The sequence below is a fragment of the Morus notabilis genome, unplaced genomic scaffold (genome assembly GCF_000414095.1).
Source record: "Morus notabilis unplaced genomic scaffold, ASM41409v2 Scaffold205, whole genome shotgun sequence".
Lineage (NCBI taxonomy): Eukaryota > Viridiplantae > Streptophyta > Magnoliopsida > Rosales > Moraceae > Morus > Morus notabilis.
This window is the reverse complement of record NW_010363285.1, coordinates 1-54,445: the sequence shown is the minus strand read 5'-3', so window position 1 is coordinate 54,445 and position 54,445 is coordinate 1. Positions and strand designations below refer to the sequence as shown.

General features: G+C 35.2%; 5 protein-coding genes and 1 pseudogene across 6 annotated transcripts; 4 read left to right on the top strand and 2 right to left on the bottom strand.

Annotated features, from left to right (window-relative positions):
• The first annotated feature begins 1,849 nt into the window (after nt 1–1,849).
• Nucleotides 1,850–13,616, top strand: LOC112092681 (protein PIR). Its single transcript, XM_024169401.1, is given in 32 exon segments — nt 1,850–1,999; nt 2,144–2,225; nt 2,555–2,627; nt 2,884–2,948; nt 3,135–3,212; nt 3,582–3,701; nt 3,793–3,863; nt 4,023–4,115; nt 4,508–4,577; nt 4,747–4,811; nt 5,033–5,228; nt 5,390–5,541; nt 6,060–6,153; nt 6,255–6,470; nt 6,642–6,853; nt 7,125–7,272; nt 7,411–7,579; nt 7,761–7,837; nt 8,284–8,454; nt 8,542–8,618; nt 8,740–8,842; nt 9,699–9,818; nt 9,918–10,061; nt 10,278–10,427; nt 10,568–10,711; nt 10,884–10,971; nt 11,341–11,468; nt 11,719–11,926; nt 12,365–12,537; nt 12,685–12,891; nt 13,117–13,262; nt 13,264–13,616. Coding segments are annotated over 31 exon segments (3,846 nt in total). The 5' UTR covers nt 1,850–1,999; nt 2,144–2,171; the 3' UTR covers nt 13,298–13,616.
• Nucleotides 13,617–21,079: 7,463 nt separating this feature from the next.
• Nucleotides 21,080–25,083, top strand: LOC21407200 (probable leucine-rich repeat receptor-like protein kinase At5g63930). Its single transcript, XM_010103879.2, has 2 exons — nt 21,080–24,178; nt 24,545–25,083. Exons 1-2 carry the CDS (start codon nt 21,223–21,225, stop codon nt 24,913–24,915), a joined length of 3,327 nt encoding a protein of 1,108 aa, XP_010102181.2. The 5' UTR covers nt 21,080–21,222; the 3' UTR covers nt 24,916–25,083.
• Nucleotides 25,084–29,519: 4,436 nt separating this feature from the next.
• LOC21407199 (probable UDP-N-acetylglucosamine--peptide N-acetylglucosaminyltransferase SEC) lies at nt 29,520–38,029 on the top strand. Its single transcript, XM_024169386.1, has 28 exons — nt 29,520–29,904; nt 30,094–30,239; nt 30,403–30,501; nt 30,617–30,667; nt 30,834–30,950; nt 31,108–31,164; nt 32,044–32,163; nt 32,367–32,429; nt 32,525–32,603; nt 32,765–32,874; nt 32,961–33,014; nt 33,121–33,188; nt 33,289–33,391; nt 33,671–33,873; nt 34,315–34,411; nt 34,970–35,041; nt 35,126–35,202; nt 35,368–35,484; nt 35,579–35,663; nt 35,816–35,983; nt 36,211–36,321; nt 36,409–36,495; nt 36,613–36,740; nt 36,825–36,907; nt 37,047–37,152; nt 37,294–37,440; nt 37,527–37,647; nt 37,736–38,029. Exons 1-28 carry the CDS (start codon nt 29,754–29,756, stop codon nt 37,844–37,846), a joined length of 2,931 nt encoding a protein of 976 aa, XP_024025154.1. The 5' UTR covers nt 29,520–29,753; the 3' UTR covers nt 37,847–38,029.
• Nucleotides 38,030–38,116: 87 nt separating this feature from the next.
• LOC21407198 (pentatricopeptide repeat-containing protein At5g18390, mitochondrial) lies at nt 38,117–41,134 on the bottom strand. Of its 2 annotated transcripts, XM_024169387.1 has the most exons (3): nt 40,433–41,134; nt 39,444–40,365; nt 38,117–39,036 (listed from the first exon to the last, which is right to left on the bottom strand). In XM_024169387.1, exons 1-2 carry the CDS (start codon nt 40,941–40,943, stop codon nt 39,464–39,466), a joined length of 1,413 nt encoding a protein of 470 aa, XP_024025155.1. In that variant the 5' UTR covers nt 40,944–41,134; the 3' UTR covers nt 38,117–39,036; nt 39,444–39,463. The 2 variants fall into 2 exon arrangements, with proteins under 2 accessions (XP_024025155.1, XP_010102179.1); XM_010103877.2 differs by having other exon boundaries at nt 38,117–40,365.
• Nucleotides 41,135–45,204: 4,070 nt separating this feature from the next.
• On the bottom strand, nt 45,205–50,562 carry LOC21411317 (annotated as a pseudogene).
• Nucleotides 50,563–53,476: 2,914 nt separating this feature from the next.
• Nucleotides 53,477–54,439, top strand: LOC112092679 (germin-like protein subfamily 1 member 17). Its single transcript, XM_024169385.1, has 2 exons — nt 53,477–53,664; nt 53,800–54,439. Exons 1-2 carry the CDS (start codon nt 53,541–53,543, stop codon nt 54,348–54,350), a joined length of 675 nt encoding a protein of 224 aa, XP_024025153.1. The 5' UTR covers nt 53,477–53,540; the 3' UTR covers nt 54,351–54,439.
• Nucleotides 54,440–54,445: the final 6 nt, after the last annotated feature.

Here is a 54,445-nt window from a genome sequence, read left to right as displayed (position 1 = left end):
CAATATCATATTGTAATTATAATATCATATTATTAAAATAATTATAATATCATATTATATGATAAAATAATAATATTAGAGTTATTAATATAATTATGATATTATTTGTTACGATATTACTATTATATTATATTATATTATAGTATGAGTTTGAATTTCAGATTGAAAAGATTGTAAATTTTAAATTTTATTAGGGGTATTATGGGCATTATTAAAGTTTTATTAATTATACTATACTGATTCCCGCACAATCTAAAAGCTAAAGTTGTTTTTATGCTGCTTCTGATTTTGACTGTAGATTCTTGAAAAATTATTCAAAAATCACTTTTGAGGATATTTACTAAACACTTAAATCAGCTTCTACTACAAGCAGGAACTGATTTTAGAAGGAAAAAATAATACCAAACTAAGCCCTTGATTAATAATATTTTCCAGTCTAGTTTTCAAAAAAAAAAATTATACTGAAAAGGACATGTTCTTTTTTTTTTTTCATGTAAAAGGGACGTGTCGTTCTTCTAAAATCCACTTTGTAGATTATACATAGTATTGGATCAACTGTGCATCATCTTAATCTACAACTTTTGTATATACTAACTAATGAATACGCATTGTATGCATAGTTTAAAAAAACAAAAACAGAAATTCTCAGAAAAAAATAAAAAGGAGGAGATTCTTAAACTGTCAAGCATGCAAATGTATGGATATATTTCCAATCAAAAAAGAAAAAATGTATAGATAAGACTAATGTTTTGTATTGACGTGGGTGTTAGCAACGTCAACCCGTACTTCTAATGTTGCCATGTTCTCCCCTCTCAAGAATCAAGAGTCAAGAGCCAGAGGTGGATATTATGGCATCGTTCATTTCACTAATTCGAGTTTAAAATTTAAATTTTGTTACAGTAAAAAATTTTCATAAATAATTACATTTAACTTTTTTATTACAGTAAAAAACTCTCAAATAAAATCACATTTCAACTCAAATTAAAAATTTAAATCAACGAATTAAACGAACATTTGCCACCAACACGGCTGCGCTCAATACCACATTTTGAGCAAAAAAAAAAACAATGAATGTAGGTGTAGAAAATTGAAAATGAGTAAGCATGAAGATAAAAACAGAGAAACAAATCAGTGACGGGCCATCCCTCAAGTCTCATCAGAAAGAATAATTTGATTTAACGCAGTCATCATTGTTGCACCCAAAACAAGCAACTAAAAAAGCAACTGGGTCTTAACTAATTCTTTTTTCCTTTATTTTTTTTACCCGAGAACTCTTAACTAACTATTTAACTATGAGATTTTTATTTTAACAATTTGAGTTTTTATTATATTTAATTTTTTATCACAGTTAAAATTTTTTAAAAAATATTACATATAAATTTAAATTAAAAATTTAAATATGTAAAACGAATGAGGTTTAATTTACTAGTTGCTACTTATATTTACACAAAAATATCGCAAAGTCTAAAAACAAATGTATTCATTTATTCATTAAACACTGAATTTTGGTGCTCTCTAATATGGAAATTAGAAGAACATGCATTTTTAACAGAAAATAAATAAATAAAAAGGCCAAAAAAAAAAAAGAAATTTGACTTGGAATTTGAGTCTTTTCTTACATTGAGTCTTAACACTTATGTCTCGTTTGTTTCGTAAATTTAAATTTTTAATTTAAATTGAGATATGATATTTTTAGTTTTTAATTATAATAAAAAATATTAAATATGATATTTTTTAAAAAATTTTAAATATAAAAATTTAATATTAAAAATTTAAATTGGTAAAATGAATGAGATATAGTCAAAATATTCGGGATCGAAATGCTAGTTAATGAAATGAAAATGTTTGTAAAAAAAAGAAAAATGTCCGACCCAAATAGTGCGGTGGTCTAACTACTCCCATTAGGACAGCGCTAAACTAAGCAGAGTTCTCAGACTTCAGAGCAACGGCTCCGAATGCGACTCTCTCGCTTGCGATCTCGCCTTTCCCTAGATTTCTGGTAAGACACAAACAAAGCAAAGCAAAAAAAAAAAAAGGTTAAACTTTGTAGTCAGAAAACAGAAAAATGTGCTCACTTCAGACAATTCTGTGTAGGAGCTCTGCTGAAATTTAATCGGAAATTCGGTCATTCGATTTTTCTCAGATCGTACCGGAAGATTCATTGCTCTACCATGGCTGTTCCCGTGGAAGAAGCTATTGCCGCGCTATCTACATTTTCGCTCGAGGTACTTACTTCTCACTTTTTTTTTTGTTCTGTTTAGAAATTTTTCAAAAAGTTTATAATTTGGTAGAGTAAATGCTTCAAAATGTTTAATTTATCTGGTTTATTGCTGTTATGTCTTCTATTTTTTCTGTTAAATTTCGTTAGATGCGAACTCTTACACCAGCAAGCTTTCTGAAATGGTTTAATTTTTGGCCAATTTAAGCAACAATGAACAACTGTTTAATTTCGTGAGAAAAAAGCGAGATTATTGCGATACATTCACGAGGCTTGAAATGCAGCTTTCTTTCTTTGTTTTTGTTTTTTTGTTTTTTTGTTTTTTTGATTTTGTAGGATGAGCAAGCACAAGTGCAAGGACCAGGATTTTGGGTGTTTACCGATAGAGGTTCAACTGAAAGTCCAATTGGTAGGAATTTTTTTTTATTTTTTTTATTTTTTAAATTCTGTATTTCTGGTCGTATTGCGATGCGAATGCATAAAATGCTAATTTTTAAGTCGTGGAACGTAATAACCTTTATGTAAATCCAATTTTTGTTACCATTTCGAAATTTCTATGGAAATTCGTAACGCAAAACATTGTTTCAAAGTATTGAATAACATGTAGTTGTACAAGTTATCTCAATGTCTTATGTTAAACTTAAAGCATTATTTTAATTTTGTAGAGTATAGTGATGTTTCGGCATATCGCCTATCTCTATCAGAAGACACAAAGGCTCTCAATCAGCTGGTATGAAGCTCCCTCTTCTGTTTTTGCTTCATTTATAAAAGCGTAGGACCTAAATACGTGTGTGCGGTACTAAGTTAATGTATAGTTCATATGTTGGTTCCATGTTATAATTAATTTCAGTCCTTTTCTCAACATTGTTACCTATGCGTTAAATTGCCTTGTTCCCTGAACTCTCAACATGTGCAGAATGCCCTTATCCAAGAAGGAAAGGAGATGGCATCAGTGCTTTATACATATCGCAGTTGTGTCAAAGCACTTCCTCAGGTTCATATTTGCTTTTGAATCGGAACAATCTTTCCCTTTTTCTGTCTCGAGGATATTACTCTTCTCGTTGATTAGCATGTTATAGAGATAATATTCTTTCTGAACATTAAAAGTACCTATATGTAAATGTGTGTATGGAGGCGTACATTTGTCTACCTATACATATATAATTAAGTGATGGAAATAGTTTTCTGTGGAGAAATGTTATTTCAATTTTTGTGTCAACTTTAACCTTAGGTAATCGAGTTTTTGTCATAATCCAACATTCTGGTGGCTCAGTTTCTTTCTAGTGTGCAAATTGCTTGGATTCTTGTTTCTCTGGAGTCTTTACTTCTCTGATTGGGTGTGTGGTTGACAATAATGTTGCAGCTTCCTGATTCTATGAAACAAAGTCAAGCTGACTTGTATATGGAAACATATCAAGTTCTGGACTTGGAGATGAGTCGTCTGCGTGAAATACAGCAATGGCAAGCCTCAGCTTCATCTAAAGTACGAGCTCATTTGACCTTCTACTTCAACTCTTCTAGCCTTTATTGGCTAAATAATTACCTTCAAATAATTGTCGCTTTTCTCAATACAGCTAGCTGCAGACATGCAACGGTTTTCTAGGCCTGAGCGACGCATCAATGGCCCTACAGTATCTCATCTGTGGTGTGTAATAAGTCTTTTAGTTTTTGTGTGATTCATCTTTTACTCTTATTGTCCAGTCGGTACATGAAATTTAAGGTTGAGCTCTTGACCCCATGGCAAATCCTAAGTTCTTATGATGATGGCTAATACCTACCTCCTGCTAATTATTCTTTCCTTCAGGTCCATGTTAAAGTTACTTGATGTTTTAGTGCAACTTGATCATCTTAAAAATTCTAAAGCAAGCATACCCAACGATTTTTCTTGGTATAAAAGGTGAGGGTATAATTGATCTCTTAGCTAAATTTAGTTTAAATTTTCTATCAACTAGTTTCGTGTATACAATTATATTTAGTGAAATTTGATCTCCAGATTCTTGAGCATATATTTCCTACTGATTCTTTGTACTATTAATGTTCATACTATCAGACAATTATCAAGAAAGCTGACAAGGAGGGGAGAAAAAATAGTGTCTAATTATTGATTTATAATTAACGTATCAATAATATTTATATATATATATTTTGTTTTTTCCCCTTTATGAATGATAATAACAATGCGTCTCGAAACTGGTGACTATTTCATTTCTTAAATTTTTTATACGCACCCGTAAATTATTTGAATCTAGTTTGACATCGGTGCCTTCTATCCTCTGAATAATTTATCAGGACATTCACACAAGTTAGTGTTCAGTGGCATGACACTGATTCAATGAGAGAGGAGTTAGATGATTTGCAGGTGCAATTACTCTCTTACTTTACTTTATTCGTAGCATACAGGCTTGGAATGGATATATTATATTAACGGTTATCTAGTCTAGGGGTTACCTTTTCTTTTTGTTGTTTATTACCTTTAAACCAACACAATGTCATCATGTAATGACAATCTCCATTCTCAATTGTCACAGATTTTCCTCAGCACAAGGTGGGCTATTTTGCTGAATTTACACGTTGAGATGTTCCGCGTGAACAAGTATCCAAAATAAATAAGTTATATGCGACACATTGGGCATTGCCACTTTTACTGATGTTTCGCGGAGAAAATTCCATAAACTTGTCTTCTTCCTCCCTTTATAAGCATGTATTCCCATTTTTCTTAATGTGGAAGTTGTGAAATAATCTTCTATCATTGTGGCACAGAACTGGGTTCACTATGTTCTGTTATTCTCTTTTGAGTTCCTTAATTTGATATAGTGTAGAAGACATCCTTCAAGTTCTCATAGTCTTTGCCGTTGAGTCATTGGAGTTGGATTTCGCACTTCTGTTTCCAGAGCGACACATTCTTCTGCGTGTTTTGCCTGTTCTTGTTGTCTTAACAACATCGTCAGAGAAGGATAGTGAGTCTCTATACAAGAGGGTGAAAATCAACAGACTAATTAACATATTTAAGGTAACATAGAACAATAAAAAGTGTAATAATACGTGATTCCAAAAAAATGCATTAAAAAATGGGTAAATAATGTCACATGCAGTTAACAGTCTTTTTCCTTTTCCAGTACAAGTTAATGTTTTTGGCTTTGGTAATTTCCTTTGTTCTTTTTTTTTTGGCAGAACGATCCAGTCATTCCTGCATTTCCAGATCTTCATCTTTCTCCTGCTGCAATTATGAAAGAGTTGTCGATGTACTTTCAAAAGTTTTCTGCTCAAACTCGTCTTCTTACTATTCCAGCGCCTCATGAGCTTCCACCCCGCGAAGCACAAGAATATCCTTGAGTTGATATGTAACTTGGTTTGTTGTCTTTTTCTTTCCTTTACATCCTCTTCGAATCACCAGTTGATATACTGTTCTTCCCTTGTCATTTTATTGCAAGATGTCTTACCTGCAAAAGAAATCAACTTGACCTCATGATAATTGTGTTCTTTTTTTTTTTTCTTCAATCAACAAAGCATGTGAAACAAATTGCCTTGTTCTAGTTATTATGTTTGGAAGTTGGTAAAAAAAATGCAAAGTATCTCGATATTGCTTTTAAAATAAAATATTTTTAGCCTTAGAGAAAACGAGATGGGCCAATACAGCAAAGAGTTAACTGTATACTTTGTGACACTCAAAACTATTTTTTACACTTGTAGATTGTTGTTGCCTTATTTGATAGATATGGAACTATCTGGCAACAATATGGGAATAGTATAAGTTTTTTTTTTTTTTTGGTTGTTTTAGGTGTGTATGGTTGAATATTCAAAAGCATTAGCATCTTTCTTGTGAAGCCTTGACATAATTTACTTACCAGAGGCATTATCTGATAATCAATCACATTGGATCTATCCGTGCCGAGCATGATGATTTTACTATTCGTTTTGCCTCTGCCATGAACCAGGTGCCCTCTCCTTACTAATATAAAATCTCACTCTAATTACATCTCATTGTATAAACTAAAAAATCCAGCACTTTGGTGTCTATACATTCCTGTTTGTGCAGCTCTTGTTGTTGAAATCACTAGATAATGTAGATGTTGAGTGGTGTAAAGAAGTCAAGGGAAACATGTACGATATGGTGGTTGAAGGTTTTCAGCTTTTAAGCAGATGGACTGCACGAGTATGGGAACAATGTGCATGGAAGTTTTCTCGGCCCTGCAAGGATCTTGTTCCTGTGGAATTGCAGGAGAGTTCGGCATCATTTTCTGACTATGAAAAGGTAATATAGCAAGTAGATGGAGAATTGAAACTTATTATTTGTGACATGTAGTTTCACTACCTCTAAAGATCATACTTAGCCTAGTAATGCTGGTATGGGCCCACTACATTATATAATACATCTGCAACAAACTTTTTAATTGCTTGGTCTGATATTTTCTTATTTGTATAGGTTGTGCGATATAATTATAGTGCAGAGGAAAGGAAAGCACTGGTCGAGCTTGTTAGCTACATAAAAAGCATTGGGTCAATGATGCAGCAATGTGACACATTGGTTGCTGATGCTTTATGGGAAACTATACATGCAGAGGTCCAAGATTTTGTCCAGAATACATTGGCTACTATGTTGCGAACTACATTCCGGAAGAAGAAGGATATTTCTAGGTTTGAATTCACCTAGTATCTATTACGTGGTTGAGATTTCTATTTATTTTCTACTCCACCTGACTTAATACAACATTTTTATAGTTCTTATCCTGATTTTTATGAGGAAATGAATAAAGTAGTGACTTACTAATACAGTATTTAATGAAAAATATATGTTTTTCTAGATTAGTGGGCTAATTTATGATTTATCTGACATATAATCTTGTAAACTGTTTTCCCTCCACCAGGAAGTTCCAAATTGCTGACATGTTCTCTTGATTCCTTTCAGGATTCTTTCTGATATGCGGACCCTTTCAGCAGATTGGATGGCAAACACAAGCAAGTCTGAAGCTGAGTTACAATCTTCGCAGCATGGAGGTGATGAAAGCAAAGGAAATTTCTTTTTCCCAAGGCCTGTTGCGCCAACGGCTTCTCAGGTTTCTTTCCGCTAACTTTTTATCAATTTCTACTAGTTTATCTCCAAATTGACTTACGGACTTTATCTTCTCATAATTCCTTCGCATTGGATTGAACTAATAGATACTTTTACTTTTCTGCTATATTTCTTTATCTAGGTCCACTGCTTGCAGTTCCTGATATATGAGGTGGTGTCTGGTGGTAATCTGAGGAAGCCTGGAGGGCTCTTTGGTAATAGCGGGTCTGAGATTCCTGTCAACGATATGAAACAGTTGGAAACCTTCTTTTACAAGCTCAGCTTTTTCCTACATATATTGGATTTCTCAGGTACTCTTACTTTGTCTTTAGATCTTTGGCTACGTATTCCTGACAGTGCCAACTTTCAAAAAGAATGTTCATGTTCTAACCGTGTTTTAAAACCAAGAATTGCATTGTTTGTTAATTCCCTTGCCACAGTTATCATGAGCTATGATAAAACTTCACCATACCTTTGTGATTCTATTTGCAGCAACCGTTGCAACATTGACAGATCTTGGTTTCCTATGGTTTAGAGAATTTTATGTGGAGTCATCTCGTGTTATTCAGGTATAAATTTTATCATATGAATATATTTTGTACTTAAACTTCAAGTAGCATATGATACTGAAATATGGGTTGAAAGAAAATCGTCCTGTTCATTTCAAATAATCGTACAATTGAAATTTCTGTAAAATTTCCTGTCTACTAGTATTTCCTGAGAATATAACTCAAGTTATTCTAAACCACCTTTAAAGCTTTATGGATGCAAATAAATAAAAGCCATTTATGACAGAATGTTTCAGGAAAGTTGTTGTCACAAAAGTTTCCATATATTTTGATTTTTCACACGTTATCACTCTATATTTTACTGCTATGATTGCTAAGTTTTAATCATTTTTTGCTTAAAAGGGCTTCACTTTTATTGCTTTTCAAGAAAAAGTTGTGTCCCCTTTCTATGCCATTCAATATATCATTTCTTCATTTAAAGGAAACATATTTCCTCTCTTTTTCAGTTTCCGATTGAATGTTCCCTTCCCTGGATGTTGGTCGATTATGTGCTTGAGTCGCAAAATATGGGTCTTCTTGAGAGTGTTCTGATGCCTTTTGACATCTATAATGACTCGGCTCAGCAAGCATTAACTGTGCTGAAACAACGCTTCCTCTATGATGAAATTGAAGCTGAGGTACACAAATTTCTAGACTAGTTTATATGATGTAGTTTTTTGGTTAACTTCATTGTTTTTATTCATTTATTTATTTTTAAATCATAGGTCGACTACTGCTTTGATATATTTGTTTCAAAACTCTGCGAGACTATCTTTACATATTACAAGAGCTGGGCAGCAAGGTATGTGTTTTTTGACTGGTTAAATTCTCCCATGCCACGGAAATTTAATACATATTTGTCTTACAAAATGTATAACTTAAATTCTTAATTGCTATTTTTTGGTCATATCTTAATCTTACAGTGAACTACTTGATCCATCTTTCCTCTTCGCACTAGATAATGGTGAAAAGTTTTCTATCCAACCTATGAGGTTTACTGCTCTGCTAAAGATGACTAGAGTGAAGGTAAATAGAGCTTTGAATTCATTATCTATTTATTTTATTCTCTATTTTTTTTTTGTTCAATTTACTAGATATATTGATGGCTTAAATGTCGGGGCTAATTATGACTAGCATGCTTTTTGGTTCATTCAACATATTGGCTGGTGATCATAACTTCTAACCTCAGCAGTATGACACCATTTAAAAGGGATATCTGCAAAAATGACACAGTTTGGTATAATTATTGCTTTTGACCATATTCTAACATGAATCTGACTCTTAACTCCATTAATTTAGAATCAAATTTTGACCAGCGGGGTCTTAAATGTCGAAACCAGAGTAATAGCCATTAAGAAAGGGGGATTTGGGTATAAGATAAAGGTGAAAATATTACATTTTCCGCTATCAGAATTTTCATGATAAGAAAAGACTTCTGGGAAGTTAATGCTGGTGTGTGGTAGTTTTTGTGTCTTCTCAGATTGTTAAGAAGCCACCAAAAAAAAAAAAGCCTTACGAGGCCAAACCAATTCTGAACTGGCGAGAATGGGGTTTATGTTCGACAACAGGAAATTGGTGGGTTGGGGAAGTTTGGCTTAACTAACCCTGTTGTCAATGTCTTTTTCATGAGACCTAAAATCGAAAAGATTTTTTGAGATGTACTTGGCAGTGGGAAGCAACATTGTCTACTTCTAATTTTTTCTAATAGATATGTACTTTTACTAAGATTTTCACGCCCGAACAAATATATGCCACTAATAGGATGTGCGTGTATAAATTTCTATTGGTCTCCATATACTTATCTACTGGAGTTTGTGATTAAAAAATGTCACAATCTTCTCCGACTTTGGCTCTTTTCAATTTTTGTACCTTTAATGTGCAGTTACTTGGGAGGACAATTAATTTGAGAAGCTTGATCACTGAAAGGATGAACAAAATTTTGAGAGAGAATCTCGAGTTTCTCTTTGATCGTTTCGAGTCTCAGGACCTATGTGCTATAGTGGTAAGTAGGTTCACTTTTTCTCTTGTTCTTCTTATCAATAAGAAATACTTTCTGTTTTCCTGTTGTTTAACAGAGGAGACATGTGATATATGGCTTCAGGAATTGGAGAAGTTGACGGACGTTTTAAAGCATGCCCATGGTTTGCTGTCAATGGATATTTCAATTGACTCATTCAGTCTTATGTTGAATGAGATGCAAGAGAACATATCTCTCGTGTCATTTTCTAGTCGACTTGCTTCTCAGGTTTAGTATAGTTTTCTTCCTTACTCTAATATGCTAGTCTTGCGTCATTTAGAGACACCTAGTTTTAAATTCTCATTACAAGAACGAAATAGATCATCAATATATGTTATCTCTCGATAGAAAGTTTTTACTGGGTAGGAAACTAGGAAATGGAAAGTTTGGAATTTTGAATCATTTGTTGCCAGTTTTGTTTTAATCAAGCTGCGTGTCTGTCAGATATGGTCAGAGATGCAAAATGACTTTCTGCCGAACTTCATCCTTTGCAACACTACCCAGAGATTTATCCGATCATCAAAGGTTCCACTTGCACCCGTGCAAAAGCCTTCAGTTCCCTATGCAAAGCCTAATTTCTATTGTGGTACTCAAGTAAGAACCTATTCTCTCCCAACTTGCTACTGTCTCTCTCTCTCTCTCTCTCTCTCTCTCTCTTTTTGCAATGATTTAATTTCTAAATGCTTTTACCATGACAATCTTAGTTTGTTCAATGGTTGCTTTTGACGTGACAGGATTTAAATTTGGCTCATCAAAGTTTTGCACGGTTGCATAGTGGATTCTTTGGAATTCTCCACATGTTCTCAATTGTCAGGCTCCTAGGATCTAGATCTCTTCCTTGGCTCATTAGAGCTCTTCTAGATCACGTATCAAATAAGGTATTCTCCACCCATATTTGTGCAATCCATCTTCCAATTCATAACCCTACTTCTATGAGTATCTTTAAAGGGAAATGTAAAAAACCCCGACTACATACATGAAAGTTGGCTTTATCAATTAACAGAAGAAAGTGAAGTTATTAGCCTAACATTTCATGTATGCTTGCTTCAGATAACTACACTTGAACCAATGATTGCGGGATTGCAAGAAGCACTGCCAAAGTCTATTGGATTACTTCCTTTTGATGGAGGCGTGGCAGGTATATGATATATTTTAGTTAACGGTTTCTTTTGTCAAATTAGTTTATAACAGTAAATATCCTTGGTTTTGCTAAAATGTCTCGAGAGTAGTCTTTGAAATTGGACTGGAGATGCTTAAAACCTGTTGCATGTTCCAAAATTAGAACGCTGGTAATAGTCAAGATGGTCATAATGGAAAATATTAATTTTGTGAAACCTACTGTTGGCTTGTGGTGTTTAAATGAAGCGAAAACTATAGCATTTTCTTTGATATCAAACGTGATTCTTATGTGTCCCTCTAACACCCTTCCATTTCCTTTCCCTCCCCTCCTCTCCCCAATCGTGTTGGAGACATCTTTCTTATGGTGTGAAGATTTCTCTATGAACAGGTTGTATGAGACTTGTTAAAGAACATCTCAATTGGAGAACGAAATCAGAGCTAAAGTCGGAGGTTCTTCGAGGGATAAAAGAGATTGGAAGTGTGTTATATTGGATGGGTCTCCTCGATATTGTATTGGTTGGTATCCCACATTCCTCCTGTGTATCATTTTACAAAAGTCTGTTACATATCAGGGATGCTTAAACCAAAACTTTATTGTAAAGTTAATTTTGCCTATCAAGTAAAATGTGCTTCAGTATATGTGGATCAATGGATCCTAACTAACACATTACTTAGGGGTTTTTAATATTTTTATTTTTTATTTTTATTTTTTATAAATCTTTCTGGCTACTTAAATCTTATTGTTGCAATCTCACATGCCGAACAGAGAGAGGTAGATACCTCGCACTTCATGCAAACAGCCCCTTGGTTAGGGTTGCTTCCTGGTCCAGACGGGCAAGTATTGCATTCTCAAGATGGTGGAGACAGTCCTATCGTCAGTCTCTTCAAATCAGTCACTGCTGCAATTGTGTCTAATCCGGGATGTAGAAATCCAATCTCTTTCAACATCCTCTCAAAACAGGCAGAAGCCGCTGGTATGCAATTGAACATTCAGTGTCTGAAAAACTTACTGAATGCAGATATGCATGTATTTGAGTATCCTCCAATTTTGATGCACTACTACTTTGAGCTTTTGGAATGTGACAAATGGTTTCCGAGTTAAGTTCTTGTTAAATTTTGACAAACTAATGTGACTCTTGCCTTATGTACTAAGTTCTCCTATTTATTTATTCCTTTTTGGAAAAAGATAATGCCAACATTCATTACTTTTTTTCCCCCCTTACATAGAGCTCTTCAAATTTTAATCCGAAGTTAGTGTAATCTCCGAGAAAGTGAAATTTTTAATCTAAACATTTTCATCCTTTAATAGCAATAGTTATATGATTCTCTGCTGCCTTAAATCATGTGTGTTCTTGGTTCATTATCTTTATGCTACTTCATTTAAGAGATAAACTGTCTTCCTTCTATTACAGATCTTTTATACAAGGCTAACATGAATACTGGAAGTGTGCTCGAATATGCCCTTGCTTTTACAAGTGCAGCACTGGATAAGTGTTGCAGTAAATGGGGTGCTATTCCCAAAACAGGGTTTGTTGACATTACGACTTCTAAGGATTTCTACCGAATATACAGTGGCCTTCAAATTGTAAGTTATCCTAGATCTTCGTATTGATCAACTTTGTAATTTGTGCATGTTAGTGCATTCTCACTCAATCCCAATAAAAATATACCATAAATTTGAAAACCACATGTACTGTCTTCCTGCTAACTTGTTCTGATTCTTGAACTGCAGGGATATCTGGAAGAGTCTGTTCTAGCATCATCAGGCAACCATGAAGAGCTGGGTGATTCAGTGGCTTGGGGTGGTTGCACCATAATATATTTGCTCGGCCAGCAGCGACATTTTGAGTTGTTTGATTTTTCGTATCAAGTTCTCAATGTTGCAGAAGTGGAGACCGCATCGACCACACAATCACTTAGGAACCCTCATTTTGTCCAGGTACGAGAATTAGACGGAATATTCATTTATCTAATTCGTATTTTTTTAGTCAAGGAATTCTAACTAGCTAGATTAGGTTACAAATTCAGCTCACTATCTCGTTCCGGTCCATAGAAATTAGTCCACAAGTAAACTAGCGGTGTGTTGAAAATAGGTACATTTTGGCCTACAATTCTAGTTTCTGTTCTTACTTCTTTTTCCCCTTTCAATTCTTCTGTGACTAAGGGATGGGAGGTCCTAATAGAATCAATGAAGAAGGCGAGGAGGTTGAACAATCACGTATTCTCCATGTTAAGAGCGCGGTGCCCTCTTGAAGACAAAACAGCTTGTGCCATCAAGCAAAGTGGTGCCCCTATACACCGAATCAAGTTCGGCATTCGAAACACTACCACAGAAAGGGGCGTGAGCTCTGAAGAAGCTCACAATTATGGCGACTTCCATGGCGTTTTCTATGCATTCTTTGTATTTACCTATTTAAAGGTTGTCGAGTTGGGTTTTTTTTTTTTTTTTTTTTTTTTTTTTTTTTTTTTTTTTCTGAGAATGTAATGTTTCAGTTACACACACTAGTATGGAATTCAATGGTGTGTATATGAGAAATTGAGACTTAGGGAAGGTCGAGAGAGATAGAGTGGCATCTAGCTTTTATTTCTGATAATGAGTCGTCGATGAAATGCGCATTCTTCTGGTTGTCAGATGCACCTTTTCTCAATAAGAAATCCACATTGAACACGTGCATCATAGTTAGTCAGATAAGTACGAGATTTAAAACGAGAGAATTTTTGCCACATTCGGATCAAAATCATGCACGCGCGTACACTCTCCTGCCGTGCAAATAATAAATTGACAATAACAGATAAACAGATACTTCTTCCCATCTGCCTCGAAAATGGTACTTTTAATGGTCTCTGTTAGGTATTTTTAGAGAGAAAGAAGGAAATAGGCTAAGACTTAAAATGAATTAAAATTAATAGGTCAATAGTTTACATAAGTTAATAAATAGGTCAAATTAATGTTTTCGTCCATAACTTGTCTGGTTATGAACCATAACTTGACAAGTTATTGTCTATAATTGTCCATAACTTGTCTAGCTATGAACCATAACTTGATAAGTTTGTTCATAACTTATCTGATTATGAACCATAACTTGACAAATTATGATCTATTAATTTCTATAACTAAAAATTAGCCTATATACTTTTTTAAGCTTTTCATATTGGCTTATTTTCTACTATTTTTCGCATTTTTATTAGTTGGCAATGTATTGGCAATCTTGTAAAAATTCAAAAAATAAGTTCAAGAAGTTTTCAGATTGCAGAAGAAGATTTCAAATCAGATTTAAAGTTAAAGTTGCAGATTTTGTTGAGTTGAAATTTGGAGAGATAAGAATAAAACTTTGGTCAAAAGAATATAAGTCATTGGTTATTTGAATTTAAATGAGAGATAAAGGTTGCATGAAGATCAAGTTATTTTTGGATTTGAATTCTTGGCTTCATCCGATTATTGTTAGGAGAGTTGAATGACTTATATATATATATATATATATATATGTATATATTCACGTGAGCTACACAATTAAGCTTGAGCTGCACATGAGAATTGGAACTTGAAATTTGACTTGGTCAAAGAAAAGTCAAAGATAACTTGCTATAATGAAAGATAAGGCATTGACGTGGAGATGGCTAAGAGAATATTAGATGTTGCAGATAAAGCTGAGGAGGATTTTTTGGTAACTGAATATAGGTTCAAAAGTTGAAAAAGGAGATACGTGGAATGGGTTTATATGGGAAGTGGCTCTGCAGGAAAAGGTGAGTTGACTACAGGAAAAAGTCTTGTGATAGAGAATCGGTGCTTAAGGAGAACAATCTGTAGTTTATGTTTTTTCTCATTGAAAGTATGAACAACTAAAGGAAGTTCAGCAGTTAAAGGTGAAGACGTGTGGTACACGCTAAACAGTGTCATTGTGAGAGTTCATCACAGCGGCGTCATAGTCTAGGAGGGAGTCCTTGAGTGAATAAGTCCGTCAAGGTTGTAATTCTTAAATCATAGTGAAACTGTTTACTGTCTGGGCGTGGCCCTACAGAGTAGGTGTGCGCACCGAATTGCGATATCATATTATGTGTTCCTTTACTTTCTACACTTTATTTTACTCGAACAACTGATCAATCATTGAAATTTCTGAATTCTTTTTGTTCCCTTGTGTTAGTTAGAGTGAAGTGAAGCACGCATGTAGGGCAGGAACGAATAAGATAACCTAGCGAGTAAACACCCCACTATTTCAGTAATGAAAAACAGGGGTTCATCACTTATTTATCTTAATCTCTACCTCCACTCAGAATTACCACCTTAAAGATACTTGTTAGCGGGCGGCAGTGGGGTTTATTTGCTGCAGCCTCTCTCTCATCTGGATTTTCTCAGTGAGACCTGAGACGAAGAGAGATGTCTATCTATTTTATTTAGTTATTCAGTTAAACCAATGATTCGTTATTGTAGCAGATAGCAAGAACCATTTCATCCGGGAAAAGCCATCTTTTTCTCAACAATGTCTTTGTCATTTGATCCAATAGCGTTCTACAGTCTCAATCAAGGTTATCACGTTTTCAACAGATAATTATCGTATTTAAGGTCACCTCCTACTTAAAGTTACTGCCGTTTGCAGTACATGCCTTTTTTTAGTCTATTGTGTATCATCAATGTGGTTGTTTATATTACAGGTTTTTCATCTTAGTAAAAGTAATTGCTTTTTTCTAATTGTTATTATTATTATTATTATTATTATTATTTTAAGTCTTTGTCCTTAAGTTTTTTGTCTTTTTCTAAATTTATTGTCGTTTGTCAGACACATAAATGTCATTTTCGTTTGTCAAAAAAAGTTGTCGTTACTAGGTCAATGGTGTTTTTAGTACACTGGTGTTTTGTTAAAGTGTCATAACTAATTGTCAAGTATGTTTGATTTCATTTTACTTGCAAAAATAAATAAATAAATAAAAATAAGTATGTTTTATTTAGTTTAAAATTTAGTCGTTTTGGGGTATTTGTTTTAATAAGTTGTCGTTTTTGATATGTTTGTCTTAGTCAGAGTGTCGACTTCTAGAATATTGTCGTTTGTAAGAGACACGTCCCTCCCATCATAACATTATTGTCGCTTGCAATAGAAGTTACCGCTTTAAATTTTGTTGTCATTTTATGTAGTTATCGTTTATGCCTCTTTTTGTCGTTTCTATTCATTGTTGCTGTACGGGATAGTTTCAAGATGTAGCTCTATTAAGGTCTTTCTTCCATATTTTTTTTTTTTCCTTTTGTTGAGTCGCTCAAAATTGACCATCCCAAAGTTAGTTCTCTAAAGTTTTAGACTTAATAGTTCTTGAAGTGTATGGTTGTTCTTAGAATATATTGTGGTCACTTTCGTTTGCAGGAAATATTGTCGTTTCAATTTTTTTCTGTCGTTGCATGGGATATAAGTTTTCAAGCTGTCGTCGTTCTTCATTTTTTTCCCTTTATATTTTCGTATTGATTGTTTTCCCGGTCTTGGTCTTTCTTCTTTAGCAAATAGTGCTTCAGGTTCAGCATATATATGTTGTTATCGTGTTTTCTTACTCGTCATCAGACAACAGTACTTTTTTTTCGTTTCAATCATATCCCAGAAGTCGCTTTTCTCCTTCAACAAGCCTTAACTATATATATATATATGTATGTATGTATATGTATGTATGTATGTATGTTTCCTCCGTCCTGGGAATAGGAATCTGCAAGGCGCAGTAGAATACTGAAAAAAAAAATGGCAGTTGGAAGCTAGTTTATCATTATATACAGACGAACTTTCAAGCGGAAGATGGATATTCGTTATTCTTAATTGTTTTAAATAACAATTTTTTCCCGAATATATGGCTATTTGGTGTGAACATGGTTACAATTTTGCTCCATTTATTGATCATGATCATTCTAAAATGTCCTCGTTCACTCACCAGTTTAATAAAACATTTTGATCAAAAACGAATATAAAAGCTATAAGCATATTGTACACACATGCAATAATAAACCATGTGGATTGATGCCTTTCCAGCCAGAGGTAGGGTGAGGTGTAAGCGATAATATGATAGGATTGGCTGTACAGAAGTTAGCTTGCCATCGAAAAATAAAAAAATAAAAAAATAAAAAAGGTATTATATAATCCTAAGAACTTCCTCTACATAGACAACATTTAGTAGGAGCTACTGGTATTATTATATCTCTTTATATGCTCTTTTTTATCAACCAGTTAATAGTTATAAATTAGGAAACTTTAGAGTATTCAAAGTATATATACCTGCACTATTACTTTAATTTATACATTGACAACCTTAATATATCAATGGAAGTTGATGATTTAATGGGATATGATTTTTAAGCTTATATTAGGTTCTTTGAAAAGAAAACTATATTCAAAGACTTTCAAACTGTGATAATGTATATTATTAGCAATTACAAACTGATGATAAATCAACAACAACAAATACTATTAGAAATTTTGTTGCAATGATTACACTAGATACGAACAATAAGACTAACAGTTTTCTTGATCGATATTAATGATCAACCTATTGAGCTAGTTAAAGATGATGATATGAGAGGGAACAAAAAATATATACTTTACAATATTATTCTGGAGCTTAATTATTAAAGGTGAAAATACTAGATCATTTATTTATTTATTTATTTTTTTGGCTTTTTCACAAAAATTGTAAGAAAAAATATATATATTGTTCGTTTAAGTCAGCAAGCAAACCAAGTAACACCACTTGGAGTATTAATTAGCATATTATTGGCAAAGTGGATGTCGCTTCCTTGTGCGTTGGCCAGCCAAACCTAATCTCAAACCCCCTGTGATTAGTTTTCTGTTAGCCTATCAACTATTAAGTGCACTTTCAAATCTTAACCAATTATTGACTTCCAACATAAATTCAATGTATATCCTTAATATTTTACACACAAAATGAAAAATACAAAGATATATTGAAAAGTTTAACAACAGGGAAAATATGCATATTAATTCTACATGTGTACCACCAATAAAGTACAAATTAAAAAAAAAATTGATCTTTAAGTTATTGGTTTCATATGTATTACTTAATGGTTAGTGGCAATCATCCAAATCCACTTGAGGACTACTTGAAAAATGCAAAAAGTTTGCACCATAAAATAACAGTATTACCCACCTTTGGAGGACCCTACCAATTATATTTTTGACCCGTTTAGTTCGCTGGTTTAAATTGCGTTGATTTGAACTTTTTTTATTTGAACATAAAAAATTCAAACAGTAGTTTGAATTGACGTTTAGTTGTGTATTTAAAGTTTTAATTCGAATAGTTTGGATGACAATTAAGAACTGTAATTTTAATTGAAAAATATAATGCATAAGAAATAATACAATGCCTACAAATTTATTAAAGAAAAGTTTTCTAAATAATAACATTTTTTAATTGGGTAGCAATTTTTGAAAAAAAAAAAAAAAAGATAATGCACAACAGGAGGCATAATTGGGTAGCTTTTCTTACCCTTTTTTTTAAAGGGTTTTTTTTTTTTTGTCTTTTTTTGAGTAAAATTTATCTATATAGTAATTAAATTTTTTGAATTAGGCTGAGTTAGGCGGAATTGTCCAACCAAACAGGGGCATTGTAAGTGAACAAAACACTTCTCTTTGGATAGGGAAGGGGAAGCAGCCAAGCAACATTATAGGACTCGTGGAGTAAAGCCTAATTAACATTTTCTTATATCAGAGTTAGAAAAAAAAAAAAAAAGGGGGGAAAAAAAGTAGTGGACTATAAAAACGTGTTTGCCAAACTTAGAAAAAAAAAAAAAAAAAACAACGTGTTTGGGAAAGTCGTCAGCAGTGACAACATGTGCAAATTATACAGTAATAAAAATTTTGTGTCAGCATTCATGTTCTTAAGTTGGAATCGCCATACTCAAAGGTATAAAAATGAGAAGATTTTGTAAACTAATGCCTTGAGTCATCGTCAGCCTACAAATGTTACAGGAAGACCCAAAAAAAAAAAAAAAAAAACATTCAGCGTTTCTAATATATTATAGGCTCGTTCATTTTATCGATTCGAGTTTTCAATTTTAAATTTTTACAGTAAAAATTCTTAGAAAATGTCACATCTAATTTTTTCTGCTACAGTGAAAAACTTTAAAAAAATGTCACATCTCAGCTCGAATTGAAAACTCGAATATGTATATCCACTATTCTACACCCACTTGAGCAGCGTACGAGTCAAATCTAAGTTGAAAGAAAATTCTAAAACAATGATATAACATATATTCTATTTTTGTAGTACATAATATATATTCCTACACGTAATATATTGGGTTTTTAGGACAATTTCCCCCGCAATAAGTTTAGCAAATTGTCTCTTAAATTTTTAATTTTAACAATCAACCCCCGAACTTATAAAAATATTGCAATATGTCTCATTTTATTAAATTTACTCTAATTTTTTTATTAGATTTAAAGGATTAAAAGTTGAGAAACTAAAAGATTTATGTCACATTTGAATTGAAATGTTGAAACTTTTTGTCAAATGTGTTTTTTCAACACTAATTTAACCTAATCATTGTCAAAAAAGGTTGAAGGAACAACTTGCCAAAATTAAAAATTTAGGGAGCAAATTGTTAAAACTAAACAAGTTTAGGAAGCAAATGTGCTAAATATCCTAATATATTATACATTAAAATATAGTCATGAATACTTACATCAATTAGTGGCGCACTCATTTTTTTTTTTTTTCCATTTGAGTTACTATGAAAAAAATTAAACAATTTTTTATTAAAATATAATGACGTATTAAATTTTTATGAGCTCACAATAGTTTTCCTAATATAAATTTTAAAGATAAAAACTAGAATTTCAAAATTTAAGTGCGGCATGTACCTTATTCATCTTTATGTGGCTTTGCAACTGATAGTGATTATGCCTAATGTATAACTATTGTTCAAAAACTTAAAGTTGCAATGAGGGCTTAGAACTGTTCAAACGAACAGATATATATTATGTTACGTACAGTCTAATCAAATTATCAAACAAATCAGTTAGCTCTGACAAGTCCATGGAGATCAGATAAAAATTTGACTTGTTACAAAAATGCTACAGTCTCACAAAGTTATAGGGGGATAAAAGGAAAAAAAAAAAAAAACACCCTTTCACTTTGGATTCTTGCAAATAGAAAGGAAAATTTGATACTAGTTTGTAATTTCCATAATGGGACCTTTTTAAATTTTGGGAACTAGAGGGGTTAGAGAAACAGAATTACCTTCCGAACTTATCGTGGTTTAACAAATTGCTGTTCAAATTTTTAATTTTGATAAGTTACTCTCTGAACTTGTAAATTTATTGCAATGTGCCCCATTTAACTAAATTTGTTCACAATTTTTATTAGATTTAAGAGGTTAAAAGTTGAGATATTGAAATATTTGTATTACATTTGAATTGGAATGTTAAAATTTTTGGCTGAATATGCTTTTTTGACACTAATTTAATACAATTCTCGTCGAAATGGGGCATATTGTAACAAATTTATAAGTTAAAGGGGTAACTTATAAAAAGTAAAAGTTTTGAGAGTAATTTACTAAATTACGACAAGTTTAGGAGGAAAATGTGCTAAAAACTCAAAGATAAATATAAAAATTGTAAGAAAAAAAAAACAGTTTCTGTCACCTTGGTGAAGGAAGCACTAAAGTATTATAATATGGAGGAGAAAATAGAGAGAGATTAGAGTGCATGTTCATGCTTTGTCGGCCATGACAACCACGATGTGTCAAAACTCTTTCTCAAAACCTTATGATTCACACAAAGTGGGATTTCCCTAATCATTCCTTAGAGGACAAAATAATCACTTGGCTTTTTATTTTTCTTTATCATCATCATTAGAAGAAAAAGTGGAGAAATATTCATTGCAATTGACTTATATCTGAAGAACAGGACTCGTTGTATTATTCAAAGCACTAGTCTTTTATCTTCAGTCCAAAGCAATGACCAAGTTTCCCCAGTAAACGTATTTCTGGTAAACTAAAAAAAAGTCTTTATAGTTCTTGGTGGTTCAAACTCTTTTGGTGGCTTCTTTCTCTTTTCTGTTATTGGTCATCTTATAATATGAGGTATGCCAAATATATCTCCTCATCCTTGTAAAATTCTCCAAGTTGTGGGATTGTTTCAATTCCTATTTGAATCTTCAGTACACTTCTATTCCTTCATGTATGTATGTATGTGTGTGTGTAAATATTTCTTGAGCTGTATAAAGTTTTGTTTCTGAAGAACTTTGAGAGGTGATAATTGATTATTTTTGTTCAATCAAGTTCATGTTGTGCAAATCCATGATGAGTATGAAGAAAAAACTACATACTTTGTTGACTCTACTTCTTGTACTGGCTTCCCTTCTGGTTTATGAATCCGAGGGGCTTAATACTGAGGGTCAATACCTGTTAGAAATAAAGAGAAGCCTTGTTGATGTATTTAACTACCTGGGAAATTGGAATTCCAGTGATTCCACACCTTGTGGATGGAGAGGAGTGCGTTGCGGCAATGACTATTATTACGATCCAGTCGTAGTATCTCTCGATTTGAGCTTAATGAATCTCACCGGTTCTTTGTCGCCGATGCTCGGTGGATTGGTTCACCTGACTCATCTTAGTGTTTCCAACAATGCATTGTCTGGGAACATACCTAAAGAGATTGGAAGCTGTTCATCTCTAGATGTCCTTCTCCTTAACAACAATAACTTTGAAGGTCAAATCCCACAGGAAATAGGCAAACTTTCTTACTTAACAGTCTTGAATCTGTGCAACAACAAACTATCTGGGCCTTTCCCTGAAGAAGTTGGGAATCTTTCATATCTAACCGAGTTGATTGCCTACACAAATAATCTTAGTGGACCTTTGCCAAGTTCATTTGGGAATCTTAAAAACTTGACAACTTTCAGGGCAGGTCAAAATAAGATAACAGGAAGCTTGCCTTCTGAGATAGGTGGATGTACTAGCTTGCAATTACTTGGTCTTGCTCAAAACCAGTTGAATGGAGAAATACCAAGAGAGATTGGAATGCTCAGGAATTTGACAGATTTGATCCTTTGGGATAATCTGCTTTCTGGGGTCATTCCAAAAGAGCTTGGAAATTGCACAAACTTGGGGACTCTTGCTCTTTACCAGAACAACCTTGTGGGGGAGATTCCCAAGGAAATTGGAAACCTTGTTTTTCTAAAGAAGTTGTACCTTTACAGAAATGGGTTGAATGGGACAGTGCCTAGAGAGATTGGTAATCTTTCATTAGCGAAAGAGATTGACTTTTCGGAGAACTTGTTGACTGGTGAGATATCAATGGAGTTCAGTAAGATTTCAGGATTGAGATTGCTTCATCTTTTTGAGAACCAATTTCAAGGCCCTATTCCGAAAGAGCTCACAAGCTTGGAAAACTTGACACAGCTAGATCTCTCTATCAACTTCCTCACTGGCCCAATTCCCGTTGGCTTCCAATACTTGACCAAATTGACCATGCTGCAAGTGTTTCACAACTCACTCAGCGGCATCATTCCTAAAGCGCTCGGGCTGTATAGCCCGCTTTGGGTGGTTGACTTGTCAGAAAACCAACTAATGAGAAGGATTCCCCGTCATCTTTGCCGATATTCGAACCTGATTTTTCTAAACTTGGGCTCAAACAGGCTCACTGGAAGCATCCCACCTGAGATCACAAGCTGCAAATCCTTGGTGCAGCTTCGTCTAGTCGGAAACAACCTTACAGGGAATTTTCCATCCAATCTGTGCAGATTGGTGAATCTCTCGGCGGTTGAGTTGGATCAGAACAAGTTTAGTGGCTCCATTCCTTCAGAAATAGGCAACTGCAGAACCTTGCAAAGGCTTCAACTTGCAAACAACCGTTTCACTTTTGAGTTGCCAAGGGAAATTGGAAAGCTTTCGCAGTTGGTGATATTTAATGTCTCCTCGAATTCTCTTTCGGGAAGGATACCTCCCGAGATTTTCAATTGCAGCATGCTTCAGCGGCTAGACCTTAGCCACAACAACTTTTCTGGTAGCCTGCCAAGCAATATTGGAACGCTTAAGCATCTGGAGCTTCTCAAGCTTTCCGATAACGACCTTTCTGGGGAAATACCAGTCTCCACAGGAAGTCTCTTGCGTTTGACTGAGCTACAGATGGGCGGCAACTCGTTTTCGGGCGGCATACCAGCTCAGTTGGGCTCCCTTTCGAGCTTGCAGATCGCGCTGAATCTCAGTTACAACAATCTCTCTGGGGAGATTCCTCCAGAGCTTGGAAGGCTAGTTCTTTTGGAATATCTTCTGCTCAACAACAACCATTTGATTGGTCAAATTCCAGGCTCTTTTGAGAATCTGTCAAGTTTACTAGGCTGCAACTTCTCGTACAACGAGTTAACGGGGCCCTTACCGAATCTACCGCTCTTTCAGAATATGGCTATTAGCAGCTATGTTGGGAACCAAGGACTCTGTGGTGGCCCACTCGGTGTCTGCAAAACACCTCCCTCTTCACTCTCTTTTCCTTCAGACGCGACAAAGAAGCATACCCGTATAGGTGAAATTATTGCTATAGTTGCAGCGTCCGTCGGAGGGGTTTCTCTCATTCTAATTGGGATCATCATCTATGCCATGAGCCGTCAGGTCGACATTGTTGCTCCATTGCAAGAAAGTAAGCCATCAAATTCTCCGGTTTCGGATATCTACTTCTCCCCGAAGGAAGGATTCACTTTTCAAGACTTGGTAGAAGCCACTGACAATTTTGATAACAGATTTGTGATTGGAAGAGGAGCTTGGGGAACTGTTTACAAAGCAGTTTTGTTCAATGACCGTACAATTGCTGTCAAGAAGTTGGCATCCAACGGGGAAGGAAACAAAGTGGATAATAGCTTCCATGCTGAAATCCTGACCTTGGGAAAAATTCGGCACAGGAATATTGTGAAGCTATACGGTTTCTGCTATCACCAGGGTTCCAATCTCCTGCTTTATGAGTACATGTCAAGAGGCAGCCTTGGGGAGTTGCTCCATGGAGTTTCCTGCAGTCTTGATTGGCGAACGAGGTTCTTGATCGCCCTCGGAGCGGCTCATGGCCTTGCTTACTTGCACCATGACTGCAAACCTCGGATTTTTCACCGCGATATAAAATCCAACAACATTCTCCTTGATGATAAATTTGAAGCTCATGTTGGGGATTTTGGACTGGCAAAGGTGATTGACATGCCACAGCCTAAGTCCATGTCTGCAGTTGCAGGTTCATATGGTTATATTGCTCCCGGTAAGTTCTCTTTCTGCCCTTCTATGTTTCTTAACGTGTTTACATTGCTAATTATTATTCCAAGTTACATTCTTAGTATTAGGGATAACCGGGACAATGGCCTTTTTTCAAAAGCATCGTTTTAATAAATGTTCAAAGTTTTGCTAATTTAGGAAAATGGTTATTTCTAAAAACATGATTGGTTGATTGACTCATTGATCAATCATTGATTTACCAATATTAGTCAGTGTTTAATTTTTTTGCCAGTCAATCAGTCTGATTGACCAACACATCAACCATTTTAGTAGTCAATGGTCATTTTCCACATGTATGAGTTACTAGTCTACGCTAGTTGTAACTGACTTGTATAAAATCTTCAATTTCCAGAATATGCATACACTATGAAGGTCACAGAAAAGTGCGACACATATAGCTATGGAGTTGTTCTTTTGGAGCTACTAACAGGAAAAACACCAGTACAAGCAGTAGAACAAGGTGGTGATCTTGCGACATGGGTGAGAAACTATGTCCAGAAACACAATTTGTCGCCGGGAATTATCGATTCTCGCGTAAATCTAGAGGAAGAGAATACCGTCTCTCACATGCTCACCGTCCTCAAAATCGCCCTGCTTTGCACAAGCACGTCTCCCTTAGAGCGTCCAACAATGACAGAAGTTGTTCGGATGCTTATAGAGTCCAATGAAAGGGAAGGACATCTTGATTTGTCCTCGGATCATGATACCAGGTTAAATGGATGAACCCCTTTTCATTGCATATATTTCTATTGTTTTTTGTCCACCAGTAATGTATGAGCTTTTAACGGTTCATTCCTCCTTGTACAATATTATAATTTTTTTTTCCCTGTCTTAAGATAAGGTTTAAGGTTTAAAAATCAATGTTTCAGCTCAAACACGACTCAAATAGTATCTCCTCCTTGTATTATATAACCATAAGAAGTGAAAAGTTTCTTAAATAGAAGAAACTTTCTTGTAAATCCTAGCATTATATAGCAATAAAAGCTTTCTTCCATGTTTTACTAGTCTATGTTAGTCTCTTAGTTTTTAAATTCTTTTAGCATTAACAGTCAACAAATTGTTTCATTTTAGCCATTGAAAAGCTTATGTTGTCCTGCTATTTTGATTTATATAGTGATGTTATTTATGTAATACTGCTAATGTGGGCAAAATGTATACGTTCCTGGAGTTTGCTAACTATATCAACGTAACAAGTTTAATTGTTTATAGGCAATTTCTTACTATTTCCTTTCAATTAATCTATAATCATTAAAAAGAAAAAAAATAAATTTTTTTGGTAAAAAGAATCTCGAAATACAAGGATACCAAATTTTAAAATCACAAAATATCATTTTAATAATTTTAAAACAGCAAATTTTCCTAATAAGTTGCATTTATAAACTTCCTAACAATGAAAAAACAGAAAACCCAATTCTCTTGGTAAAAATTGAATTTAAAAAAAAATGAAGAAGAAACATATCAATCATTTTAAAATAATTTATACGTAACAAACTTACATAGTAACTATTTATCTATACTAATTTATCAATATTAATTTTTATCGTTCATAAAAATTTTAAATTTTTATTATATTTCAACATTTGTTTAGTAAAATTTTTACTATGTCTAGAAAATTAGAGAAGCTTTATGGTGGAACACGCTATTTTAGTATACCGGTAGAATAATTATTTTTGACCTTTAGATTAATTTTTTAATGGTGTAGGTCCTATTAAAAATTTTATAGCACACCACACGTAACTGTTCAGACTGTAAATCTGACTGTTAAAAAATTAATCTAATGATAAAAACATAATTCTCACCAGTACAGTAAAATAGTTTTGCTCTACCATAAAAATTCCTCGAAAATTATTAACCCCGTTTGGTTCGTTGGTTTGAATTTTGTTGATTTGAACTTTTTTATTTTAAGAGAAAAATTTAAACTGTATGGTTTAAATTGTAGTTTGAATTGACTTTTGGATGTGAAGTTAAAATTTTAATTTGAATAGGAATAAAAATTTGTGTTCGGTAGGTGTGAAAAGCATAGAGAGTTGGATTTTTTTTTACTGTTTAAAAATGGTGTGAATCGTTGAATTTAAGGGGGAAGCTAAACTCTAAAGTTAGACAATTTAACTCAATTTAAACGGAAAATATAATTCAAACTGAGTGCTTACTAAACACGAGTTTAAACTGTGTTTACTATTCGAATTGAATTGAATTAAACTGAACTAAATCAATAAAACAAATAAGGACAAAATTCTTTGAATGATAATTTTTATAAATACCTCTTAAAATATGTATCATATTTCAAAATACATCATAATATTTTAAAATGATTTAAAATACCCTTAATTTATTAAAAACGGTTCAAAATACCCCTATGTCTAATTCCGTCTACAATGCTAACGAATTTGCTCACGTAGCAAGATGTAAATATTAGTCAAAGCCATTATATTCTAATTAAATATTAAAATGATTAAATGTTAAAAAAAAAACAAAAACAAAAACAATAAACAGTGGTCCCATTATTCTTTTGCGAATTGAAGAAGATTTGCACACTGGATTATTACCATATTTGAACGAAGGCTTTGGAGAAAAAAAAAAAAAAAAAGAAAAAAAGAAAAAACCCCGCCATATCAATACCATTTAAACCAGAAAAATTTTTAATCATTCTTAAAAAGTTCAAGTTCTACAATTACTTCCAATCCATAAATTCATGGAAAATTCAAATTGATCCGAGTATGGTAAGTCGCAAACTTGTAGCCGATCCAAAGACCCATACCCACTAAAATCCGTTCTGGCTATTCATTCTTAACAATTCAAGTTCCATAAATCTCAGTGCTTTCAATCTGGCTGTCTAGCATTTCTCACACTAAAAACTGACCAATTATTTTCTTTTCTTCAACGCAACTGAAACAACCCACCAGACACACTCTCTTTAAGCTTTGAAATTTAAGTTTAAATATGCTCTTTCTGCCATGGGTGGGTCAGCATGTACGGGTCAGTGTTCAATAACATGCTTTCCCCAAATATAGGCAGGGACAAATTACACTTGTCCTTCCTGAGTTATTGGCCCTGTAACAAAATATCTCTTAAATTTTCTTTCTGAATAATTAACCCGTTAGCATGTGTCTTTTTTTTTCACCCACTCGGTTATATTTGAACGTTAAGTGATACGTGAAAGTTGTTGAGGTATTTAATTTTTAATTTATTATGAAATGACGATTTTATCCATCCAAGCCCAGTTTAAGACTACTACGAACATATGATGATTTCCCTCTCCCCCTCTCTCCCTCTCATTCTCACTTCCTCTCTCTCATTCTTCTTTCTTTGCACGTGAAAAACCAAGCCCCACTGCCACTTTGAGCCGCCACTATCTAGTCTCCAACCGTCACCAAACGTCGACCACCCATGAACTCGAATCTCACCGCCATTCACATGCAAGAGTTGGTTAAAGTTTTGGTCCATTTTGTCTTCACACCGAATTCCAACACCATCTGACCTCCGTTTTGCTAGCAAGTTGTGCCATTATATTCCCCTCGTTGAGTGGAGCAACACCCCCATGATTACTTCCCCAATTGGTGTCCAAAGAGCTTCGATGTACCGCCTCCGTCTATTTTGAGTTTTGGACATTTTTCGGTGAACCGGACGTCATTTGGAGAAATTGACCCCGGATAAGTGTTCTTCACTTTGAGATCTTCGATTTGACACACATCCTGCCGACCCTCCATCCCGGTCAATGCCTGTCAACGGCAAATTTGACCGGTCAACGGCTGGGCTTGGATGGACAAAATCGCCATTTCATAATAGAATAAAAATTAAATGCCTTAGCGACTTCTACATGTCACTTAACGTTCAAAATTTAACCGAGATGACAGAAAAGAGGGACGCGTACTAACGGCTAATTGTTTAGGAGAAATTTATTATTTTTAAAATTTAAGAAGTATTTTGTTATAAGACCAATAATTCACAGGGACAAGTGTAATTTGTCCTATAAATTATTGAATAAACGCAAGAAGGTTGGATTAAACAAAAGTTTTTTCATTTAGATCCTTTATGTTGCATGAGCAAAACACTGAGGAAGACACCCGTCTCTTCGCCGATATGGTGATGAAATTGAATCTACAGAAGCTCGCTTCTGTCATCAAAGGGTTTGCATAAGAGTGACTCAGTAACAGGATTGACGAAGAAGTACGGGCCCATTCGGTTCGCTAATTCGAGTTTTTAGTTCGAGTTGAGATGTGATGTTGTGTGAGAGCTTTTTACTATAGCAAAAAAGTTAGATGTGACTGTTTCTGAGAGCTTTTTACTGTAGCAAAACTCGAATTCTAAACTCAAATCAGCGAAAAGAACGGGGCCGTATACTTTTTTTGGGTTTTTTTTGTTATTTTTTAAAATACTTTTTTTCATTGTTTTTATTATATAATCAATTATGTATATTTAATTATAATTTAATGGTTTTAATTGATTTTTATCTGCCACGTCAGTAAATCCGTTGGATGGTAGACAAAATTAAACGAAAGGGGTATTTTGAATCGTTTTGTATAGATCGAAGGGTATTTTACACAATTTAAAAAATTAGGAACACTTTGAAAACGATTAAAACACAGTTTCCACCAGTAGAGTAAAATAACTTTGGTCCACCGTAAAAATTCCTAAAAAATTTCGTTTGGTTCGTTGGTTCAAATTTTATTGATTTGAACTTTTTATTTGAACAAAAAAATTTAAACTGTGTGGTTTAAATTATAATTTGAATTAGCGTTTAGATGTGAAGTTGAAATTTTAATCTTAATAAGAATAAAATTTGAATTTGTGTTTAGTAAGTGTGAAAAATAAGAGAGAGTTGATTTTTTTTGTTGTTTAAAAATAATTTGAACGGTTGAACTTAAAAAAGAAATTAAATTTTAAAATTAAATAATTTAACTTAATTTAAATGAGAAATATAATTCAAACTCTATATTTATTAAACATGAATTTAAATTATGATCTGAATTAAATTAAATTAAACTAAATAGTGAAATAAATAGGGCTAAATTATTTTAACTTGTTTGGAGCGAAATTGGTCCCACTTCCAAATCCCAAGAAGTCCAAACACGGAACAAAAGTATTCAACAGAAGAGAGAAGAAGCGAAGCGGCGAACTTAGACGCAACATTGAACAAGTTGTAAAAAATGTGAATCTCATTAATATCTGCAGAAGATACGTGTCAGTCGTTAACCAAACGAGTTTACAGCCCAGCGGAAACACTTATCTTTTGCTTTTATTCGGCGGCTGATCAACGGTCCAGATCACATCTCACTCCCATCACCGAATCACCCACTTTCCACCTTATATAAACCCCCCCCACCCCCTTCTCTCTCTTCCCTCCACTCCACGCGCATTAAGGGAGAGACAGACAGACAAAGAAAGAAGGGAACTTACCCAAAAACAAAAACAAAACAAAACAAAACAAAACACCCAAGCAATCATTTTTGATTGCTCGGGAACAAAAACCAAAAGAAGAAGAAAAAAAAAAAAAACGAAAGCTAGGGTTTGGTTTTTGGGTGGAGATCGGAGTTTGATGGTTTTGATCGGAATCTGAAGAGATGGCGGTGATCTCTGTGCATGGCGAGGTTCGCCATCAGCAGCCGCAGGCGGCGGTGGCGGGATCTTCTCGGTCACTTTTCGCGGTGGATCGCGGCGATGAGGCGTCTCCGCACAGCCTGGTGACCTTCAAGGGTTCCGATTCCATCGAAGGTTCGTTTTGTGTCTCACATATTAGAATTTCGATTTTTGAAACTTGGTGATTTGTGAAATAGGAGTCGATTGGAGATGGAGGAAGAAGCGTGTTTTTTGTTTTTAGAGGAATTTTGAATTTTTGCTACTGCGTAGGAAAGTTATGGCTCTAATTGCGATTATTGATGTATTTTGTGCCTGATGATGTAGTGGATGAGGACACGCACTTAGCCCTAGCTCATCATATGTATAGGGCTGGAAACTACAAGGAGGCGCTGGAGCATAGCACGACTGTTTATGGGAGGAACCCTAATCGGACTGATAATTTACTTCTTTTAGGTGCTATTTACTATCAGGTTGTTCTCTAGTCCATACCTTTGCGGCGTCGATTTTCTTCGACTGTTTTTGCTTTTTAAGTAATTGCACGTAGTAATGGCTGAAAAGGCATTGCATAGCGGAATTTTAACTGAAAGTGTATTGAAGGTCTGATCATTGGTCATTTTTTGGTGGATTTTTCAGCTGCATGAATTTGACATGTGTATCGCCAAGAATGAAGAAGCCCTTCGAATTGAACCACATTTTGCAGAGTGCTATGGTAACATGGCTAATGCGTGGAAGGTATGTCAAATATTATTACCACGATGCGCCACTGGTATAATTTCTGTTGGTCCTATATTCTGTTATTTGATGAACATTTTCTGTTATTGATCAATTGGGTATTTCCTGAATGTAGGAAAAGGGCAATATTGACCTTGCAATTCGCTACTATTTGGTGGCCATTGAGGTTTGTGTATTCTTATAAATCCATGTTCTTGATTTTATTGGTTTCTTTATTAAGGTTAATGCATTCTATTTTTTATGTTCTTTTCCTGTCTTATTCTAAAAATTGTGTGTCGTGGCGCCGATTAACTCTGAGTTGTTGAACGATCTCTGATTTCATATGATTGCAGCTTCGACCCAATTTCTCTGACGCGTGGGCCAACCTAGGTAGTGCATACATGCGAAAAGGAAGACTTAACGAAGCAGCACAGTGTTGTCGTCAGGCGCTTGCACTCAATCCTGCTCTGGTAGGCTTGTCTTTTATTTGTTGTCCTCTTTTTAGTTTGCTTGTCTTGTAATGCTTCACTTACTGCTGCCTCATTTATCTACATCAACCCAGTTGGTTGTCATGCTTTCTTTTAGTGAATTGCTATTGTTGATTTGTGTTTTTTAATTTGCAAATAGGTTGATGCCCACAGCAACCTTGGAAATCTAATGAAAGCGCAAGGATTGGTGCAAGAAGTAAGTTCCTCCAAATAGAATACAGCATAATAGTATATCATTCAATTTTTGGGGTCTCTTTATACTTAGCGCACAGCTGGGTATTCAAATTTCTTGCATAGGATACGTGCTTGTACTTTGTGCTTGTCATCATGTGTAACAACTTTGATCAAGTTAGTTACTGCTATTATAGCTCTTTAGTGCTGATGGGAGTGATATCTCAGTAATTTGTACGCAGTTTGAGTTGATTGCCGAAACTCTTTTTCCTTCCCTGCCTAAATATGGGCTTGATGAGGCCTGGGAGGACCCTTCCGTATTTAACTTTTCATAATGCTACTTCCAATGCAAATGCTAATGCCAAAGTCATATTAGGCCCCAAAAAGCGTGAAAATGTCATATTTGATGTGTTATTTTTGTTTGTGCTCCAATGCATAATGCTTTTCTAAATGCTAAATCTATTTGTTGTCAAAATCATTATGCTTTGGAAGTTGTTAAATTAAACTTTTAATAATTTTAAAAAATAAATAAACTTCTAATTTTGAAATTATTTAAACTGCCAATGTTGTAATGATTAAATGAAAAAACAAATATATCATCAAATACAATGAAATACCAAAATTTGACATATGCTATACTTGGTGGCAGATTTGCCACCAAGTATAGCATATGCAAAATTTAGCACCAAGAATAGCATTAATTTGGCATTGGCACACTTTTAGAATTGCATTGGAGGTACTCTTACTGATGGAAGTAATTCATGTGTGGAACTGTGCTTGGATTCACAGTTTGATACAGATATCAAGTTGTTAGCTACAAACCAGGGCTCAGATGATGGTTGTTCTTGTTGTAACTTCCACTTCCAAGACTGCAAATTGTCAAGAATGTTAACATTTTATGCAGGCATACAGTTGTTACCTCGAGGCTCTTCGGATTCAACCAACATTTGCTATTGCATGGTCAAATCTTGCTGGTCTTTTTATGGAGTCTGGTGATCTTAATAGAGCCCTTCAATATTATAAGGTCTGCTTGTTCTTGTTTTCCTCAATCTTTACTTATCAATTCCCACGGGCAGAGCTATATTGGATTTTGAGCATTATTTTTATTTTTCTTTTTTAACAATCTATGCATATTGAAATGCATGCAGTTCCCTTGTTCCAACTGTTTTTCAAGGCGTGTTGATGATATCTTTTTATTTTTTCCCCTTAAAAAATTTTGGATTTCAGGAGGCTGTTAAGCTCAAACCTTCATTTCCAGATGCTTATCTGAACCTTGGGAATGTTTATAAGGTAAGTGTTATGCCTTGTGCCACTAAGGTTGGGTAGCTGCAAGTGCATGGACTCGTATTGGAGAAAAACAAGAATGTTTCTTTTGCCCTTTCCAGGCTTTAGGAATGCCTCAAGAGGCAATTGTATGTTATCAGCGTGCTTTGCAGACAAGACCAAATTATGCGATGGCTTTTGGTGAGTTTTGATCTATGTTGTGAATTGAAACTTTGTGTTTTCACTCCGTCTCAACTTTTACAATTTTTCCCCTTTTTTCCTTGATCGCATCATTTTCATGCTTTAGTGGGTCATGATCATTTATCCATTTCTTTGACTGTATGTTCGATCATATTATGCAGGTAATTTAGCTAGTACATATTATGATCAAGGCCAACTCGACCTGGCAATCCTTCACTACAAGCAAGCCGTTTCTGCTGATCCAAGATTTTTGGAGGCTTATAATAATCTGGTTGGTTTTCTTCTTCTCTTTGATGCTGGAGTGTGACTAGAAGACCTTGAAGTTGTCTTTTCATTCAATTTCTTTTACTGTTGTAGGGTAATGCTCTGAAGGACGTTGGCAGAGTCGAGGAAGCGATACAATGCTACAATGTATGTTCACTTCTCATCTTCTTTTTGGTTTCAGTTTGAAGTGGTTCAATGTTCAGTTTTATGTGTCTTTCTGTATTACTTAAATTTTGTGTTTGGATGTCGGAAGCAATGCCTTGCATTACAACCAAACCATCCACAAGCACTTACAAACCTCGGGAACATATATATGGAATGGTATGTTGTCCTGAAGTACTTGTTTTATAGCTGATGATTTTAAGACAATTTCTGATAATTCTGAGTATATTTTTGACAAGAAACAATGCTGTCTGAGCAGGAACATGGTGGCTACTGCAGCTTCATATTACAAGGCTACGTTGAGTGTGACAACTGGATTGTCTGCCCCTTTTAATAATCTTGCAATAATTTATAAGCAACAGGTATCGGCATTCAGCATGATCAATATTTCCCTCTCACTTGATTTTCTCTATATCGTTTAGACAAGCTGCTAGAAACATGGCAGAAGAGAGTTGTGCTTAAAAAAACAAAACAACAGACATTTCTTCGTCTTCTTTTTCTCTGAAAGGGAAACACTTGTATAGCATCAAGATGATTAGATATACTAGTTTAATTTTTCCCTTCCTGTAGTTTTTAGCCAGAAATTTTCTGATTTCCTCTCACGACCATTTTAATTTGTTGTGTGCATGTTTCCATTATAGGGAAGTTATGCAGATGCAATATCTTGCTACAACGAGGTTCTTCGCATTGATCCTCTGGCAGCTGATGGGCTTGTTAACAGGGGCAACACATACAAGGAGATTGGTAGAGTGAGTGAAGCAATTCAGGACTACATACATGCAATAGCTATCAGGCCAACAATGGCTGAAGCTCATGCAAACCTGGCTTCAGCTTATAAAGACAGGTAGTTGTTCTATTTCACAGTCTATGACTTCAGTTTGATATTCCTTGTGGGTTGGGGTGTAATCCATTTGAGAAACTGTTTTAGGTAGTTAGTGGTCATGGGTGGATGGAAATAAATGAGATTATGGTGCCAACCGGGCAACCTTGTTGTGTTTTGCAATATTGAATTTGCAGGATTTCGTTTGTGGTTGATATTAACAATGTAGAGAAAAATAAATTGTGATTGACAACCTTTTCAAATTCTTCTTTTGTTTCTTTGTTAGTAATTATGTTGTTTCAGATTCTCTGGAAAAAATTCATATTTTACTCGGGAAAAATCTGAGGACCTGATGAATTTTGCTGGAAAGTCTTTTATCAAAGAAACAATATTGCCTTACTGAGAATATGGAAAGCATTTTGATTGTGCACAGTAAGAACTTTTTAAGCGTTATATGTGTTGCAGTGGACACGTGGAAGCAGCTGTAAAGAGCTATAAACAGGCATTGCATTTTCGACCTGACTTTCCTGAGGCAACTTGTAACCTATTGCATACGCTACAGGTAAATCAAAATCTTATACTTATCTTGCACAGTCCCAGTCTTAGTCTGTATGCCTAGGGGAAACAGTTCAAAGAATCTACCTTGTTGCAAGGGAATTAATCGGTGGTAATCAATTTTTGTTAAATTTCAGACTGATCTATTATTTGAGGTGGGACATATAAGAATTTTATGTTCTATGATTCTTGCTGAGGAAGTATTCTTCCAATTTAGGTAATGGGAAGTACTTTTTCTTTCATGAATTAAACAAGTTAATGGCGAAACCTAGTTATTTTGATCTTTTAGGTAGTGATCCTTTCTTTGTCTCGCTCAAACATCTTATTTATTTTTATTGTTTATTTGTCATTTAGTGGATTATCCTTGATATCCATGCGGAGGTGATTGCTTAATGGACTTGGGCACAGAAGTATTCATACAAGAATGCCATAATAGTGAACTTATTAGTTGTAATGCCAATTAAATTCTTCTGCATGGTTTTGTTTGTGCACGCGTGTTTGAAGCGGAAGTTAATGTTTTTAAAGTTTTGGCAATGACTATGCTAATGAAATTGGTGTACTACAGTGCCTATGCAGTTGGGAGGATCGTGATAAAATGTTCACTGAAGTTGAGGCGATTATCGAGAGACAGATTAATGTAAGAACAATTTTGTGTTCATACTTTATTTTTCTCATTATTGGTTAGGTCAGCTTTTAGAGTTACTGCAATTTTCTTTTTCAGAGGTCACTTCTTCCTAGCGTGCAGCCTTTCCATGCCATAGCATATCCTATTGACCCAATGCTTGCACTTGAGATTAGGTGAGATACTCTCTTAGCGTGCTATGTTATTGACAGAGAGATGATACCATCACCCTTTTTTTTGTTTTGTTTTTGTTTCTCTTGTTTTGTTTTGTTTTGTTTTTGCTTTGCTTTTCGGAGATGATACCCTGTTATGAATACTTTTGTGCGCCTTTTCTCTTGCAGCCGTAAATATGCTGCACAATGCTCCATTATTGCTTCCCGTTTTGCGCTTCCTGCCTTCAACCATCCTGGCCCGATTCCTGTAAAGCGTGATGGTGGAAATAAGAGACTCAGGGTTGGGTATGTTTTCAGTCATGCATGAATTACTATCAATGTTTTGTACTCCCTGACATCCTTTACTCAATCTGCATCTGTTTCTCTATCTGAACCGCAGATATGTCAGCAGTGATATTGGTAATCATCCTTTGTCACACCTGATGGGGTCTGTTTTTGGCATGCACAACAAAGAACATGTTGAGGTTGTAATCTCTCACTGTTTTTCCTGCTTGATTTAAGGCCTTTTCCTTCTTTTTTCTTTCTTTCTTTCTTTCTTTCTTTCTTTCTTTCTTTCTTTCTTTCTTTTTTTTTTTTTTTTTCACTTGTTTTTGTGGCAACTAACTACTCTTTGTAGGTGTTTTGTTATGCCTTGAGTTCAAATGATGGAACCGAATGGAGACAGCGTATTCAATCGGAGGCTGAGCATTTTGTTGATGTTTCTTCCATGTCATCTGATATGATTGCTAAAATGATTAATAAGGATAAGATACAGATCTTAGTGAACCTTAATGGTTATACAAAGGTATTCGTCTTAATGATGGACCCATTATTATTCTTTTCTGAGGTTTTATCATTTTGAAACTACATGTAAATAACAGCACACAGTTATATGGTGCTGTCTTTGCTGTGAGTTGTTTATTATTATTGTGTAATATTAGAAGAATAAGTTCATTTGTTATGTGTTGTTTAGACTCAGCTTCCGATGATAATTTTGCAAACCTGTAATGTTGTGGCCCTTATACCATGCAGGGGGCGAGAAATGAAATATTTGCCATGCAGCCTGCACCTATTCAGGTTTCATATATGGGGTTTCCAGGTACCACAGGCGCTGATTACATCCATTACTTGGTAACTGATGAGGTCAGTTTAGGATCAAATCCTGTGTAATTATCTTGCTTGCTTAATCGTTTTGAGTTTCTGTTATTTAGTTGTCTTTGTTGCTTTCAGTTTGTTTCACCGCGGCGCTTAGCTCATATCTATTCAGAAAAGCTTGTACATCTTCCCCATTGCTATTTTGTGAATGATTATAAGCAGGTCAGTTTTTTCATCATTGTATTGTTGAGGGATTTTTTTCCCCGTCATTTTGTTTTTCAATGTGTGGATTTGTAATAGCTATATTTTACATGACTTCCCCCTCTATTCTGTGTACAGAAAAATCTGGATGTGTTGGATCCAAACTGCCAGCACAAGCGAACTGATTATGGTCTGCCTGAGGATAAATTTATATTTGCGTGCTTCAATCAGCTGTATAAGATGGACCCTGAAATATTTAATACTTGGTAATTTGAGGGTAACACTTGTTTTCATGTTTTCAAGAGAGTTCTTTCAGAATTTGGGAGCTCATTTTTCCAAGTTTTCCACAGGTGCAATATTCTTAAACGTGTACCCAATAGTGCACTATGGCTCCTCAGATTCCCAGCTGCTGGTGAAATGAGACTTCGTGCATGTATGTTGGGTGGTTTATTATTGTTGAGAAATCTTTTCATTTTCTGTAGTATCTTTTTTGCAATTGTTTAAATTTACTATTTCTGTCCAATCAACAAAAACCAAAAAAAAAAAAGAACTGATTCTTGGCAAATAAACAGATGCTGCTTCTCAAGGAGTGCAGCCAGACCAGATTATTTTCACGGATGTAGCTATGAAAAATGAACATATTAGGCGAAGTGCTTTAGCAGATTTATTCCTCGACACGTAAGTTCTTTTTCAATTTTACTGCTTAGATTATTTAAAATTGAAGTTGCTAAACCCTTCCTATTAAAGTATTGTTAATATAAATATATCTAGTTGCTGTGGGCCTTTGGGTTTGTTGATAGTTTGATTCTTGTGTTTTAGACCTTTGTGCAATGCACATACAACGGGCACAGATATCCTATGGGCAGGCTTACCAATGGTGACCCTTCCCCTTGAGAAAATGGCTACTAGAGTTGCCGGATCACTTTGTCTTGCCACTGGACTAGGGGAGGAGATGATTGTTAGTAGGTAGGCATCTTAAGTAACAATATGAAGCATAACATGGTATATATACTTCTTTATACGTATAAAATTTCGGCCTTTATGGGTTGCAGTATGAAGGAGTACGAGGAGAAGGCAGTATATTTGGCACTGAATCGGCCAAAGCTCCAAGCTCTTACCAACAAACTCAAGGCTGCTCGGTTGCATTGTCCTCTATTTGATACAGAACGCTGGGTGCGTTTCTGATGTTGTGAATTTTAAAGTTTTTAATTGCTTTGCGTACACGAGAAAAATGCTTAAAAGTCTTTGCTACTGCTTGCAGGTAAGGAATTTGGAAAGTGCTTATTTTAAAATGTGGAATCTGCACTGCTCAGGCCAGCGCCCCCAGCATTTTAAAGTCACTGAGAATGATTCCGAGTTCCCTTATGATTGATGAGATGGCTATAATTCTAGGAGACGGCACTGTAGATAAAAACGCGAGGAATTATTTAGAAATTAATGTTTAAAGATCCAGAATGTTATAAGATAGATTTGTGAAGAACGCATTGGCGAGATGTTTCCCGTTTAAGGGCAAAAATCATTTATAAATACAGAGTTTTTTTTTTTTTCTAGTCAATCCCGTGGCAAACTTCGTGGCTTGCTTTTTGTTTGTGCCTCCTCCTTGATCCGATTGCTTTTAAGTTGAAGCTTGGGCTTTGAAACTGTTAACATCAACAAAATTTTCTCCACTCTACATAGCAGCCTCTTTGCTGATTCCTTTTGTATCCCGCGCCAGTACATTCTTTCTATATTTCTGAGCTTTCTGTTTCCATTATCTCTGAAAAGCGGGTTCCTGGTTTACTCAAATTGAGCCTCTTTTCAAATGTTGTGCAGCAAATGTCTACACACTACCCAACATCTCGTGTCCCAACATCATTCTTTGTAAGATATATTCATAGACTTTTAAGGAATGGAACTTGAAGAGCAGCCACAGCAGCATGACAGTATATTCCTGGAGATTAATATGACTAGCAAATTCATATATTAGGTACTTCCGGTAACGGAAAGAGATAAAATAGAGCAGGGATCAACTCATCAGAGTATTTGAACTTTACAAGGATACATTTACCCCCAACGGCCTGGTTTTGTACATGCAACTTCTTTGAACTTTTCTTGCCATTTTCTTTTGCCAATACAGACCATCTGAAAAACTCAACTCCCGAGCGGAGGTATATCTTTTCTGCTATGTTCCTAGGGCACCTTAAAAGCTTCCCCTGCCGTAATTATGGTTCTGTGATCAATGTCATACAATAGCGCAACACGAGTTCTTGCTGATTAAAAACAGTAAGTTCATTATAATTAGACTGCATCCTCAGAGATTGTTGCATTTGAGAGTACTACGGCTCGGCACCCAAGAAACAGTAATTGAAATGCTTGGGAAATCTGAACTCCACTCTGTTTCTTCACCATACTAACTTGTCAATGGAAGCTAACACAGGTTGTAATGTGGTTCTTTTTCCTTTCCGAAACCCAAAGAAGCTGTGCAGAAAAAAAATCCAAGCTTTAGATTGGTAAAACAGAAGGAAAGCTCAGGGAATTTCCCGCCTTTTCCGTTGAGGAATGCTCTTGAAGGTTGTTAGGTACCTGGTTCACACACAAGCAGAAATCAATGAGAATAAAGGATGGAATCAGGGGTTTTATTGATCAACACCAGCAAACACAGATTACACAAGAACAATAGAAAAGTAAAGGGATAATTCCGGAGATTTCTAGTACTCCGGGACTCCAAGCCTCTGTCGGCAACAGAACACCAGAAAATTAGCAAAATACGGCCTAATCTCATCCTGCTTGCCCTAACCACAATATACCCCCTGATTCTAACATGTTTTCCCTAGCCACTTTCAGAAAATACTCCTTGGCCCCGAATTCTCTGCTTCTTGCCACGCTTACCCCTTCTAGTGTAAACCATCCTAAGTAAGGGTCTGACAAAGGTTGAAGCCATGATTGATTTATCCTCCAAACAGTCAAAACAAGAGTTGATTGCACTTCACCTGAGAGCGTTCACAACATATCACATGCCACGGGCAGAAACTTCCAATTGCTCAATCCTCCTAGCCAAATCATGCTTCCCACAGTTCTTCAATCCATCAGTGACCAAATCAAAGCACCGAGAAATCGGTGTCAACCCTATCTCCGTCATCTCCACCAAGTAATTCGCAGCATCAACAAACCGGCCTCCACGGCCGCACATCGTGATCAACATGGTGTACACCGGTCGGTTCGGTGGATGCCCCTTAACCTTCATCTCACCAAAGAAACAAAGCGCGTCATCAAATTGTCCCTTCCTGCACATTCCCTTGATTATAGGCGCATACAAGCTCGGAAACGGCTTGTGCCCATCTTCAATGGAGCTATGCAGAAGCCTAAACGCCTCATCGATCTGACCCGCCTTTGAAACCGCAGGGATCAACACCTTGTAGGTGTTGATATCGGGACAAAGCCCGAGCCCACACACTTGATGGTAAAGATCAATGCAGAACTCAACTTCCTCGGATTTACAGATCACTTCAACGAGAGAATTGAAGGTGGAAACATCAGGCAAGAAGCCTTCTTTCACCATTTTCCGCACCATCTCTTTCGCCGACTCGATGTAGCCGGCGTTCAACAGCCCTTCGATCAGGAGGTCGCGGCCTCGAACCGGCGGGTTGAATCCTTTCTTGCTCATCTCCGACAAGAAATTTTGCGCCTCCCTCATCTTCCCCGCCGAGCACCATGCATTCACCAGAATCGAATACGTCCTCTTATCAGGAACAACTTCCTTCCTTATCATCCTCCTCACCAAAGCGTAAGCGCCATGGAAAAGCTTAACTTCGCAGAGGGCAAACAGCAGCGAGTTATAGACCTCCACGGTCTGCGAACAGTTGAAAATCTTCGGAACTCGATTGAAGACCTCCGCGGCCTGATCGACCAGTCCTGAAAGATAGAGAAAGCTAGAGAATTTAGAGAGAAAATTTGATAAAAGGATCAAATTGTTGATTACCTTGTTTCCCGTACTCTTCGATGATGAAGCAGAGGGTTTCGGAGGAGATAATGAGGTTGTTATTGGTCTTCATCTGTTGAAGGATCTTCCACATGGACTCGTACTTCTTGGTGCGGGCTAGGTTTTTGGCGAGCTCTTCGAGCTCGACGGAGGTGGGGCGGTAAGAGGGCTGATGGGAGCGGGCCCAGTTGAAGAAGCGGAGGGACTCAGGGCCGAACTTGTGGCAGGCGCGGAGGACGCGGAAGACGAGGTCGGAGTCGACGGCGGCGATGCGGAGCTTGTTGAGGGTCCGCTCCATGTAGAAGTCGCGCTGCACGATGTTCGAGATGTGGTGGATGGCGGCGAAGTAGTTGTCCTTCGAGGAGGAGGGTTTGGTGCTGTTCTGGTAGTGGTCGCCATTGACGGCAGTGCTGGGCAAGGTCTGGAAATATCGGAGGTTTTGTGCCTTGTAGCTGTTTGTGTTTATGCCTCTGAGAAAGACGAAAAGAATCTTCTTTGACGCTGAAAGCATTGTTATTGTTGTTTAGTCGAGTTAAAGTGGACTGTTTGCAATATTTCGTGGTCTGACGCGTTCCAAAATATTCGACACACACTCTCTCTCTTTCATATGTATATATATTTTAAATTTGAGTAGGGAATATTTAGGAACAATGTTATAAGAGACTAAGGCCCCGTTCACTTCACCAATTTGAGTTTAGAATTTGAGTTTTGCTACAGTAAAAAGCTCTCACAAACAATCACATTTAACTTTTTTGTTACAATAAAAAGCTCTCACATAAAATCACATCTCAACTCGAATTACAAACTCGAATCAGCGAAGTGAACGGACTATAATGTTGTTTAGTATCGCTCTTTAATAAAAGGTGGAGTCCCGCATTATGAGTTTACATGTGAAATTCACTTTATATTAATGGATATTTAAGTATTTTTCAATATATATAGTCATGTTATGCATCTTTTTAACACTGATAGTATTATAATTTTCAAGAACATTATTGTGAGGTCAAGTGATGGCAGTTATCATGTTTTAAAAAATGTGAGACATATCGCCGAGTTAGGAAGGAATTTAATTTCCTTAAGATCATTAGATGATGAGGGATATTCAAATAATGCTCAAGGTAGAGTCTTGAAGATTCTTACGGGGGCGTTGATGGTGATGAAAGGAGAGAAACAAAATGGTCTCTATGTCTTTAAAGGTCAGACAGTAACTGGTACTGCTGCATCAATCATCAGAGAAAAATCCAAGGCTGAAATTTAGCACAGAAGGTTGGCCCACGTTAGTGAGAGAGGGCTGCAGGAGTTAAGTAAGCAGGGACTACTTGGAAAGGACAAGATAAGCCATCTAGACTTCTGTGAGCAATGTGTGCTAGGTAAACAACACAAGCTCAAGTTCACATCATCAACATACAGAGCAAAAGGACCACTGGATTACGTGCATGCTGATTTATGGGGACCTGAGAGAGTTCTAACTCATAAAGGATCCATGTACTTTCTTTCTGTTGTTGATGATTTCTCTAGAAAAGTTTGGGTTTATTTACTGAAAACTAAGGAAGAATGTTTCAATAAATTTAAGCAATGGAAATCCTTAGCTGAAAACCAAACCAATAGGAACCTAAAGGCCCTTAGAATAGACAATGGCATGAAATTTTGTCATGATCTGTTCACGAAATATTGTCATGATTTAGGAATTTTGAGGCATAGAACTGTTAAGAAAACACCCCAACATAATGGGATAGCTGAAAGAATGAACATGACATTGATGGAAAGGGTCAGGTGCATGTTATTTGGTTCAGGATGATCTAAGTTTTTTTGGGGTGAAGCTGTTACAACTGCCTGTTATTTAATTAACAAATGTCCCTGCAAACCAATAGGACTCAAAACTCCAGAAGAGCTTTGGACTGAAAAATCACCAAACCTAGGAAACCTAAGACTATTTGGATGTGCTGCTTATGCACATCAAAGGGAAGGCAAATTAGACCCTAGGTCCTTGAAATGCATTTTCTTAGGCTATCCAGAGGGTGTCAAAGGGTATAGACTGTGTGTTAGAGATGATCCTAGGCACAAAATTATAATCAGCAGGGATGTTATTTTCAATGAATATGATATGCCTTATTTAAACAAAGAAAAAGATACTGCTGTAGTTTCTAATGATGCAGGTCTAGGTACCAACTCAACAAAGGAGCTGCAAATTGAGGTGGAGGCATCAAGGGCCACCAGATCAATAGATGACCAACTGGATACCGGGCTAGAAATAGTACAACAATAATAGTCTATACATGAAGATCCTGACAATCCCACGACCGACCCAGATGAAGAAGTTCTAGAGCCTGCAGAAACAGAAAGACTGGCAGATTACATGCTCAGTCGGGATAGACAGAGAAGACAAGTGAAACCACCTCAAAGATTTGGCCAGAGTGAACCCACAGCATTTGCCTTGAATTCTTCAGAAGATCTAAAAATAGAAGAACCCAAAACCTATGAAGAGGCCATATCCAGTCCATAGGTAGATAAGTGGATAGCAGCAATGAAAGAGGAAATGTCATCCTTAAAGGGGAGCAATACGTGGGTGCTGGTTGATAAGTCAAAGAAGCAAAAACCAGTCTCATGCAAATGGATCTTTAAGATCAAGGAAGGAGCTACAGGAAAGGAACCAAAAAGGTTCAAGGCAAGATTGGTTGCCAAAGGATTCGCAGAAGTTGAAGGGATTGATTATACTGAAGTTTTTTCTCCAGTGGTTAAGTATAAAACCATAAGAACCATTCTATCTCTAGTTGCTCAGAAAAACTGGGAATTAGAGCAGATGGATGTAAAAACTGCATTCTGCATGGAGACCTGAATGAGACCATTTATATGCTCCAACCCCTTAGTTTTGAGGTTAATGGAAAGAAAGATAAGGTGTGCCTCCTGAGGAAGTCTTTGTATGGATTGAAACAATCCCCAAGGCAATGGTATAGAAGATTTGATGGCCATGTGACAAAGGCTGGTTTTGAAGGAGTAGTTGTGATTCATGTCTATATCACAAGAATGCAGGTTCTAGAAATTCAGTATTTCTTCTGCTCTATGTGGATGATATGCTGATTACAGGAGAAGACTTGAATGACATAAAAGAAGTCAAGAAGATGTTGAGTGTAGAGTTTGATATGAAATACCTGAGACATGCTAAGAAGATTTTAGGTATTGACATCAAAAGAGATAGAAAGGGAAGAATGTTATGCTTGTCTTAGGAAGAGTACTTGAGAAAGGTTGTAAGTAAATTTTTCATGGATCAAGCAAAGAAGGTCACTGTCCCACTTGCAGGCCATTTTAAGCTATCTGCAAAACAGTCACCATCAACTGAGAAAGAGAAGTTGGAAATGGAAAAAGTGCCATACCCAAGTGCTGTAGGCTCACTTATGTATGCAATGATTTGCACTAGGCCTGATTTTGCCTATGAAGTGAGCATACTTAGTAAGTATATGGCTAATCTAGGTCAAGAGCATTGGTCTGCCATGAAGTGGGTGCTCAGATATGTGAACATTACTTTGAGTTATGGACTAATCTACAAGCAAAGGTCATCTCACCTCAGCTTAGAAGGGTATGTAGACTCAGACTACGCTGGTGACAGAGATAAAATAAGATCTACTTCAGCCTTCATGATGCTGCTAGGAGGAAATTGCATAAATTGGAAGGCTCAGTTACAGCCAGTGGTTGCCCTCTCAAGTACTGAGGCAAAATACATGGCTGTAACTGAAGGGTTTAAGGAGGCTATGTGGCTACAGGGACTTCTAAGAGAACTAAAGATGTTGAAAGGAAATGCCATCATCTATTCAGAGTCAATCTGCAATTCACTTGAGTAAGAATTCAGTCTACCATGAAAAGTCTAAACATATTGATGTTAGACACCATTTCATCTGAGAGAAAACTGAAGAAGGGATAGTAGGACTGGAAAAAGTGGATACAGAAGAAAACCCCTCTGATATGGCGACAAAGGTGATACCAGCTAGCAAACTCTAGAAATGTCTGAAGTTGCTTAGCGTTGGAAAAACGTAGATCATAAGGGTAGAGCAATGATTCCACAATGAAGCTTAAGGTTTATTTCAGAGATTAAGGTGGAGTTTGTGAGGAATAATCTCTGAACTAAACTCATGATTAATAACAAGAAGAAGAAAAGAACAAAAATGACATTTCATTTTTGGCTGGTGAAGAGTAATACTGCAAGTTGTTTATTCTGGAAGCTGTGCAACAAAACACATCGTTTTGTTAATGTTGAGTTGAAGCAAGTAGCCGAGCAACACGTGGCTGTAGAGTCGGTGCTGTGCTATCATCTTTTAAATGGGTGTAAATATATGTAATATACAGGTTGTTCTAGTTCTAGGGTTCGAGAGTTTTGGGGATCTCAATTTTTTCCCTAATTTTAGAGAGAGAAATCTAGAGAGAGACTGTACAATTCGGTGAGAGAAAATCAGTAAAGAGAGTTTTACTCAGAGTTTGCCTTGTAAAACACTGAGATTTTCTTGGATAGTTTCTTGGGTATTTGGGATTTCTCTGTTCAAGAGTGTAATCGTGAGATCAAAAATGTACTCTTCTTCTTGATAGTGGAACAACTCTTGTGGAGGAGCTCAACTTTGATCAAGAACAACTCTTGTGGAGGAGCTCAACAGAACGTAGGTCAAACATTTTGGCCGAACCTATATAAATCATAGTGTTGTGTGTTCTTGTTTATTGTTTTGTTCTCTATTGATTTTGTATATATATATATAAAATAGAGAGAGGTGCTTAACCAACTAGCCGAACATCCATGATAGATTAAGTTCCTATAAGAGAAAGGTACAAACGTGACCTCCTTATTTAGTTACGAACATTAGTTACAACCACATGAAACACACGAGGCACAAGAATAATTATTGAAACTAGCACGTAGGCTAGGCTGCAAGTTCATGGTTGTTTCTTGGTCTGTTTAATTGACGTCAACCCAGAACTTCTTTTGGAGTTGCGCAACAACATTCTGGTCAAGTTGGAAGGCCCTGGAGAGGACCTCAGGGTTGATGGCAGGATGAGACCCGAACACTGCGTTTGCGATTGTTATCACTCCTGGGTTTTGGCTGCCAAGACCAGCAAAGGCAACTGCTGGAATATATTTCCCGGATTGAACTGGAAGTGAATCATACCAATTGGGAAAGCAAACACATCTCCCTTGTTTAGAACCTTTGTGAAGAAGCAGATTCCATCTTGGTTTGACAACGCGAAACCAACGTAACGACGACAAGGATTTCGGAGGCATGAGGGTGAGTGTGAGACAGGTTTTGGCCATATGGTGCACAGACAATGCGAACCAATGACACCCGAAGAGTGTTGAGTCCCGGAATTCTATCCACATTCACGGTTGTGACATTGGATCCAACCTGATTGTTGGTGTCTCCAGCAATATTTAGACCCGAAGTGAAGAAATCCTCAGCCTTGGCAAGCTTTGGATCCTTGCAGAATTTCCCATTCACAAACACTGCTTGAAAAAAACATTCTGTTAGCTAGTTTGTATCGAATAATTATCAAAAGATGAAAGATATGTCATTCAGACACTAAATATACGGAGTATTCATATGCTAATTAACTGCATTACATTATTTAAACTTTTTTTTCCCTGCTACTGTACATTCTTTAAACTGAAAAGGCTTGATAAAGTTGGTAGGGAAAGAAATGAGTTTATGACTACATACAGGCTCTTTTAGGGTTGCCTATTGCGACACAAAAGTCCTGCAGGGGACTGGGGTCATAGGCAGAGGCAACGGAAGTTGCGAAAGCCAAGACGTTGAGTGCAAGAAGGAAATGAACACCCTTAATTATTTTAGATAACCTGTCTCTTAATTAATCTACCAATCTGTGGAGTGGTAATTAGTGATGAGAGGGGGTGAGAAACTTGTGGATACCAAGTCTGTTTGTAGAGGGATTACTGTTGCTAAACTTGGTCCACTTTTTGCTACAGGAAGCAGATAGAAGATTGGGAAATTGTCTTCAATGGTTATCTGCTTTGTACAGAAAGAATCATTTTTCTACTGCTATATACAAGTACAGTAATTTTAATGTCCTCTTGAGCTCCTTTGCTTCCATCAATGAGCAATTGGCATAGAAGTGGTCTCTTTTGATGCCTTGCGTTGCATAGTATTCTTGTTTTCCTTCCTTTGATTATATAACAATTAAGTTCTATTGTTGGATTATCCAGAGTTTGGAAACTGTGATTACTGTTTTGCTTTTGATCAATTCAATTAAGCAAATGTTTAATTGGCCAGTGAGAATAAGCATTTAGTTACACTTTTAAATTGGAGCTTACTCAACAGGCTAATCTAATAAGTTGGATGTAATAATTTGAACGCAAGTACATCACCGTAATTTAATTGTGTCTTTAACCGCGTCTTTGATTTTAATCATGATTAGATAATTTGGAGACACTAGAAGTTGAAAAAAAAAAAAAAAATTGCATTCTAATAAGTTGGATGTAATAATTTGAACGCAAGTACATCACCGTAATTTAATTGTGTCTTTAACCGCGTCTTTGATTTTAATCATGATTAGATAATTTGGAGACACTAGAAGTTGAAAAAAAAAAAAAAAAATTGCATAGTTCATTTCAATCTGTTCGTGTCTTTATCTCTTTTATTTCATTTGTGTGTTAAAGATATTTCCTTCCTTAGAGTATCTTTAATGTAACCAGAATGAATGTACCAAAGCTAAATTTTAGTATTTCAATATGAAAATTATTCTCCAATAATTTTTTTATACTAAATTTGTCATATGCTATACTACCGCAAAGTAAAACATATGACAAATTTAACATTTGATTGCTATTACTCAATATGCTTACTTTTTCATTTAATCATTAAACCATTTGCATTTCTAAAATATTTTAAAATTAAAAGTTTACTTTACAAATTCCAAAACATAATGATTATGGCAAAAAATAAATGTAACATTTAAAAGCATCTCCAATGCAATGTTATAATTAAAGCATCTCTATGCAATTCTATAATCGATGTGCCAATTATAAATTTAACATTGAGTGTAAAAATACTCTCTAATGCAATGCTATTTGTTGTGCCAAATTTCCCACATGCTATATGATGCGATAAAATTAACACTAGCAAGTGCACCAATCGTTCAAGTAATAAAGTGATGAGTGAGATATCGTTTCCCAATGAGGATTGGTAAAATTCACAAATAAAATGATTAAACCAACTATGTTATTCGAGATTGCGAAATTGGGAGTAATGTGAATTAAAACTAAATAAAGATTAAAAATTAGAAAATGTAAAGAAACAAGATTTAAGAAAGAAATTCAATGAGAGAAAACGTTAGAGAGTTGAGTTCACCTACACCAATTCATCCATAAGCTCAAAAGAATGAATTTCAATTATTATTATCCATGACATGGTAGAATTCCCTAATGTTTAATTATCCATATTTCGGGTCTAATAAACTATCACATATATTCTTAACTTCAAATATCCTTATTTCAAGTCTATTCTAGATTAATTCAATATGAGATGCCTTAGAATTTGTGGAATCCTTTTACGGTTAAATCTCCCTCTCGGTTACAATTTAAACTGACCACATGAATTTCCTTGAATCCCTATTCGGTTACTCCTCGTCTATTCATAGCATGTTCTATATTTTGCTTGAATATTATTCATATCCAAGATTCAATTCACAATTTAATGTTTCCTATCACATAGCTTCTCTATCCGAAACATCACTATGATCAATTCCCAAATTAAATAAATGAAAAGCCCTAAGAACAATAGAACACACTCTTCACGGAAAAATAATAAATTGCAACTCATTCAAATTGAAATTCAGAAATCATAGGTTTGGATCCATCAATCTCTAACTAAAAATATTAAGCCATAATGAAATTAAATAAACCAAAGACAAATCTGGAAGACATCACCATATAAAATCTGAAAGAAGAAAAGAAGAACAAAGGATAAATCACTTGATGGCCGAATGTTTCTCCACCAAGAATCAGCCAATACTTCTCAGCAATACCTCTCCGTGAATCTCCCCCTCTGAAGCTCTGCACCCATCCTTCCTCTCCAAGCCCTCTCGTCCAATCCCCCTTTCTTTTTCTTTCTTTTCCTCTCAAAAAATCCGCCAAAATTCCAGCCAAAATCCTCTTGAAAATCCCAGCCACCACCAGAATATTCCGGATCTTCCTCTAGTTTTCATTTTCAAACTCTCCCTCGAGATAGGGTTTTCTCCACAAAAATCGCAACTCTCTATCCTCTCCAAATCAGCCCCAACTCTAGCGTGCAACCAGAGGAAGTAATACCATATGGCTGGGAGCTGAAACACACTGTCGTTTGGCTGGAATTAATCTCCTCCTCCTTGGTGGGCTTAATGGGCTGGAATTTGGGCCTTTGCTTGAATGAAGCATAATGTCATTTTGTTTTGCTGGATTATTGTCCTCCGTGTGTGGGCTTAATGGGCTGGAATTTAGGCCTTTGTTTTGTGGGCTTTTAATGGTAATCTGTGGTAGATTATCATGCTTGCATCCATCCTGTAAAATTAGATTAAGAAGACATCAATTTGTCAACAAAACACCTTAAAACTAGCTAATATTAAACTTGCAAGAGCTTAATAAATCGATATAAAACCAACTCATCACTATACTTTATGATAAATTTTCCATATGACATATGAGAAATTTTGGCATTTGATTATTGTTAGTTGAAATGTTTACTTTTTTCATGTAATCAATGCAACTTGCATTTTCTAATTATTTTAAAAATAAAAGTTTACTTTTACAACTTCCAAAGCTTAATAATTATAGGAAAAAATAGATTTAACATTTCAAATAGCATTATGCATTAGAGTAAAAATGAAAATAACATACCATATCATAGTTTTTGATGCTAAATATACAATTGGCATTAGCATTTGCATTGAAAATAATCTAAAATAACATTATGCATTGAAACAAATAAAAATAACATATTAAGGGCCAGTTTAGCATTGCTGTACTGTTGAAAGTTTTTGTTGTTGTTGTTGTGCTGTTAGTAATAAGTTGCTGTGGCAAAAAACATATAGATGTTTGGTAAATATTTTCACAAAACTGATGTGAATACAAGAAGTAAAAATTTAAGTGTTTGGTAAATTGTGTATAAAATTACTATGGAGATGTATAATAATAAAAGTAGACATACTTTAACATATATTTATAGTTAATTTTATTTCTATTTTTATGGTCAATATTCAAAATATAAAAAATATAATTTTAATTTTATTACTTAAAATATTTTTTAAAAAATAAATTACTTTTATTGATAGGAAAAAATTATCATCTACTAAATTTCTTATTTATTGTTGTTATTTTAAACATTTTGATAATTATTAGAAATATTTGACTAAAATTTATTAAAGATTTTCAATTTTTAAATAACTATTTTAAAAACACACATATATATATATATTTAATTTGGTATGAAAAAAGTGAAAGAGGTAGATTGAGAATTACGTTTTATTATTAAGATTATCTTTGTAAATTTGAACAATGCCAGCAGAAGCTGCTGTGGAAAAGTAACTCATGATTTGCTTATTAAATTATGTTGTTTGACAACAATTTTTAAAAACCACTAGACAAAAACATGAATAACTAAACACCCTAATCTATTGTAGCTTCTTTAAAAAAGCTAAAAACATCCTCTAAAAGTAATGCCAAATGAACTCTATGTTGCTTTCATATTTTTTATGCCAATATGCCACCGACATTAATATTTGCATTAGAAATAGTCTTCATTTAAAAGTGGTTGGAGCGAAGAGAAAACTTATGAAATTAAGTGAGGAGCCAACTAATTATTAATGATCAAAATGGTAGTAAGAATTACATATCAGGGTTAAAAGAAAAATTAAACCATGAGCGTTGTCAAAAGGAGACTTTTTCTCATTCACATTTCCTTTTTAGCTTGCTTGAAGAGCACTCTACATACACTGCAAGAATTTCGGTTTTTGGTAGCAAAAATATCAAACTTCTTGTAGTGAGAGGCTTTGAAGGATACCAAATCTTAAGACATTTCAAAACGAGATATTTACTCAAAGAGATCCAACTTTATACAGCATTTCACGGACATATTACTTTGAGAATCTCATTTTGCCATACCCATTTTACTACTATTCTCTGAAAAAGAAATTGTGTCAAAATGGCAAACTCTTTAATTATGTTCCTTAGGACCACACACTCTGATCTAACCTCTATGGAAAAATGAGCTGTATAATCCCTTTTAACTTTAGTATGGCCTTGGCATGCATATAGAAAAAGTTGTAGTAGTTGAAGAGAAGAAGAAATTGTACCAAACATAAAAGTCTGTTAAAGGACTGTGATTTGTGGTTCGCGTTAATTAACAAAAATTAAGAAGTTAGAAGAGGCTGTTAAAGGGCCGTGTCTCATTAGGGAGAGTGACAATATATCAGGGAAAAGTAGGTCGCATTTAGCATATCCAACTAGAGCTTCTTATATTCCCTTTTCCATACATATTAATCTATATCTATACTACATTAGCATAGGAGAATAAAGTTTGTTCTTTAGCGCCAACAATTCGTTCCTTTTCTTTCGTCTACTTTTTCTCTTTTTGTGTACTATTTTTAATAGGTTTAATGGCATCATTAAGTAGACATGTATAATATTTGAAAGAATTATATAATATGTATGTTGTAGAACTATTTGATTTTAGCATCTAGCTTGTATTTTTGCTCATGACATTTTTGTATTTTTTATAATTTATAATGGGATTTGAATGCGGGATAAGGGGGTGACAATCTAATTGTGATGTCTTAAGAATTTTTGTTGTTGATGTTTTAACCACCATTCCTTAAAAAAAAAAAAAAATTCTTTAAAACAATTACAGGCCATGAAATCACTGTCTCTCCCTTCTCATCGATTCAATTGACGACTTCGTTTCCTGGTCAGTCTTTTAGGAGACGTTTGGTTCATGGATTAGAACCATGTGATTAAAACTATTTTCGATTTACGTGTATTTTTTGTGAGAGAAAATACTGTAGTGAACTACGAACTATGAATCGAATCAGGGAACGAATATAGGTACAAAACATCCTCTTAGTCTTCTTTAATTGCATTCTTGCTTTTTTCCAATGTATTTGGTTGGAAGGGTAATATTTAAAAGAAAAAAAATTTGTCTGCATAGATAGTCATTGAACTTTCTACACTTGCATGCCCGTAAGGAACATCTAAAGTAATAATTAATTAATCCATTATATTTTATAATTTCTTTTTTTTTTTTGAAAAAAGGAAAGGTTCGTTATTGTAGAAGTTATAGGCTTGGTTAATTTTTTTTCTTTTATTTTGCTTGTAGGAATTTAGTACTGGTGCATAGGTGTCTAGGTTCTTAGAAGCGACGTCTAAAACAAACATTGTATTGGTACTTGAATGGAACATTTAGAAGAACGTGGTTTTGACTTTTTGAATTGTAGTTTGTCTTTCGCCATAGCAATGACGACTATGTGTCGAGACTTTTATCACTAAATATTTCTAAATTTGTACGACTTCTTCAACTAAAACATGTCATCTGGCGGGCTCGTCATTGTGTTTGAGATTATGAGAAAGAAGGCGTCAAATTGAAGCAAAATCATATGATTTGTTCCTCGGTAGATTTTTATTTTTTTCCTTGGAAAATGGATCAAGATCAACCCAGAAGTTTTTATTAATATAATACAATGAACTGTACAGAGTCGTTCCGAAATGCAATGCAGTCTAGAACGGTGTTATCTAGTTTTCAATATTTCCTAGGTATCCAAAACCAAAGACATAACTTGATTGGTCATTGAAAATTGAAATAAAAAAAGAGTACAAAAATATGAAACAGTTGGGAACCATCTTCGACATTGGGTATTCAGATAAGATGTTTCTTGCCATGCAAGCGGACAAAACTTGGTAAGAGACAAAGAGAGTTGCAACGTGGAAAATATACAGTAATTTGGTCATTCAAAAGTGAAATAATTCCAATGAATCCATAGAGTGGTTACTAGCCGGCCCTCCTTCAAATTAGATCAACCTTTTCAGGGCTTTTTTATATTCAAACTATAATTCTTAATTTTAACATTTAAAATTTAATTTTTTTATGAGAGAAAAATACTATAACAAAATTAATGATTTGAATTTGATTATAAGAAAAAAATAAACCCTTAATTATTTTATTTGACATCGTCTTTTCTACGTACCCGATGTTTCGTGTAATAATAAATACCACTTAGAAGAATGGATACCTATAATACGTTTGTTTGAACGGTTTCTTTCTACTTGCAATGTTAACACCTATCAACTACTCCACAATACAAAACTTGATGAATACTACTTGAATATTTGTTCCAATAAAAGACCAATTCTTCCTTTACATTTGAAAATGACGATTTGCGTAAAAAGAATTCTCCTGATCATAATTCACATAAAGACTTGTAATCAAGGCTGCGCCAAAATAAGTACCTAATGGAAGAGAAAATAATACCAATTGCCCTTCCTTGTTATCACTGAGTTCTTGATGTCTAACTAAATAAATATGCAATCTTAAAACAACTAAGTATATATATATATATATATATATATCGGAATTCCGAATAAACTTAACCAATAAGGAATTTTAGCTTCAAGAGTATATATATCTACATGAGCTAAATTTTCAGGCCATTATTAAAGGCATACCCTTCCAATTCAAACACCTTCCTAGAACTCAGATGCTAGCTAATTAAAAATGAAGGTTCTAATTTAAAGCCACAAATTATACCCTTAACAATAAGTAAATTAAAGAGGATAAGAAAAGCTAGACAAGAAGGATTTACACTGTAAGATAACTCAAACTGACCACTTCTATGTTGAAAGTTCTCTTCTAGAGGCAAAACTAGTGAAACATAAGTTATTAATCTATGAGTAGTTGAATACCAAGTCTTTTGAGGAGAAAAAACAATCCAAGTCCTTTATCCAATTCACGCAACAGGATAGACTAGTTCAGAGACTTCCATCTATAAATAGATCACAATTTCTAAGCAATATTCCCCAACCATAATCACTCAAGTAACATTAGCAGAAGTACTCATAGAGATCTATAACATATATACTAAAATATCAAACATAATGAAAGGTGTTAACATCCTTTTAACACTTTCTGTCTTGGGTTTGGCAACTTTCATTGCCTCTGCCTATGACCCAGGCCCTTTGCAGGACTTCTGTGTAGCAATAGATGATCCTAACAAGGCTTGTAAGTATACACAGTTTTCTTTTATTTCCTTACTATTTTTCCTTATTTTTTTTACCACCTTTTAGTAAATTTATGTTCTCTATCTTATAAGTGTTGAAAGTAAATAGAAACTAACAAAAATTTCATTTTGAGCAGTGTTTGTGAATGGGAAATTCTGCAAGGATCCAAAGCATGCCAAGGCGGAGGATTTCTTCGCTTCTGGGCTTAACATTGCTGGGGATACTACCCATAAAATTGGGTCCAATGTCACTAATGTTAATGTGGACAAAATTGCTGGCCTCAACACTCTTGGGGTATCATTGGTTCGCATTGACTTTGCACCATATGGCGAAAACCCGCCTCACACTCACCCTCGTGCCACCGAAATCCTCGTTGTCGTGGAGGGACAACTCAGCGTCGGGTTTGTAACGTCAAACCAAGACGGGAACCGTCTGTTCACAAAGGTTCTAAACAAGGGAGATGTGTTTGTCTTTCCAATTGGTTTGATTCACTTCCAGTTCAATCCAGGAAAGGTCCCAGCAGTTGCCTTCGCGGGTCTCGGCAGCCAAAATCCAGGGACCATAACAATTGCAAACGCAGTGTTTGGATCTAATCCTGCCATCAACCCTGAGATCCTAGCCAAGGCCTTCCAACTTGACCAGAAAATAGTTGAGCAGCTTCAGAAGAAATTCTGGGTAGCCAATTAGGGAGACCAAGAAACAACCATATAATAAAATTACTAAAATATGTTAGGTGTTATGTAATAAATAGAATGGTCATGTGTCTATGCGCCATTCTCTCA

Excerpts from the sequence above, each read along its gene's own strand:
- LOC21407198 (XM_010103877.2), bottom strand. The coding sequence starts at position 40,943 with ATGCTTTCAGCGTCAAAGAAGATTCTTTTCGTCTTTCTCAGAGGCATA. Across the intron at positions 40,366-40,432 it reads CGAAGAGTACGGGAAACAAG|GACTGGTCGATCAGGCCGCG; the intron begins GTAATCAACAAT and ends TCTATCTTTCAG.
- LOC21407200 (XM_010103879.2), top strand. The coding sequence starts at position 21,223 with ATGTTGTGCAAATCCATGATGAGTATGAAGAAAAAACTACATACTTTG. Across the intron at positions 24,179-24,544 it reads ATATGGTTATATTGCTCCCG|AATATGCATACACTATGAAG; the intron begins GTAAGTTCTCTT and ends TTCAATTTCCAG.
- LOC21407199 (XM_024169386.1), top strand. The coding sequence starts at position 29,754 with ATGGCGGTGATCTCTGTGCATGGCGAGGTTCGCCATCAGCAGCCGCAG. Across the intron at positions 29,905-30,093 it reads GGGTTCCGATTCCATCGAAG|TGGATGAGGACACGCACTTA; the intron begins GTTCGTTTTGTG and ends CTGATGATGTAG. Across the intron at positions 37,441-37,526 it reads GAGGAGATGATTGTTAGTAG|TATGAAGGAGTACGAGGAGA; the intron begins GTAGGCATCTTA and ends TATGGGTTGCAG.
- LOC112092679 (XM_024169385.1), top strand. The coding sequence starts at position 53,541 with ATGAAAGGTGTTAACATCCTTTTAACACTTTCTGTCTTGGGTTTGGCA. Across the intron at positions 53,665-53,799 it reads AGATGATCCTAACAAGGCTT|TGTTTGTGAATGGGAAATTC; the intron begins GTAAGTATACAC and ends CATTTTGAGCAG.